This window comes from Pelecanus crispus, chromosome 2 (genome assembly GCF_030463565.1).
Source record: "Pelecanus crispus isolate bPelCri1 chromosome 2, bPelCri1.pri, whole genome shotgun sequence".
Lineage (NCBI taxonomy): Eukaryota > Metazoa > Chordata > Aves > Pelecaniformes > Pelecanidae > Pelecanus > Pelecanus crispus.
In genome coordinates, this window is record NC_134644.1 from 32521004 (window position 1) to 32593092 (window position 72089).

Sequence of the window (72089 nt, forward strand, 5' to 3'; positions counted from 1 at the left end):
TCCTAACAACCTCTTCCAAATCCCCAAACCTCACACCCGTCCCCATCCAAATTACTCTCTTCTGTCATCTCAAATATTTGAGAACTCATTCTGGAATGAAATTATTTTTGGTGTGTTGATTTAGAAGGAATTGGGTTTGGTCTGCTTTGGTCTGAGTGAAGAAAGAAACTCTCTGATTTTATTCATCTCCACAGTTAGAACATGAAGATCTAAGGTGTTCCAAAGCCATATGAACATATTTTGACATTTTTCAACTAGTTCATGTCAGAACAACTGAACAAAACAGAACCGAATAGCATCTGATCATATGTTTAAAACCAAGAAATTTTTTCAAGATTTTTATAAGGAAATTATATGAATGTGAGACTGAACTGAAAAGAGAATAATTGCTGAAATAATTTGACCATGTGAAAAAAGAAAGAATTTATCAGAAAATGGAACGCAGAATGTATATAGTGTTGATTTATTGCAAACATTAACTAAAGTATTTAAAGTGTTCTCCATAAAATGCACCTAGAAAATACTTTCCAACTTCAATATTATTTCACTGTTCCCATTACCAAAACTGAAACTAATCTCCTTTCAAAGGTTTTTCTCTTATTACTTGCTTTAGTTCTTTTGTGATATGACAGGACTTGGGATTGCCAACAGAGGGCAATAGTCAAGCTAGGAAAGACTGCATCCATCATTTTTGCAACTTCTAATGAGTCAGAAGGACACATAGAATCCTCATCTGCTTTTATGGATATTGCTGTGTAATTGCAGTGTAATTATGGCGCACAACAGCTTCAGAAAATTATCTTTGAAGAAAACAGCTGGTTCTCTTTAACAAACAGAGATGAAATCTTGTCAATTTAAAAAAAAATCCAAAGGAAAAATACTAAAAATATATGCCAATAATAAACAGGCAACAAAAAAAAAAAAGAAATAACATTAAAAATTGAAATGGATAAATCAGAGAAACTGCTATGAAAAATAAGACTAAAGTATAAAACATTAGAAAATTACAATGATGTGAATGTGCTTTCATTATATGGTTTTATATTACAAAGCAAACAGGCTCATTGAAAAGATTTCCATTTTCCTTCTTCGACTCATGTGTAGTACATAAGCCCCCGATCCTGACAGCCCTTCTGCATGCTTTCCACTCAGCAGAAGAAATCCCCTTGGTTTCAGTGGAATTTCACAGCCTGATAAGGCCAGCCCCAAGCCCCGTGCTGTAGCTCCAGAGCCACGGAGCTCGCCAAGCGTTGCTCTGCCAAATAAATACCGATGACTTCTGCTGGGGGGGGCGAGGGCTGGGGGCCAGGGCGCTGACGCCTGGGTCCAGGCTTGAGTGGGTGGCTGAAGGGAGAGGAGCTGTGGGCAGAGCTGGGCATCAGCGCTGCGGCTCTCAGGAATGGCACATCAGCCGTGGGGAACGAGGGCGTTGTGGGGAGTGGAGCTTGCAGGGAGCAGGTTTTAGCAGCCAGTTAGGGAATGGGACCAAACTGCCTCCACCGCAGGCCTGGACGTACACCAACTGACATTAGCTAAGGAAAGTGGATATGGATTTGGTGCATTTCTGTAATGTGGAAACAATAAAAAAAAAGAAAGGAAATGTTGCAAAACACTTTTTAGTAATTACAGCAAGTATTTCCAAGACTTTTGAAATCTATATTAATATATAAATACAATTATTATTATTATTACTATGTAATTAAACTTTACTAAAACTGAGTCCAAAACAACAGTTAAACAATATATGCAGAAACATATGTCATGTGGCAAAGCTCTGTAAGCCCTAGGGCTAGGAAGCTTTTTCAGTACTGAAGAACTTTATATCCATATGGTAAAGTGGGTGAACTGAGGGAATGTTTTTATCTCCCATAGATTAATTTGCACATGTGCTGTATGGCTCTTCTGCAGGTAATAGATAGACAGATAAGAAGAAAAAATGTACATCATACTAGCTGTAGTATCCGTGTGCCATGGTTACATGATGAATTTCACAGATTTGTGAAGTTGGACTACCAAACTCAAAATAGTTATTTAGTGGGGAAAATTAACTGTATTAAAATTGAAAGCATGTGGCCACAGTTATGCAGAAGAACTTTATTTGGCATATGGTAACTGTGAAACTTTGAAAAGGGTTAGATTTGTGTTTGTCAGAATTGTATTTTAGCAATTCTTAATTTGCACATTTTTTGGAAATTTTATGAATACTTGAAATAGACATTAATTCTCTAGGCTATGCCTGTATTATATTATGGAAGCATCACTTGTGGGTCCCCAGTTAAGGATATGCTTTGCACTTACAATACGGTTTTTAAGGTATAATGATAAAATTTCAGTCAATTTAACAGCATAACTAATAATAAATTAAACCCACAGCATATGCTATGTGAAAAAATTAGCATTTCTGAAAGGACTATTTAGTTTTCTTAATGGTGCATGACTTTTTAGTTTCTTGTATTCCATTTCCTTGTTCATTTCAATTTGGTAGCAACAGTGATCAGGCTGAAGAAAACCTCAAATCAGAGACAGAGTTCACTCTTGTGCATGTGTATTGTTCTCTGTGTCTGATGCAGCAAAAGCCTTGCCCAAATATTTGTAAAGGCTAGTCTCTAACAGTTGATCTGCTGTGAGGGCAACATTATTGCTCCACGGAATGGAAGTTTTCATTTAGTTCAAGAGCTTTGAATAATGCTGGGAGTGGAGTGTTGGAAGTATGGACAACTGGAAATACAGGTACAGTGCACTGGGTAGAGGCTCGTGTTTGTAGCAGGAGGACTAAATTCTCCCTGCCGTTTTCAAATGTGAGTTCCGAGTTGGCAAAGCGGCAATATGCCTAAAGAAAATGTATATGGGCAACAGATCTATCAAAAAGTAGGCAACTTCAGAAAAATGCAAGTTGACCAGTAGACTAGTAGTTTACCGGTAAACTGCGAAGTACCTTCTGCGCTGTTATCTGTTACACAGTCTGGGGAACAAATAATGTTAAGCTATACCTCAGAGAAGCATGTGGTTGATGTTGCTATTTATCCTGCCTGATAATGAAAGGTTAGGCAAACAGTCATCATTATGGATATTTCTTGCCAAGAGGACAAAAAAGATAAATGAGAAAGATGGCTTCATGAAAAGGCAGTTGGAATGTGTTATTGTCATTGGAGGAAATACTGGCAAATAGTGTAACTGAACAAAATATTGAACATGCTTGAACCCATGTTTTAAAATATTCAAGACACAGTTACATTATATGGAATTCAATATACTAAAAGCAATACCAGTGAGAAATTATGTGTAGACAATAACACAAGTTTTCCTATGGATTCTCCTGATTACTGAAAGAGATTTTTAAGTATTAAAATTAGATATGGACATCCACTTCAAGAAATGACAGCTCTGCTTTTGAATCAAACTGTTCAATTAATAATAGCAGAGTTTTACCATGCAGATATTTACATTTTTCTTTAACAAAGTGATTATGAAAAATGCATTTTTTATATGGTAACAGTCAACAACCAGCAGGTAGTTTTTGTATTTTCAATGAAGGACACATTCTTGCAGGTGTTAATAATTTAAGGTCGGACACAAAGTCAAACACTGGGAGGAAAAAATAAGGAATCTGTTGGTACACCAAGCACAAAGAATTTGTTTATCCAGGGATTTCATAGGGATTTCATAGACTGTGATTAAGTGATACCACCATAATGTTGTAGTGCTGACAATGAAAATAATTGGTTCACATAAACTTCAATGTTGTTCATTGCTTGATTGATTTTCTAGAAAAATCTCAAAGTTGGAAACACTGAGGATGAAACTACCTGTGCATGCCAGATTTTAGGCATACCTAAATGGTGTAGACACCACCTCTAAGTGCAAAGGGACTTCAAAGAAAGGAAGAAAGAATTTTTCAGATTACACCTTTTTGGCTTGGTGATTTGGTTATGAAACTTCTTTACAGTTGAAGAAGACTAGAAAGACGTACCTGCCTGAGTAATAATCATTAGTTATATTAGCAACATAGCAGTATCTAAATCCATAGCCAACCATAGAAATAGCAAATTACTTTAAGAAGTATCCTTAAAAGTAATATGCAATTTGATAGATGTTTATCATTCCTGAATAGAGTTTTAGTGAAAATAAAGATTTGGTAAGCCCTGTGAATCCCAAATCTTTTCATGACATTAGGGCAAGAACATCTAAATTTTAGGTGGTTTAGTGCAGATACCCAGGTTACTGTATGTGTTTAAAAAGTGTTTATTTATTTATTTATTAGTGCTGTGCTTTAGGGGCAGTTTTTCTCTCTTTCAGGTAAGTAAGTGTAAAAAGCACCATGTGTTGGTTGGATGTGAGGGCCCTCACAAGGGCCAATGTGTTTTATTTCCTAGTTTTTATCCTCTTATTTTGCTACAAACTGGTTGTGATTTAGTTGTTTTTTATATGGGAACTTAGGAATTTATGGCTATTTTTGTGAAATGGTTTTCACCTCTGCGTTATCAATTATGACACTGAGAAGCATAGTGGAAACATGTCTGTTGGAAGGACATCATTCACATGAGCCGAGTTTTTGGGGGGTTGGTACTTCAAGGCCATGTCTCAGATATATTTTTCATCATGCAGGAAGGCGGAGTTGAGTAGATACAACTCTGTCTCTCAAGTGATGATGGGAATGTCAAGATTCTCAGTCTTGTTGGCAGCTCTACTTAAAATAGCCTTCTGAAGCTCTCCTGTTAGTTTAAACATTGTAGTAACAATGTAGTTTTTTAAAAGCCTCCTATTTTATTTCTGCTTAGTTGTAGTGAGCTGTCAGTTTTCAAAAACGTTTTCTTCATTCTTGTTTATTTCAAGGTCAAATAGAAGAAGGACCATGTGCACAGCAACTAAGAAAATGAAGCAAAATGTGTACTTTTCTGAAGTTTAGACATATATGAGTAGTTGACATAAAATTCATAAAAGGCAGGCTATTGAGATTTTCACAACCACATAAGTACCTTAATTTATAGCTTCAAAACAAATCTATTTAAGGTAAGACATAGCTGTAATCATAAAAGTCTTGTATCTCAATAGTTTTCTTTTGGGTGACGTTATTCCAAAAATCTTAATGACTATATTATTTACTTTTTGCTCTTCTGAAAAAGTATATGGAATTTGATTCCCTGTTTGTTAATCAAGCTTTGTAAGTCACCCTAAGCCTCCTTCCAAATTTATATTAAATTTAGATGACATCGGAAGGAGATTACTATCCCATGTTGCTTCCATTTAGCTTGTACTATGGAGATTTGTTTACTATGACATGTCTTCAAATAGTATTTTCCTCAGCCCTTCTGAATCTGGCTATCCTATTAGCAGAATATTTCCAGTTAAAAAAATTAAACGAAGCAGTATATTATGTCTCTCTCTTTGTACTAGTTCTGCTGCTGGAGATTACCTTTTAGCCGCTGGGGGAGACAGAGTCATTTTCTACTGAAGCCCTCATCCAGATCTACCTAATTCTCAAATGCAGGTAAGTAGCAGCTCCACAAATACAACTTAGCTTGTCAAGGAAAGTCACAGTCTCAACCAATAATTTATTTTGATTGTCACTGCTAATTTTTGAAGTCAGGCTGGAATGACTTCATCACCCAGCAAAAAATTTTGTGTTCCTAAGGACTTCCAACCAATGTTATGGCCTATCCTGCAAAGAACCAGAGTTACATGCAAGCATGCTCTACTGCCACCTAAAAATACCATTGTCCTAACTCAAAACATTGCAAGCTATTTAAAAATTTACCAGCTAGCGGATCTGTTACATTCAAAGAAGATTTTTTTTTAAATTGTCCTTTGTTGTGAAAAGGAACACTCTACATATGTGAGTGTTTCCAATGTATTTCCTGCCACCAAGACCTCTATCTTCTATCTAGTCATTTGTAAGTACCCAAAGTTGGCCACGAGCCTGTTTCTGAGAGATCTTCTTCACCAACATATGGCTGTGCTCAGAATGATTGCTCTGGCCTTCAGTCTGCTCATTTAAGTCTAATGAGGTCCGCAGAGGTGACTGCATGACTCACACAATGAAGTCATTTTTCCAATTAGCATTCTGACAAATGTATTATAAGTAGAGCTGCTTCAATAGGTTTCCACAGCTGGGGGAGAGATCAGGTATCACAAAATACTCAGTTACTTTCTTCTGATCCGGTCAGAGAAATTTCATTCACTCTTGAGTATGACTGTTCACACAACAGATGGATATTTCATGTCTGAGGAGTGTGACCCATTCCTAAATCAAGGTCTTTCTGTATCTGCAAGCCAAAGTGCTCATGGAAGGCACAAAATTAACCTCAGTCTTGAGTAGGTGCTCATTATGTTCATTCTAAAAAGCCTTCCTTTTATTAGGAAGTCTTATTCATTATTGTGGGATATAATGTTTGGAAACGTAAGCAGCTGACACCTAATGGAAGACTTTTAAGTAACAAATTGAAAAGCCATTCTTCCTGTGTGCCTATGCCCTTTCATTTTGGTACTTGTGAACATTTACTCAAACAGCTTTTGTTGCATGAATATGGTAGGAAGAAAGGAATCAAAAATCACCTAAAGAGTATTCATTATTTTTTATTTGTTACTGGCTAAGCATTATTTGTTATTTTCACATTTAAAAAATATTAATCTATTTAGAAAACAGAAAGAAAATCACATGATTTAGCTAACAGTTATGCTCTACAAATTGTGAATAGTCAAAGTAAATTGTCAGCAAATCACCCGTTGTACTGAAGTTCAGTAGATAAACTGTTCACAGATCTAATGAAAACAATGAATAAATTCATAGGAACTCAAATTCTTTACCAGACAATCTGGAACAGAATAAAGTAATATACAATTTTAGATAATTTATGCATTATGAATAATTCAGCTATCACTAATTGGAAGTTTTCTACTTAAAAAAAAAATAATTTGACCTTGTTTGATAAAAGATTGAAATTTCTATGAACAGTTTATTTTTTAAAATTCAACTCTGTTGAGATATATAATCAGCACCGCTACCAAGTGAAAACTACAAGGAATTGTGCAGAAGGTATTTAAGAGAGAAAAATAAGTCTCTGAAATTATTCCAAAAAGCAACAAAGAACTTAAACTGTGGCTTCCTTCCTTTACAAATTGTTTGGGTTTCAACAATGTTATGGTGCATTTCTAACTGTTATATTATTATTTTTGTCTTTATTTCATTTTAACTTTGAGGCTTTGTTGTTGTTATCATGGAAGCAGGTAGGGTACAGGACACATACAACCAGTTTACCCATATGAAAAAACCATAATTTAACCACATTTCTTCAGTAAAAATCCCTTCTATGTGATATCTCTTTCATATTTCAATGAATAGATCATCTTAAACTATGTGGGAGTATGAGTATTAGAGGTAACACAAAGTGCAAATTTAATTTTACACTGTGTACACACCCAAACAGGGAACCACTCTCGAAGTAGTGATCTTCCTGCCACAATGTTCTGACGTAATTGAGTCAAGATGTGCAAAGTGGGGTAGTATCTATTATTGGACCAACTGCCACAGTTGGGAAAAATTGCCAGTTTTTTGAATACACAAGAACTCTGGCAGATTTTAAGTAGATGAAGGAAACTCCAAAGCTAAAACCACTTATTTCATTTGATACTTTCAAAATAGCATAAACAGCTGGAGCATGTAAATATCACTCAGTACAAAGCCCTGTAACAATACTCAAATTAATTCTGAACCAGACAGAATGAGGCAGTGTTGCCTAGACAGAGAACTGTACTAAGGGGACTACAGTGACCAAAGAAAGTATTTCTCAATGCCCTTGCAAACTTCAGTAAGTTTTACCAAGTCATTGATAGGTAGCACGGATAAGTGATCCTGAACTGCAGGGAGCCACTGAGTCATTCAGATCCCTGTGCCTCATTGATTTTCAGTTATATTAGCTGACTTTGGGAACAGAAGTTGTCTTACCCATTGTGAGATCCATTTCACCTTCCTTTAGGTGTCTACAGAGTAAATAGCTACAGATAGGGCTGTAGGCTTTCTAAGGCTGTTGCTTCAGGTTCCCACTGTGGAAGTGGGTAGAAGAAACATGGACACAGTTCATCAGACCCACCTTCAACAGCAAGTTACTTCAACAGAAGATGACTTGCCTACCAAACAAAGGGACAAGTCCTCTCTGTTTAATGCAGCGATCTCTAGATTTACAGGTAATGTGGTAAAACCCATATGTTTTTGTCTTTGATTTTGGTTTTGCAGAACAGGAAACTTTTTTTCCTTTTATTTACCCCTTGCAGTAAAACTATTTCCTATTGGTCTTGGTTAACGTAGGCTGTTGTGAGCACTCCTCTTTACAAACATGATACCGTAATCTTCAGAGGTCCTTCATACTGTCTTAGAATTAATCTGCTAGAATATTATCTTTGTATCTTCTTCTCCTTGTGCAGAGCAAAAACAACCCTTCCCCTAAAAAACCCCATGCATTTAACAGATCGAATAGTCTCACAGAAAAATCAGACTGGAAAGGGTGGGCTAGAAAAAAAGGGAGTGAGGTAGTAGCCTTGTATGATTCCTGAGGAGACAATATATTTGATGATCTCATCATGAAGGTTACTAAATAAATGAAAGTAAATGGCTGGTTGATTCCCTTTAATTCAACATGTGGTGTAGACACTTCCTTCCCATTCCCTCACTACAGTACATTGGATCACATTAGGCTTGACAATAAGGATTGACTTAGTGGTTTTCAGTTCTGTGTAGTGATTTTGATTCTTTTTCAAAATGATTTACTGATTGCTGTAATGTGCTTTCTAACTCCTCATTTTGTTGGTGGTGCTTTTGTTAACTTTTTTCTGGAAATCATTACTAGACCTTTATTGACATTCTTCAGCTGATAATTTCCAAATCTCTCAATTAGCTATTTCTATGTTGGTTTTGTTATGAAATCATTGACCTTTTAGTTCTTTATTTTCCTTTCTTAAATTTTTTTCCTTTTTTTTTTTTTCATTCCCCCCTGTTGGGTGGAGGAGGGGATGGACATAGTTGTCAAAGACAATAAGAGGCTACCAAAGTTACTATTGCATTAAGGCAGGTATGAATTTTAAAGTGTGTTTGACTTGAAGCAGGAATGCAGTACAAATGCAAATATTCCCCAGTGTAAAATAAAGCAAATGAAAGGAAATGAACATAAAGTACTGATTCAATGGTTCATAATCAATGCTAGTAAGGATGTTGGAATGGATGGTTTAGAATTTCTGAATATGGTTACACAATATTAATCCACTATCTTGAGTTATTTAGTATGTCCTTGATAGATGCTAAGGCATTGGTGAGGCTTTGCATACATCCTGGAATTAGTGTCATTTAAAGAATTATCAGTTTTTATCGCCTCTCTTGCCAGTCAGTACAAGTTAACTTATTAGACTGTAAGAGACAGAGAATGATGGAGACTGCAAATTCTTTTTTCAAATTTCTCATAATCATCCTTTCATGTGACTTTCATCCTTATTGCTTAACGGCTATGATCCTTCTCCAATTTATTAATGGTAGAACTTTTGCTTTTAAAAATTGGTTGAACCAAGTAAGTCTTACAGATGTCTTCAAATATTTTCATGTATCCAGTTTAATTAATATGTTACTGACAGACTTTAACAAAAATCATTAGATATGGGCTTTTTCACCATTACATATTTTAATGGCAAAATCAATCAATTTCTGGTTTATATTATTAATATTGATTTACTTTCATTTTCCAAAAATACCCATCTGATAGCATAGTGCAGTGGTGCTTGTACTTCATTAGGTTTAAAGTCATCTTTTCAAAGAGGTTTTGGTCTTAGTCAGGACTGTTTCAACTGAAGTGGACTTATAATCAATAGAGGGGAAAAATGTTGCTGTGCTTTTGGGACAGAAGAATTGGAATTTCAATTTATTTTTTAAATAGCTAAAGCAAGCAACTTCTTCCTAACTTGTTTTTGCATGTGAAGTAAAAATGGAGTGTAGCCAGGCCCTGTAGGTTATTTGCTTTAGTTTAAGCCGACTGCCTCTTTTTTTTTTCATGCATGTTAACTTCTGGAGCACCCACCTTTTTAAGATACCGTCTGCTGTCCCTGCTTATGTAGTCCATTGACTCGCTCCTTCGGGAGCTGGAGAGACTGGGGAGACTGTCTTTGAAGATAGATGTTATTTGTTGTGGGTAAAGACTCCAGAAGGTGGGGCTTCAAAATCATATAGGCAGTCAAACCTGTCTCTGCACCTTTCAGTGAGGAATAGCTGAAAGCACAGCTTCATTCTGTTGATACTGGCAAGTTGGGTTGGGTGGGTGGGTTGGTTGGGTGGCCGAGCCCAGAGAGTAGTGGTGAATGGAGTTAAGTCCAGTTGGCGGCTGGTCATGAGCGGTGTTCCCCAGGGCTCTGTTTTGGGGCCAGCCTTGTTTAATATCTTTATCAATGATCTGGATGAGGTGATTGAGTGCACCCTCAGTAAGTTTGCAGATGACACCAAACTGGGTGGGAGTGTTGATCTGCTGGAGGGTAGGATGGCCCTGCAGAGAGACCTGGACAGGCTGGACCGATGGGCTGAGGCCAACTGTATGACGTTTAGCAATGCCAAGTGCCGGGTCCTGCACTTTGGTCACAACAACCCCATGCAACGCTACAGGCTTGGGGAAGAGTGGCTGGAAAGCTGCCTGGCTGAAAAGGACCTGGGGGTGTTGGTAGACAGCCGGCTGAACATGAGCCAGCAGCGTGCCCAGGTGGCCAAGAAGGCCAACAGCATCCTGGCTTGTATCAGGAATGGTGTGGCCAGCAGGAGCAGGGAGGTGATTGTCCCCCTGTACTCGGCGCTGGTGAGGCCGCAACTCAAATACTGTGTCCAGTTTTGGGCCCCTCAATACAAGAAAGACATTGAGGTGCTGGAGCGTGTTCAGAGAAGGGCAACCAAGCTGGTGAAGGGTCTGGAGCACAGGCCTTGTGAGGAGTGGCTGAGGGAACTGGGGTTGTTTAGCCTGGAGAAGAGGAGGCTGAGGGGAGACCTTATCGCTCTCTACAACTACCTGAAAGGAGGTTGTAGTGAGGTGGGTGTTGGTCTCTTCTCCCACGTAGTTAGCGATAGGACGAGAGGAAATGGGCTCAAGCTGCACCAGGGGAGGTTTAAGTTGGATATTAGGAAAAATTTCTTCACGGAAAGGGTAGTCAAGCATTGGAACAGGCTGCCCAGAGAGGTGGTGGAGTCACCATCCCTGGAAGTGTTCAAAAAACAGATAGATGTGGCACTTTGGGACATGGTTTATTCTAGTCTACCCTTGACTGGTTTAGTGTGGACTTAGTAGTGTAGGTTAATGGTTGGACTGGATGATCTTAAAGGTCTTTTCCAACCTAAATGATTGTATGATTCTATGATTCTATGATAGCTAGAGATTCGAGAAATGTTCACAATGAAGCCAGACACCTCCAAAGTTTCATACTTCTCTAAAAGTCCTCCATATTAAAACTGCAGTAAACTTACCCGTGAATTCAAAAGGATTTTGACATTGAATTAGGCTCAAAACTTCATCCTAGTTCAAACTCATTCAGAGGTTTGTTATCTTATTTATAAGCTTTTGTAAGAAAATGGATGAAATACAGTACGTCCCTCAGAGGAAACTAGTACCAATCAAAGCCAATGTGAATAATCACACAAGTTTTCGATGAACCATCACAAATTTTTTTGTGGATCTTATAATATAAAATTACCTATTAGTTCTATCGTTATTGTGTTACAATAACAAACACATTCGTTTAGATTCTTCCACTCATTTTAACTTCAAAATATTTTGATGCAGTTATCCAGCCAATGGCCCACACATCATTTCTGGCCTTGAGGCTGCCTGAATGCTAAGGCACATGGAGGACAGGGAGGTGATTCAAGACAGCCAGTAGGGCTTCATCAAGCACAGGTCCTGCCTGACCAATCTAATGGCCTTCTATGATGGAGTGACTACATCAGTGGACAAGGGAAGAGCTATGGATGTCATCTATCTGGACTTCTGTAAGGTCTTTGACGTGGTCCCCCCACAATGCCCTTCTCTCTAAATTTGAGAGATATGGATTTGGTGGGTGGACCGTTTAGTGGGTGAGGAATTGGCTGGATGGTCACATTCAGAGGTCAATGGCTCAATGTCCAGATGGAGACTGATGACAAGTGGTGTCCCTCAGGGGTCTGTATTAGGACCAGTGCTGTTTAATATCTTCATCAATGACATGGACAGTGGGATCGAGTGCACCCTCAGCAAGTTTGCAGATGACACCAGGCTGAGCGGTACAGTTGACATGCCTGAGGGACCTGGACAGGCTCGAGAGGTGGGCCCATGTGAACATCATGAAGTTCAACAAGGCCAAATGCAAGGTCCTGCACCTGGGTTGGGGCAACCCCCAGTATCCATACAGGCTGGGGGATGAAGGGATTGAGAGCAGCCCTGCGGACAAGGACTGGGGGGTACTGGTGGACTGAAAGCTGGACATGAGCTGACAATGTGCGCTCACAGCCCAGAAGGCCAACCATATCCTGGGCTGCATCAAAAAGAAGCATGGCCAGCAGGTCAAGGGAGGTGATTCTGCCTCTCTGCTCTGCTCTGGTGAGACCCCACCTGGAGTATTGTGTGCAGCTCTGTAGCCCTTAGCACAGGAAAGACATGGACCTGTCGGAGTGGGTTCAGAGGACGGCCACAAAAATTATCAGAGGGATGGAACACCTGTCCTATGAATAAAAGGGAGACAGCTGGGGTTATTCAGCCTAGAGAAGAGAAGGCTGCAGGGAGACCTTATTGCAGGAGGGAGGAAGGGAGAGAAGGAAAGTGGTACAATGCCTGCACTCCTGCTGGGTCAGTTTTGTACTTGCATAATTGTGAGCATAAGTGGAGCCTGCATTTGGATGCATTTTTGTGAATGACTATGTTACAAAGCCAGTGAAGCTCAAGAAACAATAAAGTATTGGCTATTTTGCAGTCATATATGATTATGGTGCATGTGTTGAAGTATGGCCAGTAAGCCAGCTGTGATATGGGATGTGTGAATGTGATTTGCTTTGACCTTGGTATGTGAGGGTATCATCAAGCACATATTTTCACTCAGACATGTAACTTACCATTGGACCAGAGCGAACATGCACTAGGATGTGTGATTTGTGTATTTGTTACAGAGGGAGGGCGCCTGTACTAGGCATGGGATCTTTGATGCAGTAAATATCCTCAATTATGGAGTCTGGAGGGAAAGGAGAAGGTGAGAAGGTCAGATTGTGACTGTCTAAGGAGGTAAAAGGAACAAAGACTGTTTCTTCCTTTGTATTCACCTAACAGTGACCTGTGAACCGTTTCCGTCTTAGCACTATTTTGTCCTGTTGTAAGGTCATGCATAAGAGAGCAAAAAGGAGAATGCTTCCTTTGCCAGCTGTTGTATAGACGTGCAAGGGCCAGGGATAGTCTGGCCTGATCTAATCATAAATTCTGATTTTCCAAGCAGATTTCAAAAAGGTAATTAGACCTCATAATACTAAATAAAAGTTTGTGTCTCTTCTGCATTTGATTTACTGAATATTTGAAAAATTACATTAAACTAGAACTTAACCTTCAAAAGAATGAATTAATTTTCCTCTTCTCTCCTTTTCATCAATTAAGTCATATCTCTTGAAACTTACCAAAAACCTTCAAAATAGGACTGTTCATGAAAAACTGAGTGAGTGAGATTTTTACTCCAGCACACTATAAAGTTCTTATCAAAAGATTGGCAAAATGTATCACCTACTTCGACCTGAAAGCTGTGATTTCAAGTATATGAACTGAAAAGCCCAATGTAGAAAAGCCTATGACTCAGCTGTAAGACATTTAATTACATGAGAGCTTCCATGTGCCATTTAAAATGTATAAGTGTCATCATAAACCTCCCACTCTCCTAAGAATAGAGCTATCACTGGACCCTGTTATCTCACAACCCCAAGGTACAAAATGATAATGATACTGCTTAACATCAGTGTATGGAGAGAGAAAACACTGGAGATGCCGCAAGCATCTTAACTATAAAGAAAATCAAATTAAAATATTAATTTACTGATTAATATAACATTAGATGACCCATTTCTCGAGCTTGTTAAACAACAAAGACTTGCAAAACTAAATAAGGGCCTAAAAGATAAGTGTTTTAAGAATTCCCATAGAGATGTTTAGCTCCTTTTTAAACATCATTAAAGATGCATATAACAGGCAGTTTTATTTTTTTGCTGTACTGACAAGTCCTGCTTGTGTTTATTAATATACACTTTCAAAAAAGATTACAAAGCGGGGGTTTTGGTCACAGTCTTTGAACAATCAGATCATACTGTAGAATGAAAGAATAAGAGTGCAAGACAGACTTGTGGGAAAGAAAGGTAAGAGGATCTTGCAGGTAAATCATGGGACAGAGGGTCCAAAGTTTGATGTTTAACTATGCTCCAAAAATGTAACCATTTGTACCCTCTGTGCTTCTCTTCTTTACCTGGAAAATGGGAGAGAGATATTTTCTGTTTAAAATGCCTGCTGTTTGGGAAAATAAGAATCTGCAATACATGATTTGTATACAGGAAATGGCAATCTAATTTAAAGTAACTTACTTTAAAACTAAAAAACCCATGGTGAAATCCTAGAGCAAATTTTATCCCTGTTGAACCATGGTTATGTCTCATGACATCAGAATATTGCTTGAAATTTTGTGCTGTATTTTACTGAAAAGTATCAGAAGTATTTAGCAAGGCTTTTAAAAACTATTTATCTCCTTAAGTCAAACCCTCATAGTATTAGAACTGTCACAGCACTCCTATGAGCCAATCTACGACTTATTAGGGGAAGAAACTGTGAATCTTCCATTCCTGTAGATAAACACCTCTGTCTTTTCCTTAGTGATCCACAAGATATCAGCCTGTGAGCATAGATGTTCACCTTGCATCTCACATACCATGTATATTTTTAAATGAGTGCAAACTGAAGAGAGAACTATGAATTCCAAATTGGTGAGAAAAACCCAACTATTTCAGGTTCTTAATATTCGCCTTTCAAAGTTTTGCATTTCTGACCTTGGCCCCCTTATACATGTGATTACATAGCTTGGGGATAAGGCAGTTCAGGCTTCCTAAAACACCAGGTGGGGAGAGTCTGTCCCCTATACATACAGTGTTCCAAGTTCTTATGCCTCTCTTTTTTGTTTTTGTCCCCCGTTTGCTGCCTCCAGAGTACCAGCTATCCTTATCCCTGCTCCCATGGCAACAAGTCTCTGTTCCAGTGGTAATGGCTCTGTCTCTTCATCTCCTCCCTCCACAGCTACATTCTACAACATGGAAGTAGCTTGATTTTCTCTCACTACTTTCTTTCCTTTATTTATCAGGCCATCTGTGCTTGTTCCAAAACCTCTACTGTGAATATACTGATTTTGTATGTGGCTCTACTTTAGCAAAAAAATGAGTGAATCCAGGCCTGTTTTCTTTCTTCTCCCAACATACTCTGAACTCTTCTCTTCTATGCTTGGCTGTCTGAAAGAGGAAAGAATTATTATTATTTTAAACATTGTCCTCCCACATTTCCATGGCAGGATCAGCACGAATTGAATTGGAACCACAAACATTTTAAAATGTAAATTAGATTAAGAAAGGTTAGAGTTGTATGTGCTTTAAAAACACTCCAGCTGGCACCAGAATCATTTTTGTAGGCAGTTTGTGCACAGAAAAGAAGAAAGATGTGAATTTTTGAAACAATTTGCTAATATCAAATGAGAAAAAGATTTTAGAATAACCATTCCCTTTCATTTTTGGTTGGCTCCTTAATATGCTGGAAAGCATTTTATAACACAAAATATTCATTTGGGACCATGATTCAATTGTGCAAACAAGCCAGTAACAGCTAACAGTTCCAGAATCAATATGCAGCCATTTAAGAATGCCAAAAGTACACGGACCCAAAATGACAAAAAAAAAAAAAAAAAAGAAAAAGAAAAAGAGAATAACAATTTAATGGTAGGAGAGGGGTAGAGATCCAGTGGGGCAGTTATAAATCCCAGGGACATGGTAAAAGAATCAAATTTTAGGTAAAAGTAAATGTGTCATTTTTAAAACAATTTGATGACTTGTGATTGTTTGGAATAAAACAATGTCACTGCTAAAGAATAAATCTCTATACATTATAATGGCTAGCAAGTTATCTACTTTTTAATTACAAAGTGATTTTTGTTTTTTATAAATCTTTTTCTGTTATTTCTTTTTAAGATCTAAAGGGTTTAGGACCTGAAAGTTCCTTAATCTTAATGGGAAACACAGGATATTTAGTCATTGTCAGACTGCAGTCCCATGTTGAGATGGTATTGAATAGCTTCTTTCTCCTAAAATATAACTAACTATATCAGATATAGCCCTTAGTTACCTTATTTTTGGGAGGAAGTGCTGTTTTTGCATCTATGCAAGTTGGAGGCCAGCTGGCTGGAAAACTGCAGAGAAGGACCGTGGGATCCTGGTGGACACCAAGTTGAACATGAGTCAACAGTGTGCACAACAAAAAGTAAACAGAGTCCATACTGGGCTGCATTAGCAAGAACACAGCCAGCAGGTCACGGGAAATGTTTATTCCCCCTGAGACCTTGTGTGTGCACTCACATCTGGAGTGCCATGGTTGGTGTTGGTCTCCCCACTACAAGAGAGGTACCAACAATTTGGAGCAAAGCCAGAGAAGGGCTATTGAGATAGTCAGGAGCTGGAGCACACGAGATGCTGAAGGAATGTGTTTATTTAACCAGGCAAAACAAATGCTAAAAGGTGATTTATTTTCTCTCTTTTAAGTACATAATGGGTGGTTATGGAGAAACAGGCAGTCTCCTCTCAGAGATGCACGATGAAATGACAAGGGGCAATGATAAAAAGTTGCAGCATGAGACATTGCAAGTGGACCCAAGGAAAAAATTCTTCACCAAGAGAATGGCTGAGTGCTGGACAGGCTGTCAAGAAAAGCTGTGGACTTTCCACAAAGCTTTCAAAACTTGACTGGACTATGCACTAATTAACCTGGTCTTACTTCGGAGTTAGCCTTGATTTGGACACGGGTTTGGACCAAATAACCTACAGAGGTCTAGTTCAGCTAAGATTATCCTATGATTCATGAGTCTATGAATACCAGTTCCCTAGCAAGATGAATCTTCACTGTTCTTTCAAGATTCCCAGAATAGGAAATATTAAGAAAAAAAAAGAGTAATGTTTGCACATTAAGACAGACTAGCCCACAGAAATGGTTGATTCAGAGTCTTTTGAGTAAGTCACTTAAATGGTTGTAACCTTGGGCAAATAATAGAGCATCTCTGTGCTTCAATTCTCCTCCAGTAAAATGGAGTGAATAATATTTCTTTACATTTTTTTCTAAAAGTAATTGACCTTTATGTATTAGGGCTTTTTTTTTACAGAATGTGCCAAATCAGCTAGTGATCAGAGATGCTATGGTATTACAGCAATTGTGGATCCAGTCAATGCAGGTATTAGTTCACAAGCATCATTATAGAATACAGGGGGGGTGGGGGGGGGGTGGGGGTGGGGAAGGGGTAAATAAATAGTCCAAGAGACCTACTTCCTGGGTATAGAAACCTGTTTCAGATATGTCTATGATCCAAACAACTGTTTTAAATATTATGTCTTATTATGTCCAATAAACACTTTGATAAGGGATATAAACATGAGGAAACAAATGTCCTTTTCTCTCCCAAACCTCTGAGAATTCCTGAACTGATGCCTCAACACCTGGTCTTCCCCAAAAGAAAATGCCGTCTCTAGGTCCTTGCTTCATGGTCTGCCTGCTACTGCAGGTGGAGTGCTCTACTTCTTGGCTGTATATTGAGACGCTGTAGGTGGTAGGTCAGTACTGTGTAAATGTTTTGTGGTTAAAACCCAAAGATGTGATTTGTGTTTATAAGCTTTAAATTGCCTTCCTGACAAAATATGCACAAGCTGAAAGCTTCTGCTCATGTAAAATTGTGATGGATTGCATTTTATTGGAACCTATTATGAATAGCTCTTTGATTTGAAACAATGAACCCTTTAAATGCCTTTAGAAATTACAGTGGGAGAAAGGTATTTGTCTCCCTCCATCACCACCATCAGAGAGTGAGAAAAAAAAGCTGTTTTTCAGAACACACACTTACAGAAGCATATGCATGTATTCAAGTACACACATGATCAGACATTCAAATTTCCAGAAAATGACAAATATATTAAGTTGAATTTTTTAACTTGGTATTACATAGATGCCTGATTTTCAGGAATAAGCTCAGTGCTAAGTACTCAGAATACATAGAATATATAGAGATATATCTATATCAGAATACAGAGACTGTATTTATATATATACATGTACGAAATATAGATATTAAACTTATAACATGTTCAAAGACACAGGTCTTCTACAAAAAATATTTTGTGTTTTTCACCTATAGTTGTTTTAGTTAATACTCTACTAGAAGAAACACAGATTAATCTATCTTCCCAGGATTTTGATGTGTTCGAATATATAGATTTATTTATGCACATATACCTTCAATATTTTCTTTTTATTTATTTATATCTAAAAATGTCATTGTAATATTTTAAACATTTCTTTTATGCAGAAGTTACTTGGTTTAGCACTCCCAGGTTAAAGGGAGTATAAAGTCAAGGGAGTGTATAGTTAAGAATATATTATTTCATTTCAGCAGAGTCCTTCAAAACAGGAAACTGTGTTTCATATGCATGTGTATTTGACAGAGTTAAAACTATGTGTGAAGGCTTGGCTTTTTTCTGGCTAAGGAGCTTTTAGTGGCAATAGTTAAATGTTGAATATGATTAGACAAAACTGCTGCTTAAAACTGAAAATAAAGTGGAGCATATTTGTGAAGACTGTCTATCAGAAATTTAAAAAGTAGTAGTGCATAATTTATCAGTGTTAATAGCCTTAGGTGCATTTCTGAGGGAATTAACCTAAACAGTCAAACTATTTATCACATCACAATACATAAAATGTACTTTTAATTAATAAATGGACATTCTATTGCCTTTACAGCTACAACAAATCAATCCTCTGTTACCTTCTGTCTACAGTTTGGGTTCCTTTAATGGGTTTTAATGGGTTTTATTCTACACTCACATAGCAAAGCTTATTCATTTGCTTCCTGGAAGACTTTCTCCACTTTGTGGCATAATCTCACAGTGTCTTTGGTACACTTCCACCAAAATATCACTATGAAGAAAAATAATAACTGTCAGTTACCCTAAAGCATCATTCATTACTCCTGAGATGACACGCTTGGTTCAAGCCTACCTTGGAAGTAATGAAGTTACTGTAATGTATTGTAATTCTCATTAATAGACTAAGTCTGTGAAGTCCTTCAGTTAAAACATTTTCTTGGGAAAGCAAGGTGTTTCCAGTTGCTCTGAATGGTTAATAGAGTACTGTGCTTGCATAATCTCAAGTCAGTTGGCAAAGGAGATCTTTTCCACTATCTTACACAAAAGTAAATCAGATGGACCCATTTCTGTACAATAAATGGAATAATTGTTTTGGGAGATCATGAAGAAGTATTTTGAAATGATAACTCCAGACCTGAGAACTGTAGTGCTGTTTTTTTTTTTCTTAAAATGAAGTTCATTCATGACTGTTTCTGTGATAACATTTTATCCAACTGCATTTCATTTGCTAGTCTGACATTCAGAACATGCAGTTAGCTAAAACAACCCTGCAGAAAGTGTAGCAAGGGCATAAAGACATCAGTTTGGGGGGCACATTGAAAATTCTTAGTTCCTCTGAATTCTGAGAAAAAATTCCAAATAGTCTGAGTATGTTCAGAATTTCAAACAGAATACTTGAACTTATCATCTTACATGAGACAGTTATTAAATTTAAGCAAAAGGGGAGTAAAAAACACAAGAAATACTTAATAATGTCATTACATGGAAAACTGGGAAGAATCAGGACCAAAATTAGGAATTAAATGCTTATAAAACCACCACAATTTGTGATTTATCTACCTGTAATATTTTGTCAAGGTACTTATGTAAACTACAAAACAAAACAGTACTTGACTGTATTCATTGAAACAATGAAACATTTTGCAAACTCTCTCATGAGCCATGGTATCTGGTTTGCTCCTTGGGATATTTGTCATAGGTAGCACTGCTTATAGGAATCTTAAGACAGTCTTATGGCATTTTCCAGGAAAGGAAAATCACTCTTTTACATTCCTTATACTGCTATAATGATGTTAAGCACGTATTAGATGCAGCTGAATATCTGTCATGAAGGTTTTTCCCCTTGTTATGGGACTGAGTTCTGCCTCCACAAAAATGAATTAGGGTTTACTTTAACAGAGAATACAAAACACCTGAATAATCTGTCCTCAGAGTGTATATATGCATACAGTCACTTAGACATAGATGAATAATCTTTGGAGGAGGATCAAATGTTAATAAATTAAGATTAAAAAATATATTATATATATTTTAAATCAACATAATTGTTTGAATATGTGGGAATCAACATAAGTCCTCATGAAAATGTAAAGCTGCTATTTTTTATTGCAAAAACTATTATATAATCCTTAACATACTATAAGAAAAATTATTAATAGGTATCTGGTACAATACTGCTATTAACAGAACAGGGATTAATACACAGAAATATATAGAGACGGTGCATAAAATAAGAAAACTTAGCCTGAAATACTACCACACAAAAAACCCACCCCCCAAATCCCTTTTCATTTTCTGCCTCTTTTGTTCATCATTTCCATACCTAAAAGCAGATACATATCTCAGGTAATTAGATCCTGCTGCTCTTTCTTACTTCTTGCAACTTCCCTTCCACTTTATTTTAAAGCAAAGTGTCTGTGTCTCTTTACTATGGATACTCAAATCTCCACTTCTTTTGTAGAGCTCACCCACTGAACCAAAACCACAAACCAAATTGACACCAGCTGTAATCCATATCCAAAAATTTGTTCCAAGAAGCCACAAATATAATTTCAGAATTTAACCCCTCTTCCCAAACATAAACTGTTACTATGGTAAAACCTGTATGTCATCATAAAAAGATACAGAGGCACAGATCAAATAAAGAGCTTAATATGTCACAGGCAGCATATATGAATAGAAGCCTGACTCAGAGAAGGAATTCTTCCAGTTTCTGCTTTTCTCTGTTTATCAATTATTCTTATGTTTTCCACACACAATTGTCAAAAGAAAAAGGATTTTAGACAAAGCTGTTACGAAGTAATAGCTTAGAGCTCATGGGTTTCTCTCCAGGTAACAGTATATCAACAAGAAGAAAGATGGATGCAAGTGTTTTGTTGAATATATTCTCCAAAGAAGTGTTTTGTGGTTGGGTTCCTTTTTTTGCTTCCTGCAGTTTCCAACTAATACTAATGAACAAAGTACAGTAAAATGTTGTGAGTCCAGTAGAGTGAAAGAGTTGTCACCACAAGAAGGTCAAATGTAGTCTAACATTTATGATTGGTTGCAAATATGGAGTAGTTCCATTGGCAAGTGCTGTAAACTTTTACCTTTGAAAGTTTATTTGTCTTTAGAGCATTGTTCATTTTGAATGTCCTCAGGTAAAATTAGCTGTAGCTAAAGATCTGACTGCAAAAAATGCAGAGTATAAATTTTCCTCATTAGACTCTACACATACAGGGTAGGATTTTTTCAGTAGTCAGTTTTTTTCATGATTTTAGGTCCATTCATCTGGGTGTATATAATCTCTAAACCCTAAAGGATCTGTGATGAAATTGAACAATATTTGGTGTGATTCCTTCCCAGTTCTTTGACTTGCTTTTTGTTGTAGACAAAATAAGTAGCTGCATAGGTAGCTACCTCTATTAGCTGCAGATAATATTTTATGTTTTGAAAAAAGCCTTTTTCCTTCATATCATCACAGATACTTCATAGGATCCTATCAAGGTGTTAATGCAAAGCTTATTGCGTGGCTTCTTATTATATGTTTTTCTTAATGAGCCATATCTACTTTGAAGACTAAATTAGATTATCATCAGACTAACACCATCTACAAAACACTGTAAAAAGTTTGAACTCTCTTAGATGAGGCTTCTGGATATTTATATGGAATTACAAATGTTCCTGTTAGAAGGTTATCCTTGTAGCCATAGATTAAGTCCACTGCATGAACACTCTTTTGCAAATCAATATTAATTAAAAATTATGATGATCAGAGAACTAAACAAAGGGCCTGTGCTACTAAAGAAAGGGTATGCCCCAGTGACAGATCACTGTTAAAACCTCTCATGCCATTGGGTGATATTTGCCATATGTCCAATGATTGATAGTAAGATTTAATGAGTTCTTACAAGCAATTAAATAATCAAGGGTTCCTGCTGTTACATGGCATAGCTTGATAGAACAGTGACAAATGAGAGAATATCTGCAACCTAATCAAAGGGACATATTTCCTTGGGAACAAAATAATATTATCCACCAGTGCAATCAAAGGACAAAAGAACACAGAGAGGACGCAACAGAATGAGATAAATTTTGTGCTCTTTTCATTATTCTGGCCATACAGTTTCCATTTATTGGATCCTATTAAATCAGAAAGAAAATTAGGCTACTTAAATATGTTTCATTTGTCATACACTGTTAGCTACTGGGTACATATCCATATCCAGTCACCTTAGGTCTCCTTTCCCTATGAAACACTGTCTTAGGTTATGTTTTCTGTATTCTTATTTGGCATTTATTTCTGTTGTGATTATTGAAGTCTTGTTATAGTTTTGGTTTTGTTTTCACTTTAACTAAAGGGGCACAGTAAAAATCTTTGCACTACACCAAATTTGTCAAACATTTTTGATTAATGAATTATTCTGAACATATGTGTTTATGTTCTCTTAGAAGTGTTTGAAAATAATAGTTCATAATAAAAAGTAGAAAGTCCACTGAATCCATTTTGGAATTGCTTAGCTGCAGATCATATATGCATTTCAATTTGCAAGACGACTTATGCAGATTTAAAGTCTGCGCCTTAATTTGCAGGCCCCTATACATTGCACAGAAGAAGTGAAGAGTTTTATACTGAACTGTATCCTAGTGTGGCAACACACTTCATTTTCTTCATCACTTTTGTAACCAAAAAGCTTTAGACTGACCTTTAGAAGACATTCAAGGAACTCAGGATTTCACTGACTGTAGACTGAAAATCACTAACAGACAGATTTATTTCCCCATTTTTAAGTTAAAATTGATTGCAAGTAATGGGTATAGATACATACAGGTAACAGAATATAGAGCAGCTTATTTTGACTTTTTAAAAAATATTTTACCTTTGTGATTAGAGAGAGGGATTAAATGATCTACTTGGGTCCTGATCAATCAGTTTTTAAAAGCATAAACTTCAAACAGCCAAGCAGTCCCATTCAAATCAAAATGTAAACTTCTGGCCCAAAAGATGTCAATAACACTGCCTTTGATTTTGATGAAATTTTTCCTTTGATTACAAGTAAAGCCTATGCTTAAGTATTCTTTTAACTTTCAAATAATTTCTTGTTAGCATTAGCTCCACTGTTGATGTGGAATAGCATAATATTTTTGGGAGCAATCTGTTTTTCACTAGAAACTCAAAGTTTTCTTTTTTATTTCTGGCAAACAGAAAAAAAATATTCCAAGACTGGGAACTGCTTTATAGCTAAAATTTTCATCAAAATATTTAAGCATCAGGCTGTAGTTTTTCTGTACTATATTTCAGTTAACTGGTGTGTAGAATAAAATTTACAGAAATGCACTAGACAACTAAGAAAACAAGGAGCCCTATGTACTAGTTTTGGCTGGGATAGAGTTAATTTTCCTCCTAGTAGCAGGCATAGTGCTGTGTTTTGGATTTAGTAGGAGAAGAATGCTGATAACACACTGATGGTTTAGTTGTTGCTAAGTGCTGCTTATGCTAGTCAAGGACTTTTCAGCTTCTCATCCTCTGCCAGGTGCAGAAGAAACTGGGAGGGGGTGCAGTCAGGACAGCTGACCCAAACTGACCAAAGGGCTATTCCATATATATACCATACAACGTCATACTCAGTATATAAACTGGGGGGAGTGGGCCAGGGGCAGTGATCACTGCTAGGGGATGGGCTGGGTATTTGTCAGCGGGCAGTGAGCAATTGCATTGTGCATCACTTACTTTGGGGTTTATTATTATTTTTCCCCCCCTTCCTTTTCTGTCCTATTAAACTGTCTTTATCTCAACCCACAAATTTTACTTGTTTTTACCAATTCTTTCCCCCATCCCGTGGGGAGGGGGGAGAGTGAGCGAACAGCTGTGTGGTGTTTAGCTGCCTGCTGGGTTAAACCACAACACCTTACTAATCAGTAAATATATTCAGATATTTAACATGCGATCCATCTTTAGACTGTATACACATGACCTTTCTAAATATATATTGAGGACTGAGCTCTTTCCTATTTCTATCTCTGTTGCTGCCATGTGGGAAGGGAGGTGAGGTCCTCTAGAGCAGACTGACCCCAGGACAGGTCGTTCCAATTCCACCACGCTTTCTCAGAGCCCATTTCTCAGTCTAGAACTTAAAGAAGCAACAAACTGATGGGATGGCACATGTATACTCCACAACAAAAACTCTAGTGGCTTTCGTAGCTAATATATGAATTTTCCATAGAATCATGGAGTCATGGAATGGTTTGGGTTGGAAGGGACCTTTAAAGGTCATCTAGTCCAACCCCCCTGCAATGAGGGGTGACATAATTTCATCTGTGTCTCCCACTTCCAAGAGAATGTGCAAAACTGTCTTGCCCACAAGGTGGGGTTTGTTTTTTCATTTTGTTTTTGGTGTTGTTTTGGGGTTTTTTAGCTTTGTTCTAATGCAGGAGTGAACACACGTTGTAAAACCTTGACATTTTCACAACACAGAATAGTTATTTTCCAGCCAGCTCTATTCAACAGTGAGGGATGTATCACTGATTCTATTTTTTCCACATGCCAGTACATTTTTTTTCTTTTTCCATACACAAAGAAAATTTTTCCAGAGTATGTAGCATATTTCAGACATTAGTCATATTGCTTAACACCCTAATGAAAGACATTCAGATACTACCCAAAAAGTCAGTGCAAATAAAGAATATATCAAATAACTATAAAACTAAGTTAAAGAAATCAACAAGTAAAAAGTTTCTTAATTTTTCAGTGATTTGAGTATATTTAGCTACAGATTCTCTCTATGTATATGTAAAAAGTTTCCTAAGCTAATGGCAATTTTTAATAAAATCTAACTATGATAAAGCCACAATTGACAAAATACCATAATTCTGTGTTGGATTGCAGCTGTGGACTATGCTGCTGAAGTCAGCAGTGATGCATCATGAGGGTGGGATAAAAATGCTTAAACCTAGACATATTTTTAGATTAAGAAGACCTATTGAGTTTCTCAAGTCTTAAAAATATATTAATTTGTCTACCCCAAATTTTTACTTTGAGTTTTTAGTCAACTCCAAAGATGAAGAGTCAAGAACTGCTTAGAATATCACTGTTGTTTTCTGGGGACTTGAGAGATCATGCTGCCGCTGGGCCACATGTGTGCAGCATGACTTTAATGAGCCTATCAAATGACGCATCAGTGTGGTTTTACATGGGTGTCAGTCAGATCTCTGGTGCGTTGGGTCACATCAGGTCTGAGCTTAATAAGGTCTGATCTTAATGTGATCTAGTGAAGACCAGCTAAATCGGTTCCATGTGTACTGGCAAGAGTCAATGGCTCTTACTAAAATAGTAACTTTGTTGTTCCAGAAAGAAAACAACCCCTCAAAAATCGGGGAGACGTACTAAGTTTTTGGCAGCATTAAATTCCTAAGGACTACTCTCAATCAATAAAGTCACAAAAAGTACACACCTCATTAGATTCTGTACAGATTGCAAAGCTAGCTATAATGTAAAAACAGGCAGACAGTCTGTCTCAATATTATTACAGGAAGGCTTGGTTAAATTAATAGCTTCTCATTGATTAAAAAATCTTGCATTTTACATGTTCTTAAGTTGGTTCCCACCATTACCTTTCAATAACAGAATACGAGTCTTTAGAGAAATGTGGTTATATCGAACTACTATATTGAAATACAAAGGTAGGCAAAATAAGTTGTTTACATTAGCCTATCATTGTTTCCTGTCATAAAGTTCTGCCCACCTGAAAGAAAAAGACAATCCCATCAATGTGTCCTAAGAATTTGTTGTTTGCTAATTTTTATGATATTCCTAGCCTGTTAAAAATATAGTTAGTTTGGAATGGTCACAAAGCATGACTCCACCAAATCATTTCAGTCATAACTCCAAGTGAGAAATCGTTATGTCCATGTATCATACATTTGCCATTACATACAACCCCCAGCTTTTGGCCATTCTTAATTACTATACTAAATCTAGCTAACAATGTAACACAGGTTCTGATCCACTGAAGTGCTTTCCAAATCACCCTAAAGACCCAAGGTATGAGTCTGATTGCAAACTTCTTTGCTAGGGTGAGTTGCTTAGTGACAGTCATACTATGAACACTCCATCAAAACTGCTCTGAGAGCATCTACATAAACCTATTCAAATGTATTTCATTGGCAGGCAATGTTGGAAGACTTTTCTCAGTGCCACAAGTTCATCTAAGCTAAATTGAAGTAGTGCAAGCCCATAGCAATTTTTTTAACTGTGAGGTGTTGTGATTGATTTCCCTTGTTCTTTTGTACTTGTGCAAACTCAATCTGCACCGCAGCCATTCTTATGGGTCAGGTGTTCTTCTGCCAGTCAAACAGCAAAGGAGGGATCAGATCTCCAAGTATGCCAGTATGCTAAGACCTGCATTTCAAGAATAATATTGCTTCTTGTTTTAGTGCAATACTTATGTAGTCTTCTCCTTTCTCAGCAGAAATACCAAATCAAGCAGTATGTTGTTGAATGTGTGCCAAACAAATGGAAGCTGCTTCAGCTCCTATGGTGTGGTTGGGGTATTGGGGTGTGAAAGGGAAGAGACAAGGAGGTTGACTTTATGGGGGCAGGACAGTTGGATGATTTTCCTGTGAAGACTTTGAGATGTCAATACTGCTTCCAAACAAACTGATTTTGTACATTTTGGTTTTGAGGACATTTTAGGGATTCATTAGTATAGCAGTTGAACTGGATGGCTGCATGTTTGGTGTTACCTCTGAGAAGAGACAGTAAGGTAGTAAACAGATGCAGAACCACTTCTAGCTGTTCCTCAGATTCCTTATCTGCATGGTTCATGTAACTAGTCTTTGAAAATATAAACCTCAGCACCATCTAGAGATGGTGTGTGCTTTTGCCAGTGGAGCCTTCACTAGAGTATTGTTTAGGAGATTAATTTCTCATTGGAAAAAGTAGAGTCCATATGTTAATTGAGTCCATTTTGTTACCTTGCAACTCTGCTTTTGATACAACATGTCATTTTTTAAAACTCTTTAGGAAAACACTCTCTCCTTACATTGGGTCACTATTCTATTTTTCTCTGTTGACCGCAGTGGTACGTACACAGTGTGGAAGAGAAGATTTTCTTTCCCGTGAGGCTGAGCCCCTTCTAAGTTACAGGGGTCAAGCTGCATGTCCACTTACAGCAGCTATTCACCTCATTGGCCATGTGCTTGCTGAGTCTTCTCTTTTCCTTCCTCTGCTTTTAATTCATCAGAGTCCTGCGGTGCAATGAAAAGTTGTTGCTTGGTTCTCAATGAATTCTGTGGAAGTACCAAAGGGAAAGAGTAAGCATCTATATTTGGAATCAACACAAACTATTATTAGATGGAGTTTTTGGAAGTAGTTGTAATTTATCTGCTATCAGGAGCAATAGAAAACCATATGGATGATAAAAAACATAACCAGGGCAAGGTCCTTCCTGTGTCTGTTGACAACTAATATGCACCAGGAGGGCAGTGCCATATGTTTGCATGTACGTTACCGCAGGGGGCAGTGACATATGTTCACACGTATGTCAACCCTCTGGCCTGCTGTCATAAGGCTGTTTCCCTAGGGGCATGCTCCCTTGAAAAACAGAAACAAAACCCACAAATATGAGTCTTCTACATTTTCTTTGTCAGCAGATTCTCTAAGACCAGCACTGCATTGGCGAGCAATCAGAACAGCTGCCTCAAAACAACAAAGGCTTCTGTAGCCCTCTCCAATATGCTTTAAGGTAGTGAACAGCAAAGAAGGAAAATACAGCCATCCTGCTAGAACCGTCACACCTGGTAGAACAGTCATACCTGCTGAAATACTAGACCTGCCAAAAACCCTGAGGATGGTAAATACTTACTCCTCCCAAAATATTTCATGGACTGTCCTCCTCTTCACTTCTTTACAGGCTGGACCCAGCTTCACATCACATCATAAGCAGCTCTTGGCAGGGTTAAAAAAAATATAGTTTGAGTATAGAGGAGTGCCAAAGTGAGAGAGAATCAAAAACTGTTGTTCATTGTACTTTCTCCTGTAGTTTTTGTGGGTTAGAGATGAACAGTACTATTAGATTATCTTGACCATTCCCCTGTCAGTGCAAAATTATTCCTTGCAATGTAATTTCTAGTGTTTTGTTCATTCTATTTAGTACTAATCCAAGCAGATAGCCTTTCTGTTGTATCTCTTGGGAGACCATTTATCCCTCAATCCACTTATTCCACTATTAGGTAGATTTTCTGAAATTTGCAGTGTATTTTTCTTTGCTTAATTTCCTTCCTCTCTTTAATTATCCCTTTTGGTGCAAATGTGGTTCATCTTTATATACTTGCATTCTCTCAGAGGTCATCAAGTCTGGTGCACAGAGAAGGAATGCAAACTGCAGTGTGAAATTTGCTTCTTGAAAGGGTAACCTGCAGGACATTTTGTGTGGTCTCAGATGACTTGTGACTGCAAAACATTTTGGATGGCACTGTGGATATGTATCTGTTAACTAAGTATTTTTTGGCCTAGGTTTGTTACATTATTTACACTCGAATGCTAGTAACCATTCCAAGGGATTTTGGTGAAAATTTTAATAGGAACATACAAAGCTGCTTCCATCTTTTATGAGAGAAATCCCTAAGTGGAGAAAAATGGTGAGAATCTTGCTTACTTAAGAGGGCAACTCTGGGTTAGCTGAACAAAAATTGCAACCCCTTTCTCTGAACTGTGCACTGTTTAAAGCCAAGTCTAACACTTCAGCATGTGATGGACTTTATTTTCCTCTCCATACTTCATAGTTAATGAAATTATTCTTGTCTTGAACTTTTGTAAAGATTTGGATGTTCACTAGTGTCTTCTATGAAAAGGCTATGATTTTGGCTTGCTTTTTTCCTTTTCTAGTCATTTATCTACCTTGCCTCTATCTTAGTGTTCTGAAAGCAGCATTACCCTTTTCCTGCACAGCAATTTCACCTCCTCCAGTGTCTGGAAGCTTCCCTGTGTTTTCAGCAGCTGTGTTTATAGCTCCAGCACCTCTCAGACTAACTCAGCAGGAAGCTCTGAAAGAGGCAGATAACTAAGGCAGATCCAGGGCATCATGAGAGGCTGGTCTCTGGGAAAAGAAAAACAAACTGAAGAGGAGTAAGTCATAGGGAGGAAAGAGAAACCATGATGGGTTAGGTGGAGAGATTCTTCCTGTCTCCAGGAGTAACTGGTTCTGCTCAGGATGGAAATTTCTGGATTAGAGGATGTGGCAGGCAGGAGAGAGTCACAGCACAGAGGCAGGCTCTGCGTCTCGAGAAGAGAGTTGGAGACCACTGAGAGAAGCAATGACGAAACAGTACTGGCTTCAGAGGTGGCAGAAACAATAAGTTCGTAGAGATCAGAGGCTACTGTGCAGTTTGTCGCAAATCAAAAAGCCACCAAGCTGACTGAAGCCAAGCTGCAAAGGACTTTCCATGCAGGGACAGAGTAATCAAGGAGAGATTTTGGCAGAGGTTTCTTTGTAAAACTTTTGCTATTTCTGTCTTCCCTAGTCAGCCTGAGTTTTCCACTACTTAAAATAATATTAACAAAAAAAGAAGAAGAAAAAAGAGTATTCTCATTTATATTAACAGAAAAACTAGATATTTGAAGTTGAACATGTTTTTTGGTCTTCTCTAGAGATCTCACCATAAGAGAAAAGTCCTGAGCTCCAACTCAGAGAGTTCTAACTCCAGCACCAATACAATGGCCCTACCTCATGAAGAAATAAAATTTCAATCCAGTAATTATTTTGAATTTATTTTTTAATTTATATGCCTTTTTTTTTATTTTTTGCATTTTTTTCAGTGTTATAGTTGAGATTGGTACTCATCTTTCTTTAATCACCATGTGGTTACCATCACATGACCTGCCGCAACAAAGTAATATATATCTTTCATTCTTTCTGCAAAGGACAAACAATGTAAATTTGGTCCCCAAAATGTTGGTCTTGTCATTAGCTTAAATGAAACAGTATTTTACCCCAGCTAGTTATTATCCTACCTGCCAAGAGACTTTACTTTTTGTTTACACTCCTACATTTGTCTGGTTGTAGGCCATTGGCATCAGACTTAAAATACTGACAAAGTTCTTGCCTGACTGGGCCATAAGGTTAACATTCTTCACACAAAATTAGGAAATACTTTCAAAAACAAATAGATTAGACAAAGCTGTAATTGCCTCATAGATATTCTACAACAGGAAGAAAAGTCTGATCTTGAATAAATTATTTATTGAAAGTAATTTGCTTTATGAAATAAAGTAGGTTAGAAATAGGGATCAGAAATTGGTAAAAGTAGATGCTGGCTGAGAAGATAAACCCAAAGAAAGAAGAGAAGGGTATTCCCTTGTTCATGGAAATGGTTGTGAGGGAGTGCAAATTGGACAGAAGTAAACAGTTGGAGCAATGAAGGTTTTCGGTGTTGTGGCCAAAGACAGTAAAGAGCCACAAAAAAATGTTTGCATTTACTAACTTTATTTAAAGATATGTTAAAAAGTCATGAGGAAAAAGTGAGAAAAAGCCTAAGAAAGCACTGAAGAAGATGGTAGTCAGCAGTCATGCAAGGTAATTATGATAGCAGTGTAGATCTGCACACTAGTATTTTGAGATATTAACTGTGATATATAACTTGAGATATAACTTTGAGATAACAATGTTAGTTTACCTAACATACCTTTCTGCCAATGGAATATTGTCCCTTCTTTTACGCTGAATACAGAATTGGTTATGAATGTCATAAACAAGATAATCTTCCCTTTCTTATCCATGTTATGGATTCAGATTTTTGTTTGGGTGTATGCATTCCTAACAAATGATAAAAGCTGATATTTCAAAGTATTTGTTTTGTGAATGTATGCTGTGAACAGAGTATTGTAATTTACTATTTTTATAACCTAGTCACTGGAATATTATTTCTGTTTCTGCAGTGCTTGCACTTCCTACTTTTGCTCACGTAGTTTTAAAACTCCATGGACAGAAGACCAAAATATGTCACCCCACTCGAGTTTATAGCTATGTCCTAAAGTTTTGTTATTTACATAAAATTCTGATTTCAGCTTCTTTATTTTTTTTAATATTGACTCTGAAGCACAGTACAAGACCTCTGTGGCTTTATAAGCCCCAGAGAGAATTAAATCCCATTCATCTCTGCAATTCGCGTAGTCCACACTTACTGAAAAGGTTAACTCACCTGGGAAAAGCAAGCTAGGTTAGCCCAGTCATTGGCCACCTTAAAAAGACAGACTATTATTATACTACCATGACTACACCATCTGGTATTTGAACTTCAGTTTCACTTATGAAACTCAGGACCTTTCAGATTATTAGCATCGCTGAGAGAGTGGATTTTCCATGGCACTCTTGCATTGCAATATTCAGAAAGGAGACACAACCCGGGAACACAGAAGTGACACATTGCAGTTAGGCTCGCTAGCATAAGGAAGATGGTATTTTTTTGCTTATGGGGCAGAATCAGGAGTCTGGGGCAGAAGACAAACTGGGGTGGAGGCCTGTGCTGAAGGGAAGCATCTTGAACCCCTGGGCTTGCTTCTCCACTGTCACAGGAGAAGAGTCAGAGATCGCTCAGACAGATCTGATCTAGTAGTTAGTTATTGAGTTTTAGTCAGTAAGTTTAGGTATGTAAAATATTTAATAAGTACAGATGGATTGGTGGTCAATACTCTACTATTTACTACACATAAAGTTTGTATGGGATACAAAGATTATCACTTAAGCTTACTATACAGATCTTAAATGTTACATGTGTGCAAAAAAGTCACTTAGCAACCCATTGATATCTGGCGTCAGGCAAGGGATCTCAGCCTCCAGGGGTAAGCTTAAGAGGCGTCCCTACTGAAGGGAAGATCACTGCCATGCAGCCAGCTGCTGTGGAGGGAGAGCTCAATGGGCCCTGATGGCTGCAGATATTTGTAGCATAAAGTGGTTGATTTGTAGTCAGATTTTCTGCTGTGTTAATGCAGTTTTGGCTGCTTATCAGCCCATTCACCAGCCAAACCGTTTTTTGGGGGTTTGGTGCTGAGTTTTCACTGATAGCCTCACACAACAGGATTAACTTTGATTAAGCCTACTTGCTGAGCATCTGCCTGGACCAAAGTTCAGTCAGTTCAAACAGGAGGAGTGCATCTGCCACATCCTCCTGGGGCTGACAAGAGGCAACAGCAGCTGGGGCAGACTACTCTTGGAAGGGCTGCTCCCCTTTCCAGCCAGCTGTGACTGACCAGATTTATTTTTTCAGTTTCCCATGTACCTTATTCATTGGACCTTTGCCTTCATTGAATGTCATCCTCCATTTCTGTCACTTACTGCCTTGAGGTCCTTCCTCAATTCTTCACACTCTTTTATTGTAGTAATAATATTGCATTACCAATATAAGTGGTCTTCTCTCCATTCATCGTGTTACCTATGAGTATGTTGAACAGAATGGATCTTAGCACAGATCCTTGCAGAAATCCAGAGGTGACCTCTCTCTGATGTGAAAAGTGACCTTTCATTTCTACAGTTTGTTTCATCTCTCTCCTATTTTTGAAAGCTCAGGGGAGAGTAGGATATTTTCCCTCCTGTATATGCCTATATAGAAAGCAAGTACTAATTTTTATCACCACTTCCCAAAGGTTTTGGGATCATTTGGGGCTTGGCAAGAGCTCTGCAAACATACTATCATTTGGAAACAGGATCTAGAGATAGCACTGAGCACCTGGGCTGGCTCAGATTTCCACTGTGTTTTACTACCTGTTCTCTATCTAGTTGCTTTATTCTTACTTCTAGTGCCACAGCAATAATCCTCTGTGAACCCTGTATTTGTTCTTCACAAATGAACTGTCTCTTATTCACTTGACAAAAGAAACAAACTGTGTTTTGCTGTGCTTTGTTTCTTGCACATAAATGTCTCATACAATTCTACCTCCATGGAGGTTGCAGTTCTATATATCATTTGAAAATTTGTTTGTAATCTTATTCCTGTTGTTCTCCAGAACAATGGGTTCTCCAGAATCCTGCATGTTTTCTTAATATCATACATCTGATCTTGGACCTCTTGCAACAAAGCTGGTGTCTTGAATAAATATTCTTCTCTAAATGGTAAATTGTGGCCACCTTGATATTCCTCCCAACATTTTCATCATCCTTTGAATAAGCAGGCAGGCTCACAGCCCCAGGATATCCCAATGTTCTCTGCTGTTGTTTGTATTTTTGTATTTGTTTACCTTTTGAAAGAGTTAGTTTGGTAGAAGTGGTAGTTATTTGTCTGAGGGAGCATAAGGGTCCTTTGTCTGTCTTGCTACTCTTTGGTTAGGTTGCATCAAGGGAGCATGTATCAGTTTTAAAGATAGAAGTAGCAATTAGTGCTGCTGAGCTATAGTTTCAGGTTTTTGACAGAGCTGCTGAGCTTAATAAATTATGGACACAGGGAAATGGGGGCAGTAGAGGGGGAAGGCAGGCCTCAGAATCTGCCTGAGCAGCACATGAACTCGTAGTGCAGTGCATTGCATCTCTATTCAATAAATGTCCATTTCAGTCTGTTTTTGCGGTCAAGTGTGAAGAAGAAACATCATCTGTAATTAATAACAGTTAAAAAAAAATCCATATGAATACATGCCAGCACAAGGAATGAAATAGGGGCAAAAAAGGGTTGGAAAAGAGAATAAAAAGTGCTTCAGAATAATAGTGAAGACTCAGGTGACCAGCCTGTGGGGTCGACAGAAGCCTACAACACAAAGCTTTGGGGGACACATCTGAGTTAAAGATCTTTATAGGACCATGCCAGATTTCACAGAGATAAAAATGTATCATCACACAGGTTATTCCAGTATGTGAGGTAAGGTGTCAGTTGTCTCCTCCACGTATATGTGCATTTCCACAGCCAGGATTGGGAATACTTGAGCATTGGTGGTTGAAAAAAATACAGAAGCTTGTCCTTCTGTGTGTTCACAGGGTCATGTCTTATTTGCAGTTATTTCTATTCCAGCTGCATCCAAAGTATGGCAGGCACTGTGCAAGTGAGTAGGAAGGAGAGGCTTTGGAACACAAAGACTATGGTATCCATCAGGAAAAATCAAAAGTGGAAAAAGAGCACCCACAAGCAAAGCAGTCGAAATACTGACCAACCACTTGCCATTGATTGCATTTCTGCTCATTTTAGAGTTGTGAACTATTCCCAGTGCTTTCTTAATTTTATCTGGTTATGTTAATATATGTCTGGCCTAAGCCTCAACATACAGCTTCGCATCAATATTTGACCTGCTGTTGTCTTCAATGCAGTAAATATTATCTCAGTTCTAAATACTACTATTAATTAATACTAAATGCTACTTTCTTAATAATAAAGTTAGTTAAATTTGAGTGAGCACCTATGGATTCTCTGGAAGACGGTCAGTATGGCCTCAGAGAACAGCCCACTAGAAACTTGAGAAAAGTGATATATGAGTCAAGAGGATGTATGTCTAACTGCCTAAGACTTTAGGGATCTACACATGTCCTTTTTCCTCCTTCGTGCCTGTTTCTCTTTTCTAAGTTTACTGTACTAACAAATTACATAAAGCCAGGGTACAAGCTCAACTCAGGCACTTTATTTATTATATTGCTTAATAATTAGCACACTCACTGGCATGACACTGGTGTGGCTTGCAGAGGGAAAGCTCCCATCTGAGGACTCTGCCGGCAGCAGCCAGGCCGAGCACAGCCTCCCTGCTCCAGAGAGCAAGGAGCGAAGCTGACATCAGTCGTGCCATGCCACATGGCTTTCTCCCTGTGTATTTTCTTGTACAGATGTAACCTTTATAGTCTCTATGCCTGGGATATCTTATGGACTAAAACCATTTACCCTTTCTGTAGCCCTCCAAGGAAGGATGGGAAATGTGTTATCCCCACTCTAGCAGCTGGGAGGGAAGCACAGAACTGCTGAGTGGTAGAAAAAAAACCCATCTCTGCAGACACAGTGGTGAAGCTCCAAAAAGTGGGATTTTTCATGAGACTATGCCAAAACAGTGTTTTCTGTCTCTATTATTGGTGTTGGCTAGTAACTCAGAATTTTTTTTCACAAAAAAAGTTGGTTTTGGAAGTTTAGTAAAAAATTAAAATCAGACAGAACTCTTTCACGTACACAAAGAGTAACATGCATACTCAGCTTCTGAATCCACTCTGGCCCATGATCATGATACAGACATATTATCTAGGAAACCCAGATTCAAATTCTTTCTCCAGACCAGAAATTCATTTGCAGCTCTTCCATTGCCAACTGGGCCTCTGAGATGCCACAAGAAAGATGGATAGGGGGATGTAAATCTGCTGCTAATCAGTCCCCTTTATCCAAGCTTTTATCCAAACATTACAATTTGTATTAAAAATTCCAGCTTTGAAAAACTGGCAGTTCCTGACAAAAAAAAAAATGTTGTAAAGAACTTGGTCAGTTTTGTCCATTACAGCAAGACTGTTTTAAATTTTATGATTTTTATTGAACTCAGTGGTGTGCTAAATCAACTCAACCTTTATCAAAACTTGAGTGAGCCAGCAAAGTAGTAGTACTTGGTCAGGTTGAAATGTGTGCTTTTCAGACTCAGGGTTTCTAAGAAAAGTGAGCTGCTTTGAGTGTCCATTTTGACAAACTGCTGTCTAAAATGCATCCCAAGAAGTTGCAGTCATATTGCTTCTATTCATTTGTTCAGTATTTTAAGACTCAACATATTAGGCTGCCACAGTGTAGTACGAGTATTGCTCCCTTCACAAGGATGACATGGTCTCAGTGTATTGGCTCTACGGATTTTTTGCATGACTTCACTAGTAACACATTATTTCAGGTCACATTATATCAGCTAGCTCAACAAGAATGCCAGTGACTTTCACCTTGTTCCAGCTCCCTATAAACATAATAATTACCAGAATTATATTATTTTTTTCTTTAGTTAACAAGCAGTACTTTTGAAAAGAAATAGTCTGACATGAGAAAACATAAATGCTAGCAGAAGTAGTCATAAGTCTTCCATGCTTTCAAACACAGCTTCTGGTATTTTAAAACCAGAGTGAGAGAAACTGGAATGAGGAAGAGATGTCTCAGTGTATGTTACCTTGCTTGCACTTCCCCTATAAATGTCTTGTTGTCATTACTCTGGGCATAGCTCCACCCATGGCTTGTAGCAATACCTACTTGCAAAGCGCTAAAACTCTTATCTCTCTGTCTAACCTTGTCAAAACCTATTAGACAGTTTGGTTGCCAGTGGCCCATTTTGCTTGCTGTTACTCTGATACTTTTCTACGAGGGATGAATTGCCACAATGAAAGCAGAGGTTTCCAGTATTAGCGGAAAAAATATCTAAAGAGCCAGTATATAGGTTTACTGTTAAGTGAATATTTGCATTTTTTACATCCTTTCTATGAAAACTTCTGTCATCACCTTCCTCTTTCATTCTGCTTAGGTCTTGGTCTTGCGCACACTTTAACACTTCATGTTGTCCGACATCTGACTAAATGCTTTCAGGTCATACCTAATGTATAAATTAGATCCCTTTAGGTGAAGGTAGTGGGCGCTTTCTGGCTGATTACAACAGACCTGTGCTCAGTGACTATGTAACCTACTGTATGCTTTGGGGTAGGGTTTTTAAAGGCACTTTGCAGAAGCTTTTCAGACAGGTATGAGACACTGGAAGTTCTCTAATTCTAAAGCAATCATTTTTTTTTTCTTTATTAGGAAATATTTCATCTTGCTTTAATAAAAGATTAAATATAGTTATTATTTTTTAAGTACTGTTCTAATTTTAGGAGGTGGTAATTTAGAAAGTTAGACTGTTACAATCTGGGGAACAGAGACAGTCCTCCCTGACAGAGTTCTAAACAATTATACCTTCCAACCCCTAAAAGGTACCATATGCAGGTTTCCCATTTCCCTCTATCCCATTAAGCATATATTAGCAATTCCTAGCTTAATCTATTGAAATTATTCAGACAGTTCACAGAGTGTTGTTTTTAAAATGAAAAATGCTATGATCTTTTAATGTCTTCACTGTTATAATATGTACTAAATTAGCAGAACCCTGATGCTCTGATCATTTACACCACAATGTGCTATTTAAAACTGGAAGCCCAGCAGGAGATTTTATTTTTATTAATTTAGTATAATTTTAAACATTACAAAAATAACTGTCTTACAGCTTCCCTGCTGAGCCCTAGATTGTTGCCACAGCCTCTGTAATACTTTATCAGGAGAGTAACATCACTATAAATACTGCATAGTTGATTCTGGTTTCAACACAGAATACAAAAGGATGTGGAAGGCTGAAGAAGAGACAAAAAAGAAACAGGGGTGGTTCTCTTTTACATTCTGTTTGTCTTTTTGTTCAGTTGCTTTTAAATCTTCTTTCCTCACATTTTTTTCTCTAATGAGAGTTGTGAATTTGTAGTCAAAGCCTAAAGGTTGTGGTTACACATCTGTCGTGGTTTAGCCCCAGCCAGCAACTCAGCACCACGCAGCACTCGCTTGCTCCCCCTACCCTGATGGGGTGGGGGAGAGAATCAGAGGAGTAAGAGTGAGAAACACTCCTGGGTTGAGATAAGAACAGCTTAATAATTGAAATAGAGTAAAATAGTAATGATGATGATGATGATGATGATGATGATGATGATGATGATGATGATGATGATGATAATAATAATAATAATAATAATAATAATAATAACAACAACATACAAAGCAAGTGATGCACAATGCAATTGCTCACCACCCACCGACCGATACCCAGCCAGCTCCCGAGCAGCGATCGCTGCTCCCCGGCCAACCCCCCCCAGTTTCTATACTGAGCATGACGTCATATGGTATGGAATAGCCCTTTGGTCAGTTTGGATCAATTCTTCTGGCTGTGCCCCCTCCCAGTTTCTTGTGCACCTGGCAGAGCATGGGAAGCTGAAAAGTCCTTGACTAGCATCAGCAGTACTCAGCAACAACTAAAACATCAGCGTGTTATCAACATTCTTCTCCTACTAAATCCAAAACACAGCACTATGCCTGCTACTAGGAGGAAAATTAACTCTATTCCAGCTGAAACCAGGACAACATCATAGTTAACTTTAAACGTTTCACACAATGCTGCTGTAGGAAAATTAGTTTCACTCTAGCTCCTTTATCTATTGCCCTGCCATTCTCCTGTGGACTAAACACTACTGTAATGTTACTGTTCAAGTCTAATGTGTAGTGTAAAAACAACCTCACATGAATTGCAGCTTTGCAGTTTTAAGTACAGAATTGGTTCACATCTGCTCACCTTTGTGTGTATTTAGTGAGTTTACATCTGCCTGAAAAAAAAAAAAAAAGGCAATGGATACTAACCATATCCGTATCTCTATCTGTACTAGGGAAGGAGACAGAGTCTTTTGGCCCTTTTATCACACATTTCCCTTTTTGGAATGAGCTGAGTTGAGCAGAAGCTCTTGCCAGGAATGTTGCTTTCCTATGGAACCTGTGACCCCTCAACAATGGAGGTGCCTTGGCAATGTAGCAATATTTGCTATGCTTAAGACGTGGTTTTGGGTACCACAGTCCACCATTTATAATGAAAAGCTGGGGTGGACTGCTAGGGGTAAGAACAGACTATGGCTGAAAGTTGTTTAAAGTAAAAAGATGTGAGTTACTAAATTTAAGCTCACTGTGGAACTCTTCAGTGCCTGTATTATTTATACTTATTGACTGATTGATATTACACTTTATATTAAAGAAAGTTATAGAGTGATTTAATTTATTAATTTTTTACTGGCTACTTGTACTATGGACAGTGGTGGTGCTTTCCAGGTATAATTCTTAAAATAAAATCTGAAAACTGAACAAAACTCAGTTCCAAATGATTAGGGTTTACCATGTGACTGTATAAGGAGAAGAATATTTCACTGGCTGGCAACTGATTCTCTTGCAAATACCCTATAGCTTTCATTAAAAATTACTGATTTGGCAGATCCATGGTGCCAATATGATTGGCATATATTCCCCCTTTTTGCATTTAAGAGAGGGGACCTTACACTCAAAATGTCTTGACACTTGGATGTTAAATGTCATGTAGATATTGATTGAGTGGCAATTCAGCAGTGTCTCAGACAGGGGCTGCATGTTGTCCTGTCTGGGGCACAGAAAGCATGCAACCTTCCTCCTTGATGACCCATCAATTAACCCTGATTAAATCAACAGTATTTTTGTTTGAAGCACATCAATACTGCCTAAAGCTCTGCACCAGTCCTCAGTCCATACCAGTGGGCTAGCCAAGTGCCTGTTAATTAGCTAAGATAACCATGTTCATCACCGAAATGTTTGTTTCTGTATCCCAGGTGCTGTGATGTTTACACCTATGTACCCACATACGGGAAACATGAATTCATTTGCAACTCTCTTTTTCCACAGCTGCCAGGAGAACATGAGTGAGGTAAGTCATTCCAAGGATATTGGAAGAAATGAGGCATGAAATAAAAGCTTTCCTGCACTCTCTGCTGATCCTCAGGAATGTAAGGCAACTCACTGTATTAAAGGGAAGCATCCAGGCATTAAGTCAGTAGGACAGTGAGGAGCGAGCCTTCTGTGTGACACACTCTCCTGAGCTGATGACATCAATGTCTTCAGAGCTATCACTCTGAGTTCATGATGATGATATCTACAAAATATTTTGTGCTATTTTTCTCCTTGGCAATGTCAGAGCTCTTAAAATCAAGATTTTACAAGATTTAAGAAAGCTTGCTTGCTTGCTTACTTACTTTTTTCTTTCTTTCTTTCTTTCTTTCTTTCTTTCTTTCTTTCTTTCTTTCTTTCTTTCTTCCTTCCTTCCTTCCTTCCTTCCTTCCTTCCTTCCTTCCTTCCTTCCTTCCTTCCTTTCTTTCTTTCTTCCTTCCTTCCTTCCTTTCTTCCTTCCTTCCTTTCTTTCTTTCTTTCTTTCCTTCTTTCTTTCTTTCTTTCTTCCTTCCTTCCTTCCTTCCTTCCTTCCTTCCTTCCTTCCTTCCTTCCTTCCTTCCTTCCTTCCTTCCTTCCTTCCTTCCTTTCCTTTTAATAAAATATTTCATGAACTGGGTGTATGCACTGACAGTGTTACAAATAAGTAAGTACTGGGCAATTCTCTGTTCTTAATATTATTAGTTGTAGTAATTAAATTAATCAAGTAGTTCAATCTGAGCAGTGTTCCAGCTGTTTCATGAACAAAAGCTGAAGGACTCTGAATGGCTTGTACAGAACAGCTTCCTGTAGAAACAAAGCGGGATTTTGCCATTTAACACTGGAATTTTCTTTTCATCTGAAGGAAAAACTTCATGTATTTTTTACTCTTCTCAAAAGTAGCTGTGCTGTTGGCTCAATAGGCTCACATGAGAAGGTGACAGAAAAATATTGCCACAGATTGCTAATGGAAGAGATTTTGAAGATCCGGGTTTGGAGGATTTGGAGCGCTAGCTCTGAGGACATTGCAACTGCCCTATAGGATAATAACTGTCCTGAAAGGAAGATTGACATATTGGTGTCATCTTTGTGTCTTTCATTAAACTGCAACAGGAAAGGCAATACTGCAATATTGATTTGACCAACATGATTAAATTCAGGTTTAGTATTGTCTTCCCATCAAACCAGAAATCCTTATCTTACTTATCCAAATGGCAGAAGTCCCATACATTTAAGCAATAAGATCTAACATTGTAGAGTTATTCCAAGATACATAGCAAATGTGTATTTTTCTAGTTTTCTTTCTTTTCATACCTCATTTATAAACTGCTACAGGAGGAAAAATAAGAGAAGAGGTCTGATATGTCTTTCCAAAGACCAGCTATTGAAAAATCTACATTGTTGGTGTAGAGAGCCATGTACCTCAATACCAAAAAAACATATATACATTTAATATTTTTCCCATTTCTTGAAATGTGGTTTTCTACACCAGAAAAGATCTGGACAACAGGCTATGACTTCTGCTAAGACTGCTACAGAAGTCTATACAGTTTTGCAATACTACAGTTTTTTAAAAGTTGAAATTAAATGTGTTGTCTGTGACAAACATTACATTGCAACTCTCAAAGACTAACTGTTAAAAATTTGTTATATTATCATAAAGAATGTTTATATAAGATAGCTTTAAAGAATCATTCTGTTGTTTGTCATAAACCGTATTTTCAGTAATCAATACATAAATTACGTATTAGATTAAAGGTACATAGATTTTGATCAATTCACATTGGCTTGAACTGCAGTCTGCTTAAGCCCACAGGCATTGTAAAAATATTCTAGATACACTAAAAACTGCTTGAACCTTTTTCATTGTTTCTTAGTAAGGCACATACAGCTTTTTATTAAATTATTTTCCAAATGTTATTTTGTAAAGAAATTTAATAAAATTTACTACTCTGCAATCCATTGAGCACTTCCTAATTTAATTTTCATATTCTGCATTTCCTGGGATTTACAATTAAAATTGTGATGAGCCAGACATTCAAACTCTTACATGTGTGAGATATTATTATTTTTTTAGCTGAAAAATATCAAAAGGATTTTGGTTTTATAAAACATTTTTAAACGAAAAAGTGCAAGCAGATGAGGTCTTTTGTACATAGGTTGTGAAGTTTTTACTAAGTTTGACAAACACTTTCTTCTCTTTTTCTTACTTCTTTACCCACTCAACTTTTGGCAAAATTGACTGTTTATGCCAATGCCAGATACAGTTAATAGAAAATAATAGTTCTGACATTTTATACTCTGCAACATTGATCAAATAAAATTTAAAAAAACCCCATTCTCCAGAACAGACACTGTCATTAAAATTCTTGTAGATTTATTTACATAAAACTCAGCATGTGTGTAACCAAGAATGAGCTATTGTGTTCAAGAGTTAGTTAATTTTATTATGCAGAGTTCTTGGAGATCACTACAGATAAATATATTTATTTCTTTTTTAGTAATAATGCTTTATTTTTGTTTTGCTTTTAAAATGCCTCTTGAGTTATAAAGCATATTGCAAAATTTGCATTCATTATTTCACCCATTTTCTAAAAGTGTAGGTTATTGTTGTGCCACTAGCCCAGAAAAAGCAGCACTCAAACTTAACAACAATACTTAAAGGTACTGAATCACCTGTACATTCTTATGATCATGGTAGATGCAATCATTTTTCCTGTCCTGAGCTTGCTAAGGATCTTTTAACTAGTCCCTGAGCTGTGTCCTTGTGCTCTAAAAGTAGCAAATGCAAAAATACTTGAGTATACTCAGTGGTTCAGCCAAAATCTATCATTCAGGTCTCCCAGTGGCAGCGTTCAATTTATGTTCAAGCCTCCACCATTTTCCTATATAGAGGCCTCTTCTCCAAATTTTGTAGTACTTTAAATTGAGATTACATTGTAGAGTTAGAAAGTAGCTTCTCTTTAGGCTTTTATCTGAGCCAATAACATAGCTAATTTATAGGAGGACACATTTGAGGATTGACAGCCTTCTAGAACATCCACCATGCGGCAAAAAAGACAGACAGTTTTTGTCAGTGTCAATGGGAAAGCATCATAAATAATTTGCTCCAAAAGCTGTAAAAGCACACAGGGTAGTGCAGCACCAGAGAAGACATAAGCTTAGAGGGCTTTGTAGTGTGGCTGCCATTATGAAATAACATTTGTTATAAAAAACCCCAGGCGTATTCATTTTCAGAGGCATAGGTATGCCTAGACTCCTCACTCAGCATTGAAGGCTGATACTCTTATCACTGCCTTTCTACCAGCAGCGTGTTTTTTTCCCCTGTATTTAATAGGGAAGGAGCGAAAGTAGAGTCCCACCCACCTGAAGACTGGGTCAAGGGGTATCTTGGCACAAGGGGATACAGCTGGTTCTCTCCAACACAGGATTCTGCTCATGGCAGGCTGGATTTGGCTGTGTAATGGGAAACGTGTAAGAATTAATAATGTAGACGACTCATAATGTTGTCTCCACTGTACTGTTTCTAGACTTTACAGCCCCATTTCAAGATCTGTTATGATAGGCAAGCTTGCTGAAGAAAAAACCAAACAAACCAAAAACGAAACCTCAGGCAATAAAGGTATACACTAATTACGGACTAATAAAACCAGTTACAACTTCAGCTACAATTCTTAGCAATATTATTGACAGCAGAGTATGGCTGCTTTTAACTATTTAACTATTTTTCTGGTTAAGAATTATCTTTGAATGGATCCTAAACTTTGCCTAGAACTTACAGAGTTGATTTCAATAAGAAGACAAGAAAATACATCATACTTGTGCTAGATTTCATTACTGAGTAGTCTTTTGATCTGCAAGAAAGTTTTCATCTCCAGGATTTTCCAACAGACATGTTTATAATACATACCAAGGAGATGACATTATATGACGGAGAAGGAGATGAGCCAGGGGAGTGAAATGGTCACTAGGAAGTGGCTATTCATATTACAAGTAGACCTTCATATTAAAAGCAGAAGAAACTTTTTGTCCATCGCTAATCACTGTCTCAGCCACAATAGCTTAAAAGGAGGATAAAGGACAGCTACTCCTAATACTCTCTGGGTTGTGTGGGACCTTTCATATGGCTCTTTTAAAAGAAATCTAAATAACAACAGCACTCTCTGTTAGAGAAATGATGGTCTTCAGTATCTTTCTCTCAACTTTCCATAAGCCTGCTCATATAGATTCTCAAGGAGTTATACTGGCATGCAATTAAAATGAAATACTAATTGGTATTAAAAAAAAAAGACTGTGCCTGCAGAATATAAGTCAGTTCTAATATATTTCACAATACATTTATTCAGTGAAGAAAAGCATTCCTCCAGCCAGCAAAGTAAATTTTCTGATCTCCAAATGGACGTTTCATCCTCTTCCAGCCTGATCATGTGGTGACACCATGAATTTCACAGACAGCTTGGTTAATCAGCAGAGTAGTCTAGAAGAGAGCTTTCTTGGCTAAAAGTAAAGTTGCTATTTCTTAAATATCCATGTCCAAAGCTCCCAAAACATCCTTTTGGATCTAATATTCCTACATTATCATTATATTTACCATGTGCAAGAAACTAAGGTAGGGTTAGTTAGTTCAGATAATACCGGTTAGTTAGTTCAGATAATGCCAGTTAGTTGACTACAATTTATGAGGACTGTATCAGGCTGGGGTTTTTTTAATGTTAAATATGTTATTGCCTTTTTCATCTCAATGTTCCTGTGCCTTTGCTCTCATGTTCCTCAAGTTTTTGCTGAAATGTCTGCTAGTGTTATGGCAGATTAAGAGGAATTTAGATTATATTCCAGGTGCTAGTGATCTGCAAAATAAAAAATGTTTTGAAATGTGTATTTGCATTGAATTGTTGACTTTAAACTTTTTTTTCTTCTTCTTCTTCTTTTTTTTGTTTCTCTGATTTACTGGTGAATGCTGGCATTTATTCTAGTACTCTGTTGTTGACTTGATACAAGCATTGACATTAAGCAATTCTAAGAGAGACTTTTCAGCTTAGAAGGAAGAAAAAAATGTTCCTATCTGAAGACACCATAATACAATGGTTACATGTGCTTGCCTAAAATGAAGATTTATGTTTTTCTGCCACTGAAAAGTTCAGTACTTCTATAATTGTCACAGAGGGCAAGAAAGAATTCTTGTCAATTGTCTATAGATCAAAAGTAATCTTAAATATTTTGGAAGCCTTCAGCGACATCTATGTCACACAACACAATAATGTTGTGTGACACAGCTTAAGGTATTCAGATAGGCTTGTCTTCAAAAGTAAGAAAAAATGAGAAGCAAATAGAAGTTTGGGAATGACTTTTTAGTTAAACTAAGAACCTATTGTCAGTTAAAATCTAGACATTCATGGATGAAATCATGCCAGCACTGCAAAGGCTTATGCTTCATCTTTTATTGCTTTTTATTTCTTCATTTTCCTTATTTTGGATGGAAACGAAGGAAATATCCAAGTTTTTCTCTGAGAAAAATTATAATAATTTTCAAAACTTCATATCTAGCTTTATCTGATTACATATTGAACAATATTCTTCTTCTCTTGTCAACATTACTGGGTTTATTTCTACCAATACATCATAACTATGTACTAAAAAGCATAAACTGTACATTGAAGTCTATGCATTATGTAGACACTAGCAATATTTATTTTGCAGTGTTGTTTTTTGGGTTTTTTTTCTTTTTCTTTTCTGTGAGACTCGAATAAAGAATGAACAATTTAGTTTACAATCTAATTTTGAGGGAAATGAGAAGTGATGAAATGTCATGAAAAGAAAAAAAATCCTGAAATAAAGCAGAACTATTTCACAACACACATAAAATAACTCCTTCTCTGTAGCTCATAAACAACACTAATGTCCATTGCCTATTATTCACTTATTTGCAAATAACGGACATTATGCCTGTGCTTAAAGTCAAGCATGTCACTATTGCAGTAGCATGGGCACCTGTTGCTCCTTTTCCCGTAATTCCTACAGTATACAGCCTTATAAAAAGGATGCTGATTCTTTTGTCTGCCTCAAATCAGCAAAATGCTGCCACAAGTTGGGAGAGGAGTTTGTTGGGCAGAAACATCAAAGGCCACCCAATTCACAGTGAAAGTAAGGGTACAACTGTCAAAAGAGAAAGGACTAGAGCTGGCTCATATCCCCTGCCCCATGATTTTTCCTGCAGCACAGCTAGTGCCTTTCCAGGCGGTGGGGTAGAACGGGGAGCAAGGGTTCAAGTGTGCTCAAAGGATAATGCAAATATTGCCAGTGTGGGGAAAACTGTGCTGAAGACGACACTTCTCCAGGCAGGTTGCTCAGCCTTGCCAACATTCAGCTGAAGAATGTGGGAAAAAACTCTATAACAAAGATCTTTCTACATTGCATCAAGTATGACAGAAATCTGTAATACTTTTAATTGCAGTCACACCATTATAAAAAAATGGCACCAAGCAGCAATATCCAAGTCTTCATGAACACAGTTTTCAATGTATGTATCATACCATTGCAATTGCAGATAACATATCTAACAAAAAGGGAAAACGGTTTTATATGTTAAGGTAGTAGGTACATACTGAGTAATTTCGTTCTGGTTACATGGATTTCCAAAGTGTCAGGGTTAGCCTTGGAAATCATAACCCTGGGTAATGGGGAAGGAAACACTTACTGTGCTTTTGAAGTGGGGCTTGTTAGAAAACTTTTTGCCTTTGAAACTCCCCTAAACATATTTGTATTCTCTCTCTCTTCATTTTCATCTTCTTTTGGTGTCTAAAAAGGTACATGTGGTTTATTCCACAGACAATTATTCCAAAGTTCTGTTCATTTCAAATCAGTGGTAATACTCTTATTTACTTCATTAAAGTAATGATTTTATCCTCAAAAAGATAATAATTCTACATTTCCCCAACTCAATTTGTGGAAAGAATTTCTAAGGTTGTTTTTTTTTCTCCAATAATTATTTTAGCAATGGTTTCATAGTAAGCATACTTTCATAACTGCAAGAAAATATATAACTGCATTAGTCTTTAATACAGAACTCATTTTCTGTCCACTGGAAATTGTGGCACTGCCATACAAAATATCCAAAACTTGTAGTCTCTGTGTTTTGGGGTGAGGTTTTTTTGCATAAGTCTGTTCTATTTTTTAAAACATAAAAAGTAGAGAGCTATGTATCAAATGAGTTGTAAGTACTTCTGTCTTTAGGCAGTTTTTATTTATTTTTTTATTTATGGAGTAAATTTCTGTTAAAAAAATGTTGCTAGTGGAAACCAGAAAATTTGGCCACTTTTACATGTCATGACTTGACTTTGTAATTGCCTTTTAAGGAGTGTATATATATATCAAGACTCACCTTTACTTTGTGATATTTATTTTGTGGAGTATAATTTTATAAGGTATTTTGTTATAAAGCAAATTCCTGTCAATAAGACTTTTGCTTAAAAATAGTAATAACAACCCCTTGTGCCTCAGCCAAATTGATTTTTCTGATGAGAACCTTGAAGAAAGTTATTAGTTTTTTTTAATCCATCAGGCAGTCACTACATGAGAAAAAACCATTCAATGCTATGGTTTTAGTTTATTTTATGTCTCTTTTTCATGGTGCTACGGTTTGTTCATTCCCCACCAAAGAACAATCAGTCGATCAAAATTTATTAGCTAATGTTGACCTATCTGGATTTAGTTAGAAACTGTGGTATCCTATGTTGGCCATTTAGTGAAATTTTCTATGTAGCTGATCAGAAATACAGTTATGTTTGAGAATTTGCATCTACTTTAGTGTTCCTCTAAAATTTAAGGGCTTAAGAATAAGTTTTGGACTTCCTATCTTGCTATTAAAGGAGAATGAGGGTCCTGTTTAATTTATTAAAGAAGATGGACTTGCTTTATTATTAGAGCAGTAGTATTTTATATAAAAGCCAAGGAAGGATGTTCATTTATAAGAGCAACTTTTCCCAGAATTTAAATTGGTGGTAACAGATAATGGACACTTAAAATGTGGTGTTAGTCACCACTAAACATCATGAGCTATGGCTGAAGTGGGTGAACACCTCTGAGTGCACTGTTAAATGATCGTTGGAGTAGATGATAGAACACATACTCCGATTAGACTCTACAGATATCAAAAAATGTCTAAGTTTTACATTTAGTTTAAAATAATAAGGCAATCCTACAAGTGGATTATTAACAAATAATTTCTTTTGACTCCATGTTTTAGCAATGACAAGCAGGAAAAACTGAAAATTATTTGGCCTCTCCACCAGGGAACTGAATAATCGTTTTATTTTCCTTGACTCTTGTTAACTGATTTAGGATGACTTAAAATCTGCTCTGTTTTCAGACTAAGCTTAGTGTTGTCCTTAGAAATAACTAACAACATGTAAATAGCTCTTCACAAGGAGACTATGTAGATAAACTATATTAATAGTATGTAGTAGATATGTTTACTGTCTTGTAATGAGAGATCACTAGCTGAAAATACTATTAAACATTCATAGAATCATAGAATGCTTTGGGTTGGAAGGGACCTTTAGAAGTCATCTAGCCCAACCCCCCTGCAGTGAGCAGGGACAGCTTTAACCAGATCAGGGTGCTCAGAGCCCCGTCCAACCTGACCTTGAATGTTGCCAGGGATGGGGCCTCCACCGCCTCTCTGGGCAACCTGTGCCAGTGCTTCACCACACTCATTGGAAAAAACTTCTTTCTAATGTCTAGTCTAAATCTATTCTTCTTTAGTTTAAATCCATTATTCCTTGTCCTGTCACAACAGGCCTTGCTAAAAAGATTCTCCCCACCCTTCCTATAGGCCCCCTTTAAGTATTGGAAGGTCACAATAAGGTCTCCTCGCAGCCTTCTCTTCTCCAGGCTGAACAATCCCAACTCCCTCAGCCTGGCCTCATAGGAGAGGTGCTCCAGCCCTCGGATCATTTTGGTGGCCCTCTTCTGGACCTGCTCCAACAGGTCCATGTCCTTCATGTGCTGAGGGCCCCAGAGCTGGACGCAGTACTCCAGGTGAGGTCTCACCAGAGCAGAGTAGAGGGGCAGAATCACCTCCCTCGACCTGCTGGCCGCGCTTCTTTTGATGCAGCCCAGGTTACAGTTGGCTTTCTGGGCTGCTAGCACACATTGCCGGCTCATGTCCAGCTTTTCATCTACCAGTACCACCAAGTCCTTCTCCGCAGGGCTGCTCTCAATCTCTTCATCCCCCAACCTGTACTGATACTGGGGGTTGCCCCGTCCCAGGTGCAGGACCTTGCACTTGGCCTTGTTGAACCTCATGAGGTTCACACAGGTGCACCTCTCCAGCTTGCCCAGGTCCCTCTGGATGACATCTCGTCCTCCTGGTGTGTCAACCACACCACTCAGCTTGGTGTCATCTGCAAACTTGCTGAGGGTGCACTCGATCCCACTGTCTATGTCATTGATGAAGATGTTAAATAGCACCGGTCCCAGTACGGACCCCTGAGGGACCCCACTTGTCACCGGTCTCCATGTGGACATCGAGCCATCGACCACGACCCTCTGGATGCAACCATCCAGCCAATTCCTTATCCACCGAACAGTCCACCCATCAAACCCATATCTCTCCAATTTAGAGAGAAGGATGTTGTGGGGGACTGTGTCGAACGCTTTACAGAAATCCAAGTAGATGACATCCATTGCTTTTCCCTTGTCCACTGATGCAGTCACTCCTTCATAGAAAGCCACTAGGTTGGTCAGGCAAGACTTGCCCTTGGTGAAGCCGTGCTGGCTCTCTCGAATCACCTCCCTGTCCTCCATGTGCTTGAGCATAGCTTCTAGGAGGATCTGTTCTATGATCTTCCCAGGCACAGAGGTGAGGCTGACAGGTCGATAGTTCCCAGTGTCTTCCTTTCTTCCCTTTTTAAAAATGGGCACAACATTCCTCTTTTTCCAGTCAGCAGGGACTTCACCTGACTGCCATGACTTTTCAAATATCATGGAGAGTGGCTTGGCAACTACATCAGCCAATTCCCTCAGGACTCTGGGATGCATCTCATCAGGTCCCATAGACTTGTGTACGTTCAGGTTCCTCAGGTGGTCTCGAACCTGATCTTCCCTTACAGTGGGAGGGGCTTGACCCGCCTGGTCCCCATCTTTTGGTCCATTGATTCGGGAGGGGTGAGGAGAGAGGTTGCTGGTGAAGACTGAGGCAAAGAAGTTGTTGAGTACCTCAGCCTTCTCCTCATCCTTTGATACAAGTTCGCCTTTCTTGTTCATCAAGGGGGTGTTGCGTCAAGAGAGGCTTTGGAAGGCACCCAATTTATCGTTATAAGTCCGGTCGCGTTCAGTGCACTGAACTATCACGATTACGGATTCACAAATGACGTAGACACCTTTCGTCTAGTCATGCTGCATGAACTATCACGGTCACACTTAAAGCATCTGGTCGCGTTCAATGACCACTATCACAGCTAGACCAATAAATCAAAGCAATTTATTAAAGCAACAGACACACAGGTTCTTTGGATTACCGGTGATAAATTCACTGACTGCAAGGCACATGCAAATACCAAAGCTTTGGACAATACAGATGCATCAAAAGACATAAAAGTGACTCTATAGAGGTTTCTAAGTTTCCCGGGGAGGCACTTGGTATAACCAAGTGTTAGATTCTTACCCAAAGGCGTCCCGATGGGAGGGGAAGAGAGGCTCAGCCCGTCGACTGATCCCAGAGGTCAGAGTAGTACACGGTGGTATCTTCCCCAACATCCCCTCTCTCTTTAGGCAAATTTATACTATTTTTTTACCTGTCAGGTGGAGCTTGAGGGACTCTAGTCATACATACTTTGTTACGATTGGTGTAAAGTTTTCTCGCTTCATTTTAAAGTTATAGGCTCAGAAAAACTCAGAGCGCAGGATCAGTGAGGAGTGGTCTCACCTTGGAGGAGGGTTGGTTTTGGGATGGAGGTGTGTTTTGGTATTATAATGACATTATAATGAGTAAAGGTTACTAAAGGACAGCATTTTCTCAACCTCATGATAGTTTGTTGCCTCCGGGTATCACTTATGCAGCTTATCAGTGCCATGGTGCCCCTCCGAGTTCCCTTATCACAGGGCTTGGCCGTGATGTCTCCACACCACTCCACCCCCTGGGCAGTTCCTCTTAGAATCAGCACACCAGGCTCCCCTGGGTTGCAACATCCAAGATTACAGGCTTGGGGAACTTCCTGTGGAATCAATTCCAGCTGCATACCACCCGGATTGCTTCTTCAAATGCTGTGCCTTTCTTGAAATCGTAAATCTAAGTCTATTGTCCAAGTCACCTCCAGCAATTAGTCCACAGGGGGGTATGCTTTCTTTAACCATCCTTTTCTGGTTGATATACCTGTAGAAGCCCTTCTTGTTATTCTTTATGTCCCTTGCCAAATTCAGCTCCATCCTGGCTTTGGCCTTCCTGACCTCCTCCCTACACAACCGGGCCATTTCCCTGTATTCCCCCCAGGACAGCTGTCCCTGCTTCCACTGCCTGTGCAGTTCCCTCTTACATTGTCACTAATTGAAATGTTCTATGAGTTCTGATAATGGCTAACTGGCTCTCCCACCCATCAGAAGGTACCAGAAATGCTTACCAGAAGATGCAGGATTTAGCTTTCTAGATCATTTGTTCAACAGTTCAATGAAGCCTTTAAAATGTGATTAACTGTATCAAACCCACCATGATTAGCTGTGTTCCTCCAGCCTCTTTAATTAATCAATCAACTAACATTAAGAGTGGAAAAAGAGAGTACAAGGCAGCATGTCTTGCACTTATTTGCAACTATTACTGTCCAAATCAACAGTGTGAAAGTCATTATGCTTTCTTACTAGAACTTCCTGGCAAGCCTTTGTGTTAAAGCCCAGTGAAATCAATGGGAGAGTCCTTAAAGCCACATGTTTTCCAAAAGCACCACTGATAATTCCCATGGAGCATAGCTCCCTCCACTCTTCTAATAGGCAGAGCTGTCATGTCTTATTGACTCAACACAAATATTTCTGAAATAGAATAGTATTTACTGAAATGGCCCTAATTTTAGAAATAAATTATCTAACCTGTTTTTAATCTGATGTATGATTTATTAAATACCTTGTTAGGTGACTCTGTAACTTAGCATAAATCCATGTGCCTTATAAAAACTGCCTTTTATGCTCTTGCAGTGCTGCTTTTCCTTTCTTGAAAAAGTGGGAAAAAAGGCTATCATGCAAGTGAGGTCCTGAAAAATAATTCTGGAAGTAATTACAACTTTGGATGTTGTTCTTCACTCACAAACAGGACAATTTTCAGCTCATAATGACCTTTAAATCAGATGATAGATACTTCAAGGTAAGACTGAATTTTGTCCTCAAAACATATTTATATTAAAAATTATCTATTGAAATTAAGAAAGGATAGGGAAGATGAAAGAACAATTCTTTTTCTTTCTAAAATAGCCCCTAAAATGATGAGGGGCACATTGATTACTTCTCAAAAATATTTGCTAAAAGTAGAATACCTTGCAGTTTTGCCTGCCATAAGACTCTGCAGTTCTCTAGTTGGAGCTCTGTGTTCCCAAGGCTTGCATCTTTTATTATTAAGGATCTAGAGTTCAATTAAAGTTTATCAATATGTGGAATAAAGAAGCCTGGGAAAACCTCCCATTGAGCAGTTTTACACCTCTAACTTCTTTCTGTTCTTTGTATCCCTTTCTCACCCATATACACATGTAGAGCTCCTTCTTGTAACATATCAGCTGCTAAATCTGACACCATCATTGTCATTACCTAAAAAAAAGTTTCTTAAAAAAATTGGTCTCACAACAGATGTGTATAAAGTTCGATGAGCCAGTTTACTATATGAAGCCTGATTTTGTTAACTTTATTCAAAAGAAAAATTGTTTTCCTTTTAGGTATATAAACACACATATTGTAAATGTGTAATACTCTACAATGCAACACTAAGTATAAAAGGAAGAACTAATGACTGTAACTGTAGGTATGTGGTAGTGAAGGTAGACTTTCTCCTGCAAAATAAGCAAAACAAAGCTATTCACATCATGCAGTAGGTGCAGATTCCAATGTATGTCATTCCTGTAGTCTGTGCAATGCCCAGGGACAGCATCCCCATAATCAGATAATCCAGAAAAATATCACAATAAATAAACATGAACCCTCAATAAAAATGTGAACTGAGTTCCAAAAAGTTTGCCTGTTTGTTATTAAGTTTTTGTCCCTATTTATATTTCTTATATCTCTTTAGTATGAGGCATCACAGGAAGTTTGACAAGATACTTGTTTACTTGAGACTACAGCCCTCGGCCTGCACCAGAGAGACCAAGCAAAGTCAGTAGTTTAACAATTTTATGGTTCCTATCCTAACCAAATGAGCCTTTTGAACTTCATTCTTGAAGACTAGCTAAAGAAAACCTAGGGAGAGGAAGAAAGATGATCAAAAGTAAGCAGGATGCCTAAAAAATGTGTTTCTTATTTCTTAAAGCCAGCAGGACTGGTCATTTTCATACAATGAGGCCTCAGTTCAGAGTACAGAGACACTTTTTAAAGCCAAGATTCAATGTTAGTCGGTGAAACACACCATACTCAGCTCACTCTTGACCCAGCTGCAGTTGTGAATAAAGTTACTGATAGAGGATCCACAGCCTATTTTCCTGCTTGTTATTTGTTGGTGAATATCCTAAAACACTTCTAAAGCTGTTGATTCTTTGAGGTTTTTTTAGTCTATTATAAGTATTTTTGCCAACAGTATCACTCTCACTCTTTCGGTAGCCTACAAAACTTCTGGCCTCAGACAGATCTCATGGCAGCAGGATCCAAGGTAGATATACACTAAGAATATAAAAACCCTTCCTAATTATTTCTAAAAGTGATGCATTGCAACTGAATCCTAGCTAGTTCTTGCAATAAGACAGACAGTAAATACCAGGATCAGCTTTGCAATCTGAATACAGTTCATTATTTTATATACTTCTCCTGTGGCTGTCCTTATATATATCCCCTCTTAAGTAAATTGCATCAGTAACCCCCTAACTGATGTGGAAATTGCTAGCTCATTAATAAACTACTGTGCTTTATATGTATGAATAGATATGAGTTTGTGAAGAAAGTAATATATATAGATATATATATTATATACATATAGATAATATGGCAGCCCAGCTCCAAAATCCACTGGCACTAAATGGTTTTACACCAGTGGTGAATCTTTCTTGGGACAAGACACTTGACAGAGTGAAAGAATATATATTGCTCTGCTCTCCCCCAGTAGCCAATTAATTTTAACAAATAGTGAAGGTTCATAAACCAAAAGAAAAGTAACTTTGGAAAAGAAAGAAAAAAAGGGGTTGCAGTGTTTTATTTTATGTGTATGGTGGAATCACTGAAACTTTTAAAATGTCCTGAAATAACCATGAAAGCATGTGTCAGAGTTCTTCTGGCAATGGCTCAGAAATGTGAAACTATTGTCATCTTGACATTCGCCTCTGATAAACATGTTATGCACATTAAATCAAAATTGGTATAAAAGTGTGCCATGTGACAGGATAGCCTTTGCCAAGTGGGCTGACCTGTAATGAAAAAGTCAATCCTCTTCCCTTTTTTTTTTTAACTGAAAAAAATATAGCAGCAATAATATGGGTAAAAGGCTCAATAAAATCTGTCAGAATTGATTTCTAGTGACACATAATGTCTGGCAATCTAAAGCTTTATTTTGCCAACTGTTTAATCTGTACTACAAGTAAAAGTGTTCCATATGTATAACTTCCCATTTCAGTGATGATCCTGTTTAAAGATTTGTTCCAGCAGCATTTATTTAATGACCTTTATAAAGAATTTTCTCATTCTTCTGTGGGTTATATTTAAACTAGGGAATAATAAAAATAAAGTGCACAATGGGAGAAAAAAAATCTCCATTCCCCATTACTTTTTTCCAAAAATATAATTACTTCTTAGGCAGCATTAATGAGGAAGCCTGGGAATATAGGCATACCAATGTCACAAACAATAATAAACCAATGGTCATTATTTACGTCGTTATAATGTCATATCATAGGTTTTTTTTCACATAATACCTGTGAAGAAATCTCACACGCGCTGCAATATCCACAGCTATGGCTCCCTTATTCTATTGATTTAAATATCCTTTTGCTTCTCCCTCCTCAACAGGAAGTATGAGGTCATTGTTATAGCTCAAACACATGTCTTGATAGAGCACTATTCAAACCAGATATACACCATACTTTATATCATATTTTGAATTATTTATCTGTCATGGGAAATAACAGGAGAGGAAGGAGTTAGCTGGGTGCTTGAAATGAATGTGGCAAAAGCATTAACGTGCAGGTCCAGCTGCACAAAATCAGATGTTGAGTCCTGCTACAAAGGGTCAGAGTCAGCAATGGCGGTAAAGCTCTTGGTAATACCAGGAGAGCAAAGAGGCTCATAAATCTGGAGAAAGGCTATCACATCCTATAAACTAGGCATAGGTGAAACAGAGTACTAATTTCCAATATGCCAGGGAGGACGGCTGCCTGAAACATGTTTAAAACTGAAATGTGCACGCAACCCTGCCATTCAAAAACTTCCATATATAGTACTGAGGAAAAGGTTAATCAAGAGTTCTGTACGGCTTAAGGAAATGCATAGGGTGGTTGACTGATTTGATTCATATGTCCTGGTGACAAAATTCTTTCCTGGAGATCCATAATGTCTGGGTTCTTAATTATCTGGTGTCTTTTGTGTGTGTGTGTGTGTATTAAAAAAAATGGCCAATAAAATGTCAGCCAAGAAACACACTGTTCATTGCTTTCAGGTTTATTTTAAACCTATTGCACTTAGGCTCCAGCTAAATCAATTTTTCATGAATATCTACCCTAGTAGATTACACCTCAAGCCAGTTCAGATCTCCAGAGAATTTAAAAAAAAAAAAAAAAGAGATTTATCAAGTAACAAGTAACACCTCAGGAAAAAGAAACAGGGTTTTTAATTGCTTTGTGCGCTCCATAATTGAAGGCAGGCACCTTCTTGAGGCACTCACTGCCAGGAGGAGTGTGACTCCACTTGGCCCTGCCTAATTAATCCTGTGATACAAACCTTCTGGCTTCAATTTTCACATTTCTGCCTCTTTTTAGAGGTGATAATAAAACTAAAAATTTATGTTGGTTACTGTATGACTATAACGGTGCCAGCGGAACACAAATAAAACCATATGGATGAAAGAGACCTTGTCTTCCCATCCCTGGCTTCTCTGTTTCGTGAGGTGTACAGGGACACACTTTGTGTTAACAAGAAAAGGTAGAGAAAGATTCAGTAGCAGGAAGGAAGTGCAGGTCAACTGATTCTTGTGATAGTTTGCTCTGCTCAGATGACTCACTGAAGCATATGTCTTATTTGTTTATTGACAAGATCTCAAAATAGAAGTACACATTCTGGAAGCTCAAGTGAGCTGGCTACAAATCACAAAACTGCACAACAGCTCTTAATGAAAGACAAATTGTGCAGCTTAGCCTTTAAAAAGCAGTCAAGGCTGTTTGTGCAGATGCCTTCAATCTTAATAGCTTACATACTGTGACCTGTGCACATTCCCTACCACTGCCTACTGAAAGTAATAGACCATCTTTATTTTCCATGGAATGTAAGGAACCCACTATTATTAATATTATTATTACTAACATTATGAGGCAAGTATTTAATTCTTGGGCACTGAGAAATCATATATATACACACACAGACACATATGTGGCAGTTTATCTTGTCAAGTGAACTAGAGGAATATTCTTCCAATAGAGCTGCAGCTTTTATTTGGAAGTTGTTATTAACAAGTGCATAGCTGGCCATGCTCAGTATATCCTACTCCCAGGATCCAACAATACAGTTCTGTACATTCAAATTCCTTTATGCTGTTGAGAACAGTAGGATTGTACCATGGATTTGATCATTTTCATTAAGACATGTACTGGACGAAGAGAAGAAAAATGGTCTTAATTTTGCTGCTATGTTGTTCTCACTCCCTCACTGTAGCACAGTGGTTAGAAGAGAAGTGAGCAGACTGGCACCTTGCTCAGGACAGGACTCTTTTACCTCCTCCCTCATCCCATCCCTGCTACAACTCTGATCATCACATATTATTTTGTTTTATTAAGTAAATTAAAGTCAATGCATCACCTTTCCTTACAAGAGAGATATTGGTGACACATGTTTTTAAGATGTCACATGTCTCTAGGAATATTATTTTAAAATAAATAATATATTTTAGGGTAACAAAATGCTTCAGCTTTGTGATGGTGTGCAAGCTGTCTGCCACACAAGAGTTGGGAGGCTCAGTGGGATTGGAAAATTAGGATAATTTTGCTGCCAAACTCTAATAAATTCCTACCGAGCATTTACAAACTCGTTTCTTTCCAGCTTCACACTTGAATGCATTGGGGCAAATATTCTCTTGTCGATGATGAAAACCATAGCCCTTGGCAATTCCTCAGAAATTTCAAGTGCCTTTTCCAAGACAAGGTGATTTTCTCATCTGAATGTTTTTAAGAATTTGTCCTTGTCTCTCTAGACCCTGTTTTTGCAAATGGCATTATTATCACAGCTGAAACATAGTACAGAAAGTTCAATCCAAACACTTGTAAGCAAATGTAAGAAGAAACCTACAGCACCAAGCACAAAGCATATGTGATACTGCTGAGTGTCTAAGATGAGGCTAAACAAGAAAGACCAGGTGGGAGATGTATCAGAGGCAGAAAGAGAGATGATTACCCCACATTCAGAGGCTACAACTGGGCAGGTCTTCCTAGGGAACAACTGCTGAACTATTCCACCAGCATATTTTGGAGAAGGGATAGGGTTTGTTTTGCCAAATGTTTTAAGGAGTGGAGGTGAAGAGATGGGTAGACTGTGATTTGGGGCAGGGGAGGGGGGAGAAATCCTGTGTCAGTAAGAATATGTAAAAAAAGGGGTGAATAAAATTAAAAAATTTCTTGTAACATTAATACAGGATATTCTAGAGAAAGGGCTGATAGATATTGATTATCTTATGTATCTCCTACTTTAAGAGAATCCAGATGATTTAACCACTTTTTTAATAACAACAGCTCTGAAGCCAATATACAGTGTTCTATCAAATTTTCATTAAGTTTTGTACATAACTGGTTGATGATCTGTAAGTATCAGACAGACCAGGCCACATGCCTTGAGCTTCCTTTTCCTTTTTTTAAAAAATAAAGTATCATCAGAATTGTTCGTAAATTCTATGTAAAGATGTATGTACCATCTGATTGCCAGATTAGTCCCTGTGAATGGGGCTGTCCCGCAGTGCTCTTTCCACTACCTCCTGCTGAGGGAGATATGTTGAGCTTCTTAAGGTACAGACACCACCTATGTTATCTCATGGCAAGAACCACCTCCCTTTTCACTCCTGTCTTCTTATCCCCACTCCCAGACCTCAGGACCCCCTTCAGCTCTGGCATTTATTGCTAGAAACAGAGCTGTCATGATAGTTTCTGCAAGATTTTCAGGTGTCTCCTGGGATTAAAAAAAAACCCAACCAAACAAACCTTTTGGATTCAGACTATTTAAGCAGCTCAAAAAAAAAATGTCAGTTTTGTTTCTAATTCACAGCAGCGAACACAGGAAGTAGGGGACAGTTGGCCCTTTGTTCAGTTCTTGGGATGGCAGGATTAGGCCAATACACAGTCTTCTGAATGGAGAATGATGTTCAGTCTCCAAGGCTGCCTTTCACAGCCTTCTCAAGAATAATGCACATTCTTCATATGCAGTGTCCCGCAAATAATTGCACAGAAAAGTGGGTTAAGCCTGGTTTTCTTGTTCACTGCAATGTCTGGTCTCCAACACTTTGTTTCAACTGCTCTTTTGATGGAAAACCTGGGGATTATTTTTGAAGTCAAAAGTTGTGTTGTTCAATCTCCATCTCCCATGAGGAACTGTACTATTTCTAAACAAAATATATGTGTTTTCAATGGCTGTTTTTTAGAAGTTGACACATTTTTTACTGGAAAAAAACCCCATTTTTCCAACCAATTCCATTTCCAGGCTTTCTAGTTACATAGGCATGTGGGATTTTATCTGGCCCTGGTCAATAGTAGCTTTGTTACCACAAGTACATGGTATAAATTTTCAGTCTTCAAAAAGCATATCAGCTAAGTCCTCTCTGAGCCCTCAGTAAGCCCTGCTGTGGGTAGACCCAGAAGCATCACACTAGGGATTAAAGAGAAGAAAGCAGTGGCTTCCCAGCCACTGCTGGGAAGCCCAGCAGCCCAGAAGCAGCAGCAAAATGGGCCAATTAATCTAGGGTGGAAAGGAATCAGATCCTCTTGAAAAAAAGGCCTATTGGTACAAGTCTTATTAGCTGAAGACTAACAATGTCTTCAGTAATATTGATGTGAATGTCTGAAAGGAAGAGGCAAAAGAATGATAAAGTATATTCAGTATAGCCTTTTAGTCCTGGGTTTTGAATCCATCCTGTTTGCACTTGGATTATGTGATATATCTGAACTATTCCTACTACCACTCTTTGAATGACTGGACTCTATGTAACATCATATTTCAACTTAGGGCTCATATCTCATTCTAATTACACTTCTGTTTAATATTTTCAGAAAATCTTTCTTTTTATGCCATTTAATAATATATCTAAGTTGGGGGCGGGAGGTGATGTTAGAAAGTAAAAATGAGAAGCATAAAACAATGCCTAGCCTAGAATTAACTTTTTCTATGAGGGTATTTTAAAATATTTTTAACATAATTTTTCTTTTCTATTAATCTAATTTGAATAACTGAACTGTTTTAGAGGCTTTGGTACATATACACCTAAATGTCTGTCAAAAGTGTCGTTGTTTCAGTAAACAGTTAAGGAAGCTATATTATGTCATATTAATAAAATCAAATGCGGATACCATTCCAAAGAAAAACTGCATTCATATAAACTTAAAATTCAGGATACATATAGTAACTTATAGCAAAATGTATTACAGAAATAATGTAAATAGTCTAGGATAGATTGTAATGAATCTGGGAAATCAGAACAGAGGTTAAACTTCAATGTAATATCATTACATTAAAATATGAAATCATACTGATTATCTCAGCCCTGTTAATGTTGCTATGCAGTGACACACATGCAGTAAATATGATTATAATGAAACCATTTATGATTTTTGTTCTGCTACACGATTAAAAAAAAAAGGAAGACCTCTTCTCTTTGCACTGCTCCCTCCCTGCCCCCAAATAAAATGCGTTCAAAGTTTATGCAGTTCAGGGCAGGTCAAACATATGTAGATTATAAAGTGTTGCAGGGATCCACAGATGTTTTACAAATTATAGTCCCAAATTGTGACCCAGTTTGCGTGGCTATGCAGGATAGGAGGGAGAATAAAGGACTAAAACGCTCCTTTATTACTAACACCCAGGGGAGCTGTAAGGGGCGAATAAAAAGAATAACCACAATAGGGAATCTTGCACTGTGTGACCTAGTTGCACCAGCATGTAAGAGCTCAGGCACTGAAAGAGAAAACCAGGAGACTCATTGTATCTCTGAGACACAATTTACCTCTCCGTTTACTTTAAGGCAATGCAAAAATATGCTTGGCTTTGTTCAGGGCTCAAGAGCAGTCAAAACTCTGCAGCAATTATTTCTGTGAAAAGTGTTTGATTTCTATGAGTAGTATTGGTATTTCTTTGAAAGACTAAGTTAATACCAGTGTGTTATCCTTCATAATTAAGTACAATGCTCTTGGTGGTGTCATGTCTTCAACAATTAAGCCCAATATATAAACCTCATTCTTTTCCATGCAGTAGCCAGAAAAGATTGGATCCATTTCCTGCCATGTCTTTCTCTTTCACTGCAAACAGTTCCAGTTTCAGCAGAAGCTTAGCTTTGCAGATGAACAAATTACTTCCATCGCATTGAAATGCAGCTACCTCAAGCTAAAATGCAGACTTGTGAGCACACGATATATCAGATTATGTATAGAACAAGCTATAGAAGCAATTACAAAAGAAAAAGAAATTACTAGTTGTTATTGGCTACATAAAGGAAGAATAGTATTGTTGATATGTATAATACAACCCTTGTTTTAAGCAGACCACTTAGCTAAAGTTTGGTGCCTAAGAGTTGTGGTATATGCAGTAGAAAATGGTGATAAAATGATCTTACAAAAAAAAAAAAAAAACAACTTTTTATTCCCTAACCATAACAGGAATCAGACCCAGATTATTTAGATGATGATACTTAATCTTTTTCTTTTACTTTTTCTCATGTCCATGTTCTCTGTGTTCTGCCGACAATCTTTTCCTTCTCTCAGGGAGGAGCAATAGCTGTCTGTATCTGTTGTGCTCTTTTCTACACCACTTAAAGATGCAGAGCTTTAATCATGCAATACCCAATGAAAACTATCTGTCACAACTATTCAAAGTCTTAAGTGATGTTAGGAGCATTTACTTTTTTTTTTTTTTTTCTATTGTGAAAGGTCTCTTGGTTTGGCTGGAAGCTTCCTTTGTTTCAGCTGTCTGGTTCCTCTAAGGACCATAGTGGTCTCTTATAAGTTTCTGGAAGTTACTGGTGTTGAGACCCACTGATTTCCATTATACTTAACTCACCAGCTAACAATATATAGAATGTATAAAAAGTCATCCTGAGATTAACTTCCAAAAGCACAAGTTCATACTAATTTTACATCATTCTTCACCCACTGTATTCATTTGTTTCATATAATCATGAATGTCATCATGTCTTAGCACTAATGCTTTTCAGTTGGACTCCCACTAACAGCAGCTTTTAAATCTCCACTGGTTTCAGTGGGATTTTACATGCTTCAGTGTTTGTGGAAATAGTACCCTACACCGTATCCTGTCTGGTGTTCAAGCAGGCTGTCTCATATTATGTTCTTGTATCGTGATTATTGCAATGGTTGCTCCAACCCTGTTGGGACTTCTAAATGAACTGTAAGACATACTATAATAATAAATAATAATTTAGTGACTATCATAAAATCACAACATTCCTCGGGCGAAACACTAAGTCAATTAAAGCAGAAAATATCTGACCTGCATCCAAACTTTAGCTGTGTTTCTGAATTTCTGGTTAGAAGACATAATATATTAATGCCCTGCAACTTGCACTGTGCTCACTTTAAAATTTATATTAAGTAGATTGTTACATTATGGTAATGTACTAAATTACCTAAAGCAAAGTAATACCATGATTAACTGACCATAAACATTGGTTTATGGTCAGTTTATAAAGTATTACAAAGATTAACATTATGCATTTTCATAACAGAAGAAAATTGCAGGATGAAATATTTGTGGATTGACTTGGTGCTATTAGGAATAATAAAATAGTGGTATAACTCACAACAGTCTCAAGTTACAGCTTGCAAGTAAACTTTGGTTTAAATCATCTTTGAAAACAGCAGAGATATTCATCGTTTTAAAAAATGCCCAAAGCTTTCCAAGCATAGAATAATGGTTTCCAGTATATGTTTTCTAATATATAATGTATTACTTTTTTTTTTCCCCTCTTTGTTATTCAACATATCATGTCAGATTCTGATCTGGCATAGCTGCTCTGATATCAGAAGCGTTTTACCACCTTATCCAAGACAAATTTGGATCTCTTCTTATCAGATTATAACATCTGTCCTGAAAAGCTAGACACAATCAAAGTTCAATGCTTTATGAGTTAAATCTATTTAATCATGCATGAGTAAAAATGCTGTTGACCTGTTGATGCAGGGTTTCATCTGGTCTGTCTGTGAGTTAAACCCTATGCAAACTAGACTTTTTAGGGGACAGAGACCAAAGGTGGGGGAAAGTGAGGGAACATGGGGTGGGGAATCAGGCATGGGACAGAGCAACAGGGAAGGCTCTTATACAACTTTTGAGAAAGCAGGACTACTTAGGGCCTATCTCAAATGCATGTACATTGATAGGCACTGCTCAGGGAGCAGTAATGTCTGTATGCAGTCACAGATTTACAATGTCATAGGAATTACAGAGATGTAGTGGAACACCTTAAACAGATGTAATAGCTTGATAGAGACTCTTTAGGAAAGACAGGGAAGATGAAAAGCAGCAGCTGTGCTCTTCATACCAAAGTGGCTGTAGTGCATGTATGCAGCTCCTCCATCAATGAGTGAGGCAAGTGGAGGACTTAGGGGTCAGGATCAGGAGGGAGGCCAGAAAGGGGAATATTGCAGTTGATGTGTGCTGCAGAAATCCCAGTGAAACAGAGGAGGTAGATGATGTCTTCTTTAAGCAGCTGGAAGAAATGGTCCTATCACAGGCTCTTGAAGTGAAAAAAATTTAGATTGTTCAAGAAATTGTCAGAAAGCATCTTACATAGGAGACTGATTTGAAGGGCAAAGTAGTCCAGGAGAGTGGATCAGCCTTTGAAGACAATGTCTTCAATTCACAAGAAAAATTCAGCCTGATTTCACCAAAAAAATTAGGCATCTATAGCAGGGGGACAGTATGGTTGAACAGGAAACTCTTGGCTGAACAGAAATGCAAAAAATCAGTGTATAGGATGAGGAAACAGAGACAGGCTACCAAGGAGGAGAACAGAGACATTGCCTGTGCATGCAGGGATGGAATTTAGAGGATCAAAGCTTGCCTGGAATTAAGTGGTGAAGTGCATGTGAAGGGCAGTAGAAAGGACTTATGCAAATTTATCAAAACCAAAAGGCACACCATGGAAAATGTGGGACTACTGCTGAGGGACAATTGACCTAAAGATAAAGTATATGGAAAAGGATGAGGAACTCAGTGCTTTCTTGGCTTGGCTTTTGGTGGCAAGGTCTGCTCTCAGACTCCACACAGCTACATGCTTATAGCAAAGCTAGCAGCAAAGCAGTACTATCCAAAGCAGAGAAAGCACAAGTTAGGGCTTACCTAAATGTGCAGAAATATGCAAGACTCTAAGATCAGAAAGGACATGTGAGGATACTCAGGAAGAGGGCAGTTGTCTGGCATCTTTGAAAAGTTGTGGCAAGGTCCAAAGGAAAGGTCCCTGATTATTGGAAAAACATTATTCTCATTATAAAAAGAATGTAAGAAGGATGATCTGAGGAGCTACATTTCAATCCCAAGGAAAATTATGGAGCAAGTCCTCCTGGAATCCATGAAGGAGACAATGATTATTTGGAGAACTCAGCACAGAATTATCAAGGAATGTATCAACATGAACCTCCTTGAAAGTTAGCAAAGATACATGCCAAGTCCTGCAACTGAGATACAACAATATAGTCTGGGAGCCACCTGGCTAGAAAGGCCAGTTTGCAAAAGCAGACCTGGGGGTTCTGATAGACAACAGATTGAACACGAGTCGGATGAACTCCTCGCAGTGAGGAAGGCTCACCGCAGACTGGGCTTCACTAACCAGAGCATGGCCAGCAGCTCAAGGGAAGTGATTATCCCCCACTGCTCAGCCCTTGTGGAATCATGTCCATAGACCAACTTTGGGCTTCCTAATGCAAAAGAGAAACTCACAAACTGGAGAGAGTCCAGAGGAGGGAAACCATGATTTCGAGCGGGCTGGAGTACTTGACATGCAAGGAAGAGCTGAGGAAACTGGGTCTGATCAGCCTGAAGGCTGAGGGGGTATCTGTTTGCAGCATCCTCTTGCCTCAAGGGGAGTTATAGAAAATGCAGAGACAGATACTTCATATGGGTGCACAGCAAAAGAAAAGAAGCCACAGTCACTATTTGCAGAAAGTAAGTTGCAATTGGACATAAGGAAAAAAAAAAAACCGCACAATGATCAAGCCCTGGAACAGGTTGTCTGAGAACTGTGGGAAACTGTCCTTGGAGATTTTTCAAAACATGGTTGGACAAGTCCCTGGGCGACATGATCCAGTTTGAGATTAACCCTGATCCAAGCAGAAGGCTGGACCAGATGGCCTCCAAAAGCTCCCTATAACCTAAATTTTTATATGATCCTATGATTCTCCTTCTGTGTTCCCTCAGCCTTAAAAAATGCAGTTGGCTAACACTGCATTAAGATTCCAATATTCTAAAAGTTAAAACCAGAAGTAATATTCATATTACTTCAACAGAATAAACCTTAGCTTTTAGACAACCTTTCGAAACTCAGAAAATTAACATTAAAGTTTCCTTTCCTACCTTCCATCTCTAACTTCAGGTTTCTGAGATGCTCAGGTGAACTAAGCTCACTTTTTCAGATTTTTCTGTGCAACTATGAGGTCTAGGAATATACTTCATTTTTAAATAAAAGCTAAGTACTACAGAATCAGGGACTTTCAGAAAAGATTCAGTTATCACAATGCACATGATAAATTTGTAACAACTAGTAAATGAAATTTCTTATCTTTTTTATAGTTTTTGTTTTCACTCTTCTTTGTCTTTCTTGTAAAGCTTAGAGATTACAAAATTTTATAGTTTGTGTGATATTTAATTGTCATCATCATTATCTTTCCTGCTGTATATTATGGCTTTTAATGAACTTTGTAACACATATATTTGACAATTTATATAGAAGTTCCACTTATTCATTATTAGTAAGTTAAGTTAAGCTCTATGTACATGTCAGAGACATCAATAATATGCCTTGGTTTAGGTTGGAATGCACTTTCCTGAAGTTCTTGAGTAGAAGAGCTGCTTTTATTTGTGAAAAATAAAGAGAGAGTATAGTCCATTATAAAACCAAGGAATTAAGAGAATAGTGTTGTTTCCATTTATATTGTGAATATAGGGATTTCCTCCGGCATTGATTTTATGAAAGTATCATCCAAATGAAAGAAAGTTTTGACATATAGATATATGGGAAGAAGGGAAGAAGGAAACACCAGACAGCACAATAGAAGCAATGACACTATGGTCCTGAGAAAATAAAAGTATACAAGCTTTTGGCTTTTGGGGTTGACTTACAGCTGAAATAAATTCACGGTGTCGTGGTTTAGTCCCAGCCAGCAACTCAGTACCACGCAGCCGCTCGCTCACTCCCCCTACCCTGATGGGATGGGGGAGAGAATGGGAGGAGTAAGAGTGAGAAACACTCCTGGGTTGAGATAAGAACAGTTTAATAATTGAAATAAAGTAAAATAATAATAATAACAATATAATAATAATAGTAATAATAATATACAAAGCAAGTGATGCACAATGCAATTGCTCACCACCCGACGACTGATACCCAGACAGTTCCCGAGCAGCGGTCGCTGCTCCCCGGCCAACCCCCCCCCCAGTTTATATACTGAGCATGACGTCATATGGTATGGAATAGCCCTTGGGTCAGTTTGGATCAACTATTCTGGCTGTGCCCCCTCCCAGTTTCTTGTGTGCCTGGCAGAGCATGGGAAGCTGAAAAAGTCCTTGACTAGCATAAGCAGTACTCAGCAACAACTAAAAACATCAGCATGTTATCAACATTCTTCTCCTACTACATCCAAAACACAGCACTATGCCTGCTGCTAGGAAGAAAATTAACTCTATCCCAGACGAAACCAGGACAGTATCCACCCCTTATTCTATACCATCTACGTCATGCACAGGCCCTCCCCTTTCCAATGTGTTCCAATTAATCACCACCGCTTTCCCTATCTTGATATACACACAGATATCATTCCCTTCGTCTATGGCCCATCCCTCTAAAATGTCCATTGAGTTCATTTAGCCCATGACTTTGGGTTCCATCTGTCATCACAGTCTTTCAGAGCAGGAGAGGTGGTGTGCAGTGTTGGACTGTTGCATGCTGAAGTCAGTTCTCATTCCAACATGGTTTCATCAAAGTTCATTTTCATTAAGCTGGGCAATTCTTACTGCAATACCATTGATGTGGCATATAGCAATCATAATATATAGTATTATATACTTAATATTAACCTACTATATTATTATATTAACATGCAGTTAAGAGATAACATATAGTTAAGAGATAACATACAGTATTATAAAGCAATTAATATTATACAATTCAGTTCATTGGCTATTTTCACCCAAAATCGAATTCCCTTGAGGTACACATTGGGCTTCCCCATCCTTTCGCATCACCCACCAAGTGCACCCAGGTCCTTGAGCAAAAGCAATCCCACAAATGGGTTTGCCTTTGCCAGAGGGGGAAGTAACCCAGACTGTCTTCCCCAGCATATTTTTCATGTGCACTACAGGAACTTTATCTCCTTCTACAGTACGTAAAAGTTTTGATTGGGCAGGGCCAGCTCGATTGGCAGATCCCCTGGTGTTGACTAACCAGGTGGCTTTTGCTAAATGCGTATCCCAATGTTTAAACGTCCCACCACCCATTGCTCTCAGGGTAGTCTTTAACAATCCATTGTATCGCTCAATTTTCCCGGAGGCTGGTGCATGGTAAGGGATGTGATACACCCACTCAATGCCGTGCTCTTTGGCCCAGGTGTCTATGAGGTTGTTTCGGAAATGAGTCCCATTGTCTGACTCAATTCTTTCTGGGGTGCCATGTCGCCACAGGACTTGCTTTTCAAGGCCCAGGATGGTGTTCCAGGTGGTGGCATGGGGCATGGGATAAGTTTCCAGCCATCCAGTGGTTGCTTCCACCATGGTGAGCACGTAGCGCTTGCCTTGGCGGGTCTGTGGGAGCGTGATGTAATCAATCTGCCAGGCCTCCCCATATTTATATTTCAGCCATCGTTCACTATACCCAAGGGGCTTGAACTGCTTGGCTTGCTTGATTGCAGCGCATGTTTCACACTCATGAATAACCTGTGCAATACTGTCCATAGTTAAGTCCACCCCTCGATCACGAGCCCATTTATACGTTGCATCCCTTCCTTGATGGCCTGAGGCGTCATGGGCCCACCGAGCTATAAATAATTCACCCTTATGTTGCCAGTCCAAATCCACCTGAGCCACTTCAATCTTAGCAGCCTGATCTACTTGCTGGTTGTTTTGATGTTCTTCAGTGGCCCGACTCTTAGGTACATGAGCATCTACGTGACGAACTTTTACAACCAGGTTCTCTACCCGGGCAGCAATATCTTGCCACAATGCGGCAGCCCAGATTGGTTTGCCTCTGCGCTGCCAGTTGCTCTGCTTCCATTGCTGCAGCCACCCCCACAGGGCATTTGCCACCATCCATGAGTCAGTATAGAGATAAAGGACTGGCCACTTTTCTCTTTCAGCAATATCTAAAGCCAGCTGGATGGCTTTCACCTCTGCAAACTGACTCGACTCCCCTTCTCCTTCAGCAGTTTCTGCGACTTGTCGTATAGGACTCCATACAGCAGCTTTCCACCTCCGATGCTTTCCCACAAGACGACAGGACCCATCAGTGAACAGGGCATATTGCTTTTCATTTTCTGGCAATTTATTATACAGTGGGGCCTCTTCAGCACGTGTCACCTCCTCCTCTGGTGATATTCTAAGGTTTTTTCCTTCTGGCCAGTCCATGATCACTTCCAAGATTCCTGGGCGACTGGGGTTTCCTATTCGAGCCCGTTGTGTGATCAATGCAACCCACTTACTCCATGTAGCATCAGTTGCATGATGTGCAGAGGGGACCCTCCCTTTGAACATCCAGCCCAACACTGGCAGTCGGGGTGCCAGCAGGAGCTGTGCTTCAGTACCAACCACTTCTGAAGCAGCTCGAACCCCTTCATATGCTGCCAGTATCTCTTTCTCAGTTGGAGTATAGCGGGCTTCGGATCCTCTGTATCCCCGACTCCAAAACCCTAGGGGTCGACCTCGAGTCTCCCCTGGTGCTTTCTGCCAGAGGCTCCAGGTAGGGCCATTCTCCCCGGCTGCAGTGTAGAGCACATTTTTAATATCCTGCCCTGCCCGGACTGGCCCAAGGGCTACTGCATGAACTATCTCACGTTTAATTTGTTCAAAGGCTTGTTGTTGCTCAGGGCCCCATTTGAATTCGTTCTTCTTCCGGGTCACTTGATAGAGAGGGCTTACGATCTGTCTGTAATTTGGAATATGCATTCTCCAAAACCCCACAACGCCTAAGAAAGCTTGTGTTTCCTTTTTGCTAGTTGGTGGGGACATAGCTGTTATTTTGTTGATCACATCCATTGGGATCTGACGACGTCCATCTTGCCATTTTATTCCTAAAAACTGGATCTCCTGTGCAGGCCCCTTGACCTTACTCTGTTTTATGGCAAAACCAGCCTTCAGAAGGATTTGGACTATTTTCTTTCCCTTCTCAAAAACTTCTTCTGCTGTGTTGCCCCACACAATGATGTCATCAATGTACTGCAGATGTTCTGGAGCTTCACCCTGTTCCAGTGCTGTCTGGATCAGTCCATGGCAAATGGTGGGGCTGTGCTTCCACCCCTGGGGCAGTCGGTTCCAGGTGTACTGAACACCCCTCCAGGTAAAAGCAAACTGGGGTCTGCACTCTGCTGCCAAAGGGATGGAGAAAAATGCATTAGCAATATCAATTGTGGCATACCACTTAGCTGCCTTTGACTCCAGTTCATATTGAAGTTCTAGCATGTGTGGCACGGCAGCACTCAGCGGTGGTGTAACTTCGTTCAGGCCACGATAGTCCACTGTTAGTCTCCACTCCCCATTAGACTTTCGCACTGGCCATATGGGACTGTTAAAGGGTGAGCGAGTCTTGCTGATCACTCCCTGGCTCTCCAGTCGACGAATCAGGTTATGGATGGGAATCAGGGAGTCTCGGTTGGTGCGATATTGCCGCCTGTGCACAGTTGTGGTAGCAATCGGCACCTGTTGTTCCTCAACCTTCAGCAACCCTACAATCGAAGGGTCCTCTGAGAGACCGGGCAAGGTGGACAACTGTTTAATTTCCTCTGTCTCCAAAGCAGCTATACCAAAAGCCCACCGGTACCCTTTTGGGTCCTTGAAATACCCTCTCCTGAGGTAGTCTATGCCAAGGATGCACGGAGCGTCTGGGCCAGTCACAATGGGGTGCTTTTGCCACTCATTCCCAGTTAGGCTCACTTCAGCTTCCAGTACAGTTAGCTGTTGGGATCCCCCTGTCACTCCAGAAATACAAATGGGTTCTGCCCTTCTATAGTTTGATGGCATTAGCGTGCACTGTGCACCAGTGTCCACTAGAGCCTTATACTCCTGTGGGTCTGACGTTCCAGGCCATCGAATCCACACAGTCCAGTAAACCCGGTTGTCCCTTTCCTCCACCTGGCTGGAGGCAGGGCCCCTCTAACACTGGTCACAGTATTCGCTGTTCACTTCCTGTAAATGTGAATCAAAAGTCCCCTGATCAAGGTCAGAAGTAAAATTAGCCCTCTTACTCTGTCTCGGGAACTGCTCACTGGAAAATGGAGCTGCAATTTTCCTGGGAGAACCGCCTTTTCTAATAGTTTTTCCTTGCAACTCACGCACCCGTGCCTCTAAGGTTGAGGTGGGTTTTCCATCCCACTTTCTCATGTCCTCTCCATAATCACGCAGGTAAAACCACAGGGTGCCCCGTGGTGTGTATCCTCTATATCCTCTCTCTTGAGCATAGGGACGTTGACTCCTAATGGCTGAGACACTGGTCCGTGCAGGTGGGGAGTAGGACAGATCCTCTCTGAGTTGTTGGAACTCTTGGCACATTTTTTCAGACAGTTTTTCCACAGCCGAGACACAGGCCCGTAGGGAGGAAGAGAGCTTTTCTTCGTAGTCCCGGAGTTGTCTAGCCACTTCATCCACCGTTGGTGCCTCGTCGTCTTTCCAGGCTAGTATTGCCAACGAGTTGGAATACGATGCTGGTGCGCTCCGTACCACCTTCCGCCACATGGATTGTGTGCACCTGACTTCATCTGGGTCTTTGGTTAACTGCTCATCATTCAGGTCACTGTAAATCACCTCCAGCACGCCTAATTCCCTCAGGTACTGGATACCTTTCTCTACGGTGGTCCATTTGCTTGGGCGGTATAAAACATCCTCCTTGAAGGGATACCTTTCCTTCACGCTTGACAGAAGTCGCCTCCAGAGGCTGAGCGGTTTTGCCCCTTTTCCAATTGCTTTGTCAATGCCCCCTTCCCTGGAAAGGGATCCCAGCTGCTTGGCTTCCCTACCCTCTAAATCCAGGCTACTGGCCCCATTATCCCAGCATCGGAGCAGCCAGGTGATGATGTGCTCGCCTGGATGACGACCGAAATCTTTTCGCATATCTGGCAGCTCACTCAGGGATAGGGATCGGGTGGTCACCATCTCATTTATGGGTTCTTCCTCCTCTGGTTCTCGTGATGGCCCTGGTTCATCTTCATCCCTTACTAAATGAACTGATTTCCTCGTGTATTTTTTCTTCTGTATAGGGGCAACTGATACCGGCGCAGGTTGGTTCTCTGGTTTAGCCGCAGTGCCTGCCACTGGGGTTGGAGTGGCTGCAGTACCTGTGGTGGGTGTTGGAGTAGCCGCAGTGCCTGTGGTGGGTGTTGGAGTAGCTGCAGTGCTTGTGGCTGTGGTTGGAGTAGCCACAGTGCTCATGGCTGTGGTTGGAGTAGCCACAGTGCCTGTTGTTTTGTCATCAGATCCAGAGACCCTCTCTTTCCCTTGAGGGTACTGAATAGTGTTGAACAGGGCTCTATAAGCATGGGCCAGTCCCCAGCATGTTGCAATGAGTTGTGTCTCTGGAGTTGCCAGGGTGAGAACATACTTCTTCCAAATACTTTACTAGTTCTTCAGGATTCTGCACTTGTTCAGGGGTGAAGTTCCAAAACACTGGAGGTCCCCACTGCCCTAGGTACTTGCGCATACGTTCCCACACACCCTGCCACTCATAACTCTCCAGCCTTGGGGCAGATCTCTGGATGATATTCTTAAATTGCTTACTAACCTTTGTCAAAACCAAAACAATATTCCCAAGAAGTATCAATAGAAGTATCTTAACTGCCCAGGGATGTTCAAAATACTGAAAACTTTCTGTAATGAAGGAGGAAGCATTATAGAATAAGGTAATGAAGGTGCCATTCTGTAGTTCCTCCACAACAAACGTCTCCGAGGGAAAGGTATAATTGCTAACTCTCTCCATGAGGTGGTACCCGAAGTACAGTAATGACTTGTGTATAAAACCCAGATACAAAACCATGCTCAAGGTCAGGATTTTGATAAGGAACGTCCCAATCAAAACATCCTTAATCACTACAGAGCATAGCGCAATGCACAGACCAACACCAAGCTTTAACATGCACAGCCAAGAAAAGAACATGGTACAGATCAGATGAACTAATATCATGACCGGCAACTGTTAACAGATTCCTTAATACACTCTAGTTAATCTGTTCTTATCTCAAACCCTTCGTGCCCCACGTTGGGCGCC